Here is a 72,089-nt window from a genome sequence, read left to right on the forward strand (position 1 = left end):
AGGGTGATGTTATGACTCAGAGAAGTATTTCTGTGATTCCACTTTCTTAGAAGTTCCCACTGGAGATCACGCATGTGCCATATCCAACAACTGAAACCCCATTCTTATTGACACTTGATGAGTCTGTAGCTGTTGTGCCAGGGACTGGATCTGGCTAGACCTTCCTTGTGTTAATGATACTTTGCTCAGAATGTTGTCTATCCTAACCCTAAGGAATTTTATCTGCTGTCATAGGATGTCTTTTTTTCCCCTGTTCACATTCAGCCATTTGTTGCAAAAAAAAGTATCGGCTCAGCCGTCTTATAAATGACAATGCATTCAGAAGTCCCAACCATGGACTGTAATCCAGATAAGGCCATGTCTTGATTGCTTGTTTCCTCAATTCTGCCATTAGAGTGCCTAGCACCTTGGTAAAAGTTCTTGAAGAGTGTTTCTAGCCCGAAGAGCATTTAGATGAACTGAAGGTGTTGGCACAGGACCCAGAACCTGAGGACTCACCTGTGATACTGCACAACAGGGATATGAAAATTGGAAAGTCCCCTTTGTCTGCGAGTATAGAATTCAGACTCCATGTGGAAAAGTCAGTGTTCACAATCTATCATTTATTTAGTACAGTCTACAAAATGATAGCTAGAATCTGATTGGTTGCTATAGGCAACATCTCCACTTTACAAACCTGCGGGAAACTCGCAGCTTTTACATTTACCCTCAGATGTACTAAAACGGACTCTCTCAAGATCGTATATAAAAAGAACTAAAACAAGCATGCAAAAGATTTTCAAATGCACAGCAGCTATAACAGGTTACTACTTCCATCAGGAGTTTCCATCAATTCAAAAACAAATTCTATAATAAACTAAGATGATATCACACAACAAAAAGTCTCCAACTCTATAATGTAGATTTAACGCTCTAAAGAGTCAAATGTCATAGTTCCTAATCATATGAATAATGCATTTTGCTGACCCAACAGTGTCAAATCTGTACTTGACCCACACCAAATCAAGACCAGGGGGTAAATGTATGAAAGTCTGATTTCTGCAAGTCGCCGGAAATCGGTCGACTTTGCAGCTAAAATTTAAATCGGCGATGGCTTGTAAAGGCAATCTTGCCTTTACAAGCCATCGCCCCCTAAAATTTTCACTGCAAAGTCGCAGATTTCCGGCATATATATATATATATATATATATATATATATATATCTATCTCTGAGGGGGTAAGTGAAATGTATGGGTTCACAAATGATTGTGAAATATGGAGCAGAGCATGAACTCATTGTCAAAACAAACAAAAAAACATTCCAGTTGAAAGGTTTATTCTTCAAGCAGGTGTAAACAGATGTGTTTGTGTGTTTATGCAGAATTTAAATATGATATGGATAATCCAACAGCCTTTCTTGTCTGCTGGTCTAATCACAATTGACAAGCAAGGCAAGAGATCCCTCCATGAATTAGAAACCCAAATATTTTAAGCGTATGCAGGAAAACTGGAATGAATAGAGGGGTACTGGGTAGAAGATGATCTTACCAAAGGGAGCAGATCCCTTAAAGAGTCCTTAAATAAGTTTTAAGGTGTTTTTGAAATTTAACAATTTGACCTCCACTTAAAAGATATCTGGTTTCAGGCTGGTTTTCATTCAAGCGAATTTTCAGAATGAGTAACAACACATTTAGATAGATTGTATACTTTGGTGCTTAAAGAAATATTTTGGGAAGATTCACCATTATCTTGCTTCACATGTGGCTGATGTTTTTTGGGTTAGAGATCCTAAAAAAGGTGTAGAAATATATGCTGTAGTTTAAGGATTTTTTTTTAGATTTTTGATTGTGTTGAATTAACAGATCTTCAATAATTCGTACCGCAATGAACTTTTACATCCCTCCATGACTTTTATGCTGACTTAGAGCCCAGCGATACACCCTGTTCTCCAGATAATCCTGGAGCACATTATCAACTTTGGCCTTCTTAAAGTTGATCTTGTCCTATCCATACTCATTGCTCTAATTGTATGAGACAATTTGTATACTTTGTTTGAGAATGGGTATTGTGCAGTGGTTCCCAAACTTTTGCAGTTCGCGGCACCCGTAGAGTCTCCATAATTTTTTCAAGGCACCACTCCAAAATAATTACCGAGCAGTCCCGTTTTATAAGCAGTCAAAAAAACGTAATAAGTATTTAGGTCAGGACAGAGATACTTATTTAGTTGTATGCAAAAATAATATACATAAATCCAAGGGAAAAGAATATTTTTATATATATTTTTTTCAATTATATTTCTTTCAAAGAATAATTTACAGCCCACACTCTGTGCCCCCTCTGCGCATCCACACACTCTGTGCCCCATCTGCATCTGCTCTGTGCCCCCTCTGCATCCCGCCGTGGCCAGGGAGAAAAAGAAAAAAACCAAACACACAAAAAAACCCCAAAAACTTACCAATACGGCAGCGCCCACGACCCAGCATCCTCTCTCCTGCCGCTTCTCACTGAATATGACTGGCGTGATGACGTCACACCCGGCATTCTGTGAGAAGCGAGGAGGGTGCTGGGTCCTGGGCGCCGCCGGATTGGTAAGTTTTCTTTTTCTTCCTGGCCATGGCACCCCTGTAACAGCGCCGCAGAGCACAGTTTGGGAACCTAGGGTATTGTGTCTTTAGTTCACTGGTTAACTCAAGTGTGATTTTGTAATCTGCCTCCTTCTTACAGTGTTAATTTCCAGTCAAGTCACTTTATTGACAATCACAAACCAATGATGACAGAAAACTGGGTTGTTTCTCCATATAGTATAGGTATTTGAAATCCAAACACCATCAGGTAACTGCCTGTCCCATAAAACAATAAATCAAATTATTCTTTAACATTCTGTAATATGCACTAACAGCTTAATTAGTCAATTCAGGCACAGATGAAGGATTCTGTGTCCTCACTGGTGAAACACAATATATCACCAGGTTGCAGCTGGGAAATGTCAGAGCCCAAATCTAGTTAAAAGTGCTAGAATCAGTACTTTGATGCTTCCCTCATCCTTAATCAACAGAACCCAGCATAAAGCGGAGAAACAATTTTCATCCGGATCAATATAGTATAAAAAGAAAAAGGTGAGAGGGTGAAGGGAAAAAGAAAAAAAAAAAAAGTTAAATTCACACATCACACAAATAACATGGCCACGTTCTTTCTGTGATAGTTACAAAACGTGTATTATTCATCCTACATAAAAACTTGCTAGTTTGTAAACTTTTGTAGACTATGTCAAGCTTGTTATAACTTTTTCCCCCTATAAAAAGTAAACAATATACGCCTGATATAGCAACAGACACGTAACAGTGAGGTGTCTACTTATGGTAAGCAACCATTGTCAAGCAGGTGTGTCCAGCAGTTCATATTGTAAAACAAACAATTTGGACAGAAGCAGTACCCTGCATGCATCATGGCATGTCTACTGTGTTGCTGTGCTAAGAGAAGGCTGTAATGAGCGTTCTGCACCGACTACTGATACCACCATCTAAGGACTTCCAGAATGCTGCACTCATGGCCTGGCATTCTGACGCAGGAGATTTAGACTTGCACAGATGTATGAACAGTTTCCCCTTGAGTAAATGCAGAAGAGCACAAACATGTTCAGCTCACTGCAGCTTGGCACAAGTAGATATATTGCAACAGTGATAGAAAGTAATCTTTGCACATTAGCAATGATGGAGCTCGTCACACATAGTACAATAAAGTCAGGAATTGTGTCCACAGCTGAATAAGCACACATCTACTGTATAAAAACTGAATTTGTGGATGTGAATATTAAACATGCATTTCACAAACTAATTCAAATAAAGCAGTACACTTACGTTTTCTAATTTATTTATTAATAAAATTCAGTTTGTACACATGCAGACTAAAACCAATATGAAAGATTTCACAATTCTTTAAATCATTTTTAAATATAACAGTGTCTGCAACCAGTTCATATAAAAAATAAGACATTTTACAGCATATCATTCACAGAAGCTGTTTGCTTTAATACACAACTCTAGATCGATGTCATCTGACCATGGTTCCTTAATATATGTCATACTGTAAAGGTATAATGTGCAAAAAGATATACACTGAAAGAAAACCAAATATATCTGGGAAATGTCCGTTATTGTAGTCAAATATTGTTTTGTTACAAAATCCTAATTAAAGTCCATACAGAGTTAAACGTTTATTCTTCCTCATCATCTCGCACAGCATTCAGCGTCTGTGTCTGCCGTGTCCAGAATGGCCACTGGCATGATGTTTACTTTTGTGTGACCTTTCAAAAGAACGAGATCTTTCCCGTCTATCCCTATGATGGCCACGGTCATGTCTGTGCTTCTTGGAAGGATCCCCATGTTCCCTGGATTTGCCTGGCGTGGGGGAATGGGATTTTTTCCTTTTATGACCATGTCTGTTTGAGCCCCTCATATCATCTCCATGATGCTTGGGTTTGTGATGTGGAGATCCATGATTATAATGTCTACGCGGACTCTCACTGTGGCTACGAGATCTGCTTCTTGACCTTGAACTGTAGGTTCCCGATCGACTCCGTCTGTTGTTATAACTTAAAACACAAAAATATGGAAAACCATTACATACAAAATTAACAGTCTAGCACTGGTGCCAGTGTGTCTATGAGATATATACATACAGCCATATTTGGGTCAGCCTTGTTACACTAAACTTGTAGAACAGGTTTTTCGCTGTGAAACTGCCTATATTTACAGATCAAATACTGTGAGCCAACTGCCTGTGGAAGTTTGGCTCCATCCAAAAAGAAGATTTACTCTCATAAAACAAGACTAAAAGTATCCTTATTTTCTCTTTCTTCTGCCCCACATCAACAGCACAGAGTGTGTGTGTGAGAGAGCTTGGAAGATCATTTATATTAAAATATAGCTAGGATGTGAAACTGGATGATAGTTTGCTGAATGGAATGGAATTTGTTGGATGCAGACACATAAAATTTGTATAATTTGTCTTTGGTTTACAGACGGCTAGTATGTGTCTTTGGTTTACAGACGGCTAGTATGTGTCTTTGGTTTACAGACGGCTAGTATGTGTCTTTGGTTTACAGACGGCTAGTATGTGTCTTTGGTTTACAGACGGCTAGTATGTGTCTTTGGTTTACAGACGGCTAGTATGTGTCTTTGGTTTACAGACGGCTAGTATGTGTCTTTGGTTTACAGACGGCTAGTATGTGTCTTTGGTGTGCACATGTTAGAATATGGCTTTTAGAGTTTGTACTAATACAATGCTGTATATGAATGGATTGAATGGCATAGTTATAATGTGTAATAGATTGCTTTGTAATAGAGCTGCAATGTTGTGACTAGACTGTTAGTTGTGTACTTTGTATTACTCTATATTATGAGGTCAGTTTATGTGGAGTTTGAATGGTATAAAGAGTTTGTATTGTTTGTCTTTGGTTCACAAGATGACTAAATCCTGGAAATTCTATGGTATTTCGAGTGGACTGAAATGAATGCAGTGATGGAACGTCGTTTGTAATGTGAAACTTTTGAAGTCCTGCAGTTTAATGCAGGAGAAATGGAGTTCATGGGATGATAGTTAATAAGGCAGCAATATGATATACAATAAGTTTAGTGGAGACTGTGTTTATGCAAACAGAGAAAATAGAGGTTGCTCTAATCCATCCATGCCTTTAATATGGCTACCATTGTAAGTTAATATGATCACCATGACTGGACAAAATGTCTCCTGTGTGAGATACATAACATCTTTATTGTAATGGTAAAAGTTGCGAGATACGTGGAATGTGGTCAGTGTGTAATGGCTGGTACAATGTATGATGAAGTTTACACTACACATTTTGGAGTTTGGCTGAGAATATATGATTGTTGGTTCAGGTATAATGAATATGAGTGGTATGGGATATAAATGGTATTTGAGGCTTACAGTGTTAGAATGTTTGGTTGTTGAATGCTTGTAATGTAGGACAGCCTGAGTTTCTCACACTCACTACAAGTAATATGCACACCCTCACTACAATAGCTGACACACAACACCAACTTACATGTTTATGAAACAGGCAATGAATATAGTGCATTATATTAACAACTTTGCTATACTATCTATGCTAATAGAGTAATCTAAACCTGTTGAGTTTATATAATATACACTGTTTACTGAAACGAATAAGGAGTGCAACAATTAGTATATTAGTAATATAAGCAAGAATAAAAAATATTTCAAATGAAGTTCCATCTTGCGTGCAGTCTTTCTTGGCAATATAAGCATATGGATTTAGAGCAAAATAGGAAGGTTCACATTCCACGGGTTCAACCTGAACTACCTTCGTTGACGGCAAGAGTCACAAATACGTTATGTAATGGGTCATCACATTTGCCAGACTATTAGGTGTGTGTAATATATATCTATACATCTATGTCTCAATGAACATCAAGACAAACTTACTTCATGTACATAAAATATTCATAACATTGAGCACTGTGCAAATCATATCCTTTCAAAGACTTGCTGTTACACAACAAAATCTACTAATTCTGCTGAGAAGCCCTGAACAAAGTGCATGACAAGACCACGTCATTATTTTTCTCTTTTTCTACACACAGAGAGAAATATATCTTTGTCTAAGATCTTCTGAAAAAGCCTTCTATAACCTTTGTTTTGTATATAAAGTATTTCTTATACAAATGTTTCAGTGCTATATAAAATGCTTGCACATTTAAAATACTGTATGATAATGAAGTGTTTATTGCAGAGTTGCAGCTGCAAGATGTGGAATATTGTGCATTGTATAGCAATATGGAATACACAGAATACACCAAAACACCGTTCTGTACAACAATGCAATCCACTGTTCACTCTAGTCTGATACCCCAAGTAATGGGCCAGGTGCATACAAAATATATTTGGGTATTGCTGCTCTGTGTTTTCTAGAATTAAACCACTAAAAATACATGCACTTACAAAATATAGGAGAAATCTATCTATATCGTCTCCCCTGTACATTTCAGAAAAATATTTGTATCACCAGCATGAGGAAACCGGACTAAACTGGCCTCTCACTTACTGTCTTCGCGGAGAACGCGATCTTGATTTTGTTCGTGACCTTGATCTGCTTCCACTTCGGCTTCTTTTACTTTCTTTTCGCAGCCTGCAATAGGTAGAACGAGTAAGTTAACAGAAACATAAAATGTGATTGCAGAAGTATTTTTGGGGAGTAAGATGGGCTAAGATTTTTGTTTTTCTTAATATATTAGCCTTAATATAGTTATATGTCCCATGCATTTTTCATTAGTTTTTTTTACTACACGAGTAGTAATTACAACTGCTGGAAGACCCTTGTATAAACTATTGTCTTCCTTCCAATTCAGTCCATCCCTTGTTGCTCTATTCCTCTCCTTCACCAATGTATCTAAAGACTGATTTGTCACCCTTTAGTGTCTATGCAGTCTTTCCTTCAGTTTGCGCTTCAGCATGTTTTGTTGTGCATTTAGACTCTTTGACCAGCTTTAAATGCCTTGGGACATATTCTTTTACGATTCGCGGCCGTATGGGTGCCGGTACCGCAACATCGTGGATTTCTGTGCGCACAGAAATCAGCGATATTGTGCTACCGTAATGACGCATGGCCAGCCGCGCGGAATCGCGGCCGCAAATCGGAATTGAATATGCCCCCTTATGTTGTATCCTCTTGACTGGGTCCATCTATGTTTTCACATGCAGGTTTCTTATCACGTATAAAAACTGACTCTTCTTGGAGAACCATACTGACTTTCATTTCTTTTTGCCAACATATCTGGCACAAAGTTCTGTTGCATTTCAGAATACATTTTTTAAATTTATGTCACTATTCCTACACTCCACCTCTCAATTCCCATCCGGTCAAAGATCCCCAATTATTAAATTTACTCAACTTTAAAGCTACCTGTATATTAAACCACACTAGACCCAAATATCTCTCACACAGACACTTGATACTGCATGTGCTCCAAGAGATCAAAAGTCAGATCAGATGTCAAAAGAACTTAAAAACCCAGATTTTTTCTTTCAAAAAAAAAAAAAAGTTATTCAGTGAAAGCAACCAACAGAAAAGGAATTGTGAAAATTGATCTGGTCACAGAGGGCTAACCATGTGGTCCCAAACGTGCGACTCCAAACTTTATCTCATCTTTACACTTTTTGAAAAGTTTGAGACTCATGAGAAATCAAGTCTGCTTACCCATTGTAAGGACTCTTCATTGATGGCTTATCTTCAGCTTCACGTTTAACTTTTGCAGATATTGGAGATTTTTCTTCTATTTTTATTTCTCTTGGAGATGCTAAAAAGGAAGGGGGGTAACAAAGATGGAAAAATTAAGTGTGCAAGAGAAAATGGGATTTTTGTATGGATAAATTCTTTTCTCTGAATCCATAAGGGGGACACTGGAACCATAGGAGATATGGAGGGTAAGGCAGGAATCAGCCTTGTGCCACAAAGCAAATGAGCCACTCACAGATCTGGTAGAATACAAGTCTGTCGAAAGTAATTCGCTCTAAAGTCCTGTTGAGATATATTCTTAGAGCCTTGACAACATTCAACAAAAGAAAGGATCCCTCCTCTTCGGAAGACTGAACCATGACCTCAGGTCACAATGACCATACAGATTGAGGTGGAAACTGGAAACTACCGTAGGCTGTAACAAGTGTTTGTCCATAGAAGAGCCCTGTCTTCATGAAAAGTGATAGATATCTACAAGACTTAACCCCTAATTTGGTTCTTCTCGCTGCAGAAATCGCCAAAAGAAAAGTCTCCCATTAAGAAATTTCAACTCCACCGACTCAAAGGGTTTAAAAGGAAGAGGCTGTAGGGTAGACAAGACTAAGTTTAGGTCCCAAAAGAGCAATAAGTTGGGAGGCTGCAAATGCAACAAGCACTCTACTTCTGGCAACAGTGACAGAGCTGACATCTAAACCTTTAAAGTCTCAAGCCACTGTCCAGATCCTCTTGCACAAATGGAAGTAGCCAGGCAAATTTAAAAGAATATGTAGGAAACGCCTTTTCCTCACACCAAGAGATACAAAATCAATGATGATAATAATGGAAGATTTATAAGTGGCCACCAGTGCTGGACAGTGAGGAAAACAAGACATACAGAAAACAGGCACACACAAGTTAGACATTAGTTGGCTGCTTTTATATTTTCTAAGATTTGCAAAGCATGCGTTGCAGCGGATGTGAAGCAGTGAGAGAAGGGAAAATCAGTCTTGCTGTGGCATTAAAGAGGGACTAAAGTTGGGACAGGAGTGAGAGGAATGCCAGATAGGAGGCGTCTGCAGTAGTTGATGAGAGAGAGGGGGTAAGTGTTTTGGTAGCATCTTGTGTAAGAAAATGGCGTATTGTGGCATAATTTATAAGGTGGAGACAGGACTGGGAGACCGAATATGAGAAATATAGCAGACAACAGAGTCAAGTGCACCACCAAAGCAGAAGGCTTAGAAGACTTGAGCGCCCATTTAGCTACTTAGAATCCGCCTGTTGAAGCCATGATTATTAAGGCTGTGTCCGATTTCTTAAAGTGCCAACACCTATTTGAGCCTCCCATACTCACCCATGGTTCCAGTGTCCCCCAACTGGATGTATGAGAAAAAAAGATTTTTGCACACTGTCCTGTCTTAAATACAGATCAGGAGCAAAGTCATAGACTACACTATACTCATGTATTGTCCCTTACAATGGAGATAAACATTACCTCAGCTTCTACAGTGAGCTCCAACTAGTTGCCGGAGTAATCAAGCTAAAGGGGCCTAAATGTTATCTTATTTGTAATTTGAACGTCATATAATCTTGCAGAACCCTACATTATATCCTGGATTAAATGTATCCATAATTATTTTACCAAAATGCCTATTTTTCAGTAATTTGTATTGCAAATATATTCCATGTATATTTAAATGAACTCTATGCGACTCATCAGTATAGGGTGTGTGGTTGTGCCATTGAGGTGTATCAAATCTATTTTTAACCATGTCATTAGTGCCTGCAGTGCAATCTATGTCAGCTTGGTCCTCAAGACTTCTATGATAAGCAATGGGTGATAATGGAGGGAGCACACGTGCAGTCAGTAATTTAATATATTTGACCTTTTAAAACATGTCATCAAGTTATGTTTTACCATCAGTGTGCTGTTAAATATAAATGAATGCTTTGAATTCCTATATAATACATTATGGTTGTGCTCTATGATGAGTAAGAATGGAGGATTTAGAAAAGGAAACAACAATGACAATAATGGAGCCTGACTAAATGACTAGGGGCCAGCAATGTGTAATGCCTTGCAGTAGATGCACTAGTTACATACATGGTTTAGATGCTGGAGAGAACCCTCCCATGGTGGACAATGCAGGGGTTCCATCAGGATTTAACCCCTTAGCTTTCAGCTTAGCTTCCTGCAGCGCCACTTTCCGCTTTTCCACTTCTTTATCCAAAAAGTCATAATTTGGCTGTTAAGGCAGAATACAGAATGTCATTTATAGTAAGTTTTGTAAACAATGAATTTAAAAGTGTTCATAGGTAAAGACCAATTATCTATTATGTATATTTTACTGTCCAGCAATCTACAATTGTCAATTTTGCAAACAATCCTATTCTCTGTGAACAGTGTCTGTCTTGCAGCTTCTGCCACCTTTGGGGGGCGAGAGGGGGCAGACAGCCGCCGTCAGTCCTGGGTCTAGTGCCAGCCCTTTCAGCAGCAGTGGTGAAGAAAGCAATTTGCTCCACACAGTTCAGTAGTTTTGACTTTGGGTTTGATTCTAGAGAGATGGGACTAGCTGTAGCCAGAGGACTCACTATGGACACGCCACCCCCTGAAGATGGCAGAAACGGGAGGTCAGACTAAGTGCTATATTTACACTCCACTACAGAGTGTACACAGCAACTTATTACAGATGGAATAAGGGATGTATTTGCAGAATATAGATCATAGGGTCAGGTTTCTACATTTAACCCTTTATAAATAATTTAAAAAAAATAAAAAAATATAAAATCACCAGGCTGCTGCTATTTCCCTTTCTGTATCATAATCTTAAGCATTTATATATTAACCCATGCGTGGGACTTGAAACTTGGGCCGAGCAGCAAGATGGCACCTTGTAGCCATCCTAAAATCTCCTAATCTCACAAGTGTTATCTGCCCAAGTTGCCATATATACTTGTATTAGAGCTTAATGGAAACCAGGACACATGGACATGCAAAATTACCTAAATAAAAGGTGACATGGTATGTTATTTTACAAGTATGTACAGTTCTTCCTGGTAACAAAATAAAGGAAACTAAATACACATACATAATATAATATATATGCAGACTTTCCATTATAATAAGGATGTCAGGCATGTCACACACCCTAGTTATTTCACTTATTGAGTTGTGTGTAGCTCACTCCTTGGCATTTAATTTTCAAAGAAAAAAGGGGATTTTTACTCACCGTAAAATCCGTTTCTCTGACTCCATTGGGGGACACTGCGACATTGGGGTATAGTAGAGTGGTCAGGAGTTCTTGTCACTTAAACTGTTAATCTTTGGACTCCTCCCCTGCTATGCCCCTCCTCTCCAGAGAGATCCTCAGTTTTGACTAACCAAGAGTGAACATAAGGAGGTAACATAACCTAGACAGGTCTTAAAAATACAGAACCATAATCAAAATTTTCACACACAGAACTATGTACAGAGCAAGGGAGGGTGCGCAGTGTCCCCCAATGGAGTCAGAGAAACGGATTTTGCGGTGAGTAAAAATCCCCTTTTCTCTTTCCTACCATTGGGGGACACTGCGACATTGGGGATATACCAAAGCTTCCTCAAGGGTGGGAATGCTCTGGACCAGCTGCATGCATAATCCTGCGACCAAAGCTTGCATCAGCCGATGCAAAGCCCTGAAGTCTATAGAATTAAGTGAAAGTGTGGACGGAAGACCAAGTTGCCGCTCTACACAACTGTTCTGCCGACGCACCAAGCCTAGCCGCCCAGGAGGCACCCACTGCCCTAGTAGAATGTGCCCTTAAAGACAGCGGAATGGCTAGAGAAGCTGAAACATAAGCCTCACGAATCATGGACGTAATCCACCGAGCAATTGACTGTTTGGAAGCAGGCCAGCCTCTTTTATTTGCGTCATATAAAATAAAAAGATCTCTGGTCTTTCTAACCTGCGCTGTACGATTTACATAAATTTGTAGAGCTCGCACCACATCCAAGTACTGCATAGACCCTTCTGAAGAGTCCCTCTTTGCCTTAAAAGCAGGGACAACAATTTCCTGATTTAGGTGGAATCTGGAAACCACCTTAGGGACAAAAGACGGCTTGGCCCGAAGGACTGCCCTGTCTGCGTGAAAAATAAGAAAAGGAGGGTCACAGCGAAGTGCCCCAAGCTCAGACACTCTTCGTGCTGAAGCTATTGCTAACAAAAACACTGTTTTCCACGTAAGATACCTTAAGTCAACAGACTGTAATGGCTCAAACGGATGCTTGGAAAGGGCCCGAAGAACCACATTGAGGTCCCAAGGCTCCACAGGATGACAATAAGGAGGTTGCAAACGCAACACCCCCTGCAGAAAAGTCTTGATATCTGCATATTCAGCAATCTTTTTCTGAAAATAGACCGAAAGGGCGGATACCTGCCCCTTGAGGGAACTAAGCCGCAACCCCTTCTGAACCCCGTCCTGAAAAAATTCCAGGACCCGGGAAATCTTAAATCTAGAGGAATGAAAACCCCTAGACTCACACCATACAATGTATGTCTTCCATACTCTATAATAAATAGAAGATGACGTAGGCTTCCTAGCCCTAATCATGGTGTTTATGACCTCTTGCGAGAAACCCTTAGCCTTAAGTATTAAGGTTTCAACAGCCAGGCCGTCAAAGCCAGCTGATCCAAACATTGGTAAAGGAATGGACCCTGAACCAGAAGATCTGCTTGTATGGGAAGCCGAAATGCAGGAGCCCCTGCTAACGACAGCAGATCTGAGAACCACGCTCTGCGTGGCCAGAATGGAGCTATGAAGATTGCGGGAACTTTCTCCCTCTTCACCTTCTTTAGTACCCGCGCAATCATTGGGATGGGCGGGAAAATGTACACCATCTGATATTGCCAAGGAGCTGACATGGCATCTACTATTTCAGCAGCTGGGTCTCATGCTCTTGCGCGGTACCTGATGGTTCAGACTGGACGCCATTAGGTCTATCTCCGGCCAACCCCACCGTTCCACCAGTAGGGAGAATACCTGACTGTTTAGAGCCCATTCCCCGGGATGTAGGGTGTGTCTGCTGAGGAAGTCCGCTTCCCAGTTCTTTACCCCCGGAATGTGGATGGCAGAAATCCTGGGGACCTGCTGTTCCGCCCACGCTAGTATGCGTGTGGTCTCCCGCATCGTGGCTACGCTGCGAGTGCCCCCCTGATGGTTTATGTATGCTACCGTGGTGGCGTTGTCGGACTGAATTTGAAGAGGTTTTCCCCTTAGAAATTCTTGAGCCCTTATAAGAGTGTTGTACACTGCTCTTAGTTCCAGGATGTTTATTGGAAGACGTGATTCCTGAGGGGACCAGAGACCCTGAAGCCTCAGGGTTCCTGTTACTCCCCCCCAACCCAACAGACTGGCGTCTGTTGTGACTAGATTCCAAGACCATATCTGTAAAGATTGGCCTCTGTTCAAGCTGGATCTGGACGTCCACCAGACCAGAGATAGCCTTGTGGCTGTAGACAGACAAACCGTCTGTTTGTCCAAATTCATTTGCGACCCTGACCACTTCTGCAGGATCTCTCCCTGAAGTGGACGGGAGTGGAATTGAGCAAACGGCACTGCCTCGAATACCGAGACCATCGTCCCCAGAAGCCTCATGCAACTGAGAATCGAGACACTCCTCTTCCTCAGCAAGGCTTTTGTCTTTGACTGCAAAGCGAAGACCTTTTCTGCTGGGAGATAAATTTTCAGAGACTGAGTATAGAACAACAGGCCCAAGAAACGCATCTGCTGAGATGGCACCAGCGATGACTTGGGTAAATTCAACACCCAACCGTGACTCTGCAGAAACTGCATAACAGTCTGAATCTGCTGTGATAAAAGGAGCGCAGACGGTGCCTTCAACAGAAGGTCGTCTAGATAAGGGACAATTGTTATGCCCTTCTGGCATAATAGGCCTGCCATGATCTTGGTAAAGACCCTGGGGGCGGTAGCCAGGCCAAAGGGGAGTGCCCTGAACTGAAAGTGCGCCCTTCCTACCGCAAACCGAAGGAGACTCTGATGTCATTCCCAGATAGGTATATGCAGGTAAGCATCCTTGATGTCTAACGATGCCAGAAACTCCTCTTTTTCTATCCCTGCTATAACCGAGCGAAGGGATTCCATGCGAAATTTTTGAATCTTCAGCTGCTTGTTTAGAGACCGAAGATTCAGGATGGGCCGGAATGATGCATCTGGTTTTGGCACCAGAAAGAGGTTTGAGTAAAAACCTTGGCCCCTTTCCAGAGGAGGGACCTGAACTATTACTTGAGCAGCCAGAAGCTTTTGTATGGCTTCCTGAAGTGCTACACGTCTGCGGGGACAAGAGGGGAGAGGAGTGACGAAGAACCTGTGAGGGGGGAGTGGGCTAGATCTATGACATAGCCCCGGGACACAACTCCTCGAACCCAGAGATCCGTTGTGGATTTCCACCACTGATTCCGGAATTGAAGAAGTCGTGCCCCCACCAGATGTGCCCCCTGGAGAACTAAGTCACACGGAGGGCTTGTCCGCTGGACCAACAGAGCCTCTCCTTGTTGTGCCTCTACCGGCCGAAGGTCTGGATGCTGAGGAATGCCCTCTAAGGGCACAAGCCCCCCCCCCCCCCCCCGGGAAAAACCTCGAAAGGATCGAAATCTACCCTGACGGGGTCTGCTTGAAACCGTAGGTAGAGCCATACTCTTACTTCCCGTGGTTTCCTGAATAACCCTTTCGAGCTCCGCCCCGAATAGAGTTAGGTCATCAAAAGGTAAATTTTGTAACGCTCTCTTAAGAGTCTGCGTCTACCGACCACGTTCGTAACCATAGGTTACGACGAGCTGCTATAATCAAAGCCGAGGCCTTAGCATTTACCGAGACTGCATCTATGGCAGCGCTCGCTACGTACTCCGAAGTCTCAAGAACATGTTCTGCTACATTAAGTAGCTGTGAACGCGGAGTGTTATCACTAAGGCCCCTAATCAAAGACTCCATCCATAACTGAACGGCTTTGTTGGCCCACGCTACAGCCAAATTTGGCCTAAACATACTTCCCACAGCGGTTAAGCTGATCGAAGAGCCAGATCACACTTCTTATCTGTGTAATCCTTAAGGGTTATCCTCTCCTGGACAAGGATTGCTGCAGATGAAGCTAACCGGGCTACTGGAGCGTCAACCTTCGGCAGTGTTTCCCATTTTACCGTATCCTCAGGAGGCAGCGGATAGAGGGACTTAAATTTTCCCGGCATCATGAACTGTCTATTTGGCCTGTGCCAAGCATCAGAAATAATTTCCAACATTTCTGGGGAATGCGGGAAGAGAGCTAACTGTGCCTTAGGTCTTTTTAACAAGGATATACCTTTATGTGCTACGGGTTCCGGGTCAGCTAACCCTAAGGCATGTCTGATGCCCCAAATAAGACTATCCACACTTGTGGATCCAGAGTCAGCATCATAAAGAGACATCTTCAGGGTCAATATCCACCTCACCTTCCTCGGCTGATGAGTGATCAGAAAGCTGATCTAATTCTAGCTCTGCCTCAGTAACGGCCCTCTTACCCCTCTGGGGAATAGATACAGGCCTATAGTCTCTGTGAGTGGACCCTGCCTGTGATGTGGAAGCATTTCCTACAGACTGGCTGCCTGTAAGTGTGGTAGTGTTGTCACATACCTCTATTGCTCGTAGCATCACGGCCGTCATTTTCTCCATAGCCGAAGAAAAGGATCGCATCCAGGGCGGTTCCACCATTGCAGTTGACCTCTCCTGGGCTGAATCGTCATGCCTCTGAGCGTCAGCAACACAAGCTGCGCAAAGGGCATCTCGGTTTGTGTGGGCAACGGAAAGTTTATTGTTACATTTTGAACAGGCAAAATACAATGCAGCAGGCACAGAAGCCCCCTTGCATTTTGCTGTCCCCTTGTCCGCCATAGTTCTGCTTCTTAAAATAATTCTTAAAAGTAATGCAGACAACTTAAGGCGACTAAACAGAAGAGGACTGTGCTAGGCAGTTCCTGACAAAGCACCACTCCAATACCAGCAGATTCAAAATAGTACTGTCTGTGAAAATCTCTTTATCTGAAGTGACTCACAAGAACATACAAGCCCACCTATACAGTCTCCCCCAATGCTCACTAATGCACAGTGTAGCCGATTAGGGACTGTAGAATCTTTCCAGGAGAAAAGAGGCAGAGCAGGGGTTAAGTAAATGCAGAGCTGCACGCTGTAATGGCGATCAAACTCCTCTGTCCGCGCGGGAAGGAAGCGCTTGTCACTCCTCCCCTTCCTGCTGTGTCACCTCTGCCTCCCGAGTACTCCCTGGCGCCATCCTCCAATGGCCGCCAGGAGTGAAAAACCGCGGCCAAATTAACTGTGGACTAGCGCTATAGCGCTTTTTGCGGTTGTGCCCAGCTGTTGATTTTTGACAGAGCAGCCGCTCACCTCCGCGAGTGTGAGCGCTGCTTCTGCCCTGAACTGTGCTCGTTGCCTAGGGGATCAGTGCTGCTGGTCAGAGGACTCTATGTGCCGATATCACCATGCTACAGTGATTTGCACAAACAATTATTTCCGTGGACTGTGCCTTAGGTCTTTCTCCTAATAAAATATGGCCCCTATGAATAACTGCCGGCAGAGGTGCTGGTAACATGAGCGCTGGGCTTCACTTACCTGCGCTGGGATCCAGAGTGTGTAGAGCTAAGTCCTGCTCACTCTGCTGGGCTACAAGGATCCCGCGCTGCACCCTATAAGAATAAAATAAAAACATGAAAAACTATAACTAGACTGAGTATAGGCAGGAGCCTATACTCCATTGACCGAACTCTAGGTCACCTAAAAAAAACCTGAGGATCTCTCTGGAGAGGAGGGGCATAGCAGGGGAGGAGTCCAAAGATTAACAGTTTAAGTGACAAGAACTCCTGACCACCCTACTATACCCCAATGTCGCAGTGTCCCCCAATGGTAGGAAAGAGAAATGTTGAATTACTGTCTTGAGAGTTTCCACAGCACAAGTGCTATAGTATGACCTAAATTCAGTGAGACACTGCATACTATGCGAGACAAGCTTACACACATCCTGATTAATCAGCTGGAAACACTTGTGTATTAAAGACACCATGCGACACCAAACCTAGATCTAGTTAAAGAGACATCTGACATACCAATCAAGTAACCAAGTATTGACAGTGTGTAGTGCTTCAGAAATATCCGCTGCTGACATTATAATCTCCAATGTATACAATTTATATGCAGAAGAAAAAAAAAAGTCATTTATAGCAGAGAATGTGACTGATAATAAGGTATAGCAATTATGGCAACAAACAAGGTACCTTTCTCCTACTGTAAAGTCTCAGCGTTGTGACACAGATATCTTGAATGTTTTCCTCAGTAGCTCCAAAGAGTAAAAACCAGTGTGGCTTATTTGGTAAAGCAATCTGAAAAGAAACAAACAGTCTCGTTTATTGAGAATTGCACATTGTAGCATTTTGTAGAGGAAGTTTTGCTGCTGTAAGATATCACAAACAAGAAATGGTAGGGATTCAATCTATGAACCCTTTCTTCTAAACTAGATATAGCCGAAGGTATTGGTGTCATTCAGTGGTTTAAACACACAACAGAAAACCCTTACCTGCAAAGCTCTAGCAGCAAGGTAAATGCAAGCACAGGCAATAGTTTCTGCCTCAAATCTGACAAACACACTGGTTCGAAGGCAATCATTCATGTAGTTCCTGAAAAACAGAAATATGAAAAATAAATGTATAACTACAAGAAGTGCCTAATTTAACAATAAATACAACAACTTTGGAGACTCAGTGTACTTTGTTTTTTCTTCTCCCTTATATTACATCAAATCATTTCCATATCTGGGTTTTAATTGTATATAAATATGGCAGTGGTGAGTTATGTTATCTAACGTTTTTCTAAATTGCATGGTTCCTTATGCCTTTAAGCCAGAAACAATAGTGTATAACAATAAAGTAGGTAAACATTTTGTGAAACAGTTGCATCATTTCTAAAGTTTACATTGTCTATTAGTAAACAACGCTTTTGCACTACAAAAATAGAAAATAAAAATATATAAGTTATTCAGTAAATAAATCTTTAAACCAGATTGAGATATTAGGTAAACAATTAAAAACATTAAACATTTCAATACAAAATGTAATTTATAAATTGTGTTGGCAAGGGGACAGGCAAGAGATGGGCGTCCATGAATGCCCTGTACATGCTGTGTGGTTACAGCTCGCTGGCCACTTTAAAACTGCATTTACAACACTTGTACCATGGCCATCTCTTCACATATCAATGTTTCATGCAATGTTACCACAATTTGAACTTTAAAATGTGTATGTGAAGAGAGAAGAGCAGTGACAGTAGGGACCAATCAGCATAAAACCAAAGTGCTTGTACATGAAGTGATGTTTGTATAGACGGCAAAGTAAGGCCAAAATTGGGAAAAATTGAAACTTTAAAATCACACACTTAAATAAAACAATGCCTGTGCTTATCAGAGTAAGCTATCTTGTCGAACAGACAGCTAGCAACCAAAATCCAGTATAAAATACATCCTGTATCATTATGAAGACTTACCACAGAACAGTGAATGGATTCAGCAGCTAGACAGCAAAAGCATAATATTGAAAGGATATTTCGGATAAAGGTATTACTGCCAGAAGTTTCAGAACACGTGTTTGTGGATCAGATATTCGAATTTTCAAGGACATTGCAAATATTTTGATCATTAACATCATGCAACAGGACTTTTGTCTTTAATGTTTATAAATCTGACCAATTCTGTCTCACCCCATTTTGAGTAGCGCAAGAAAAAAATAAGTAAAATCTAAGTACAGGAGATGTCATTCCACCATAAAATGGAATGCAACATTGTTTGCTTCAACTCACCCCACCTTGCTTCTATTAATAGTGGAACTATTCTCACACAGCACAGTAAACTTCTGAATTTTGTCCTCCATAAAAGCTGGGATTTCAATAAAATATATTTCCCTATTCTGAATAGCACATTAGAAAAAATAATTCTGAAAGCAAATATACAAATCCTTTGGACACCAGCACAGAACTAGCAGATGCGACCAGATGGATATGGACCACTTCAGTGAATCTCGGATGAGAGCTTGCACTGCATTGGCTGAAGAGAAGGGCAGCCAATCAGGCCATCCGGAGGTTGGTATGGTGCAGAGGGCAGAGTTCTATGACTTACCATCATGGACTACCCTTTAACCAAACAGTAGAAAAAAGAACAAAGTTAAACAGAGATCTCCAACTAATGTATTTTCAAGCCATGAAAACAGTAAGCAGAAACAGGTGTATGTATACGCGTGTTCAAATGAGTTACATTCTCTATGCCTTGGAGCACGTCATATCATTTATTTCTGCTACTATTTCACAGGCTCATAAAGAATGTAAACACACAACTTACCAGGCTGTTTGAACAAGAGTTTGATTCCGTTCACATTCTAAGACTTGGAGGTACAGAACGATCATCTAGAGGAAAGAAAAATAAATAAAAGTCTTCCGAATTTTGTATCAAAATGTCCTTTTTCAAAGTGTACAATGCTCCCTCTTACAACAGTCTGCCCACCATGTAGTAACTAGGAGGGGTCTCATACACCCTCATCTAAAAGCTGGATGGTGCGCTGGTGTACTCAATCCATCTAGACTCTTCAATAGGACTCTATGTTGTTATATGGGCTAGGGAGGAAAGTTTATATCAAGACATGGGGAGGGGAGGCTGCTAGGAATATGTAAAACAGCACCTCAAGCAGAAGAGAAACTCCTGCTCAAACCATTACAAGTAACCAGAGTGAAGAATCTGTGTTCTGATATATTACCCAACTCCACCCACAACTAACATTTTTACTTCTGAATGTTATCTTCTTATATTCCAAATCTTAGACACGAAGATCAAATTCTACATTCCTTGATTTTACCATTTCCCAGAAATGAGTCACTTTATGTCCCAATACATTTCAAGGGTCTCATTTCCCTGATTTTACATGACCTTTTCCCACCAGTTTTCCCAGATCGATCCATTCAAAATATTGTATGGATCTAATACTATACAATCATTTTTTATTGCTAGGTGTACAGTACATGTTTTAATACTGCAAAATGCTGTCCATAACATTTTTATTTTAAAAATACCCATTGCAGCATCACCCATTTTGTTAAATGTAGAAGGAAAAATACACCATTATACTGCAGCATGATTAACTGCTCACACATGTATACTACCAAAGCACATACTTAATACCCATGAAATGAGATTCAGAATTATATTTTTGTTCCATCTAAAACCATGATTATTATGAACATTTATTTACATAATGCTAGCATATAGCGCTTTACAATTAGGAGCAAACAGTAATAAATCAAGACTGGGTGTTAACATACAAAGCAGTAAGAGAGCCTGCTGCAAGCTTACAATCTCCCTTGTATTACAGGAGCTCACCTTGTGTGGATGTTTCACGTGAACACAAAATCCCAACTCCTTCAATATTCTTCTTTCCGCCTTGATTATTTGATTTTTGGTGTTTATGTAGCTTTGATCAAGTATCAATGGACTTGGGTTCCTAATTTGTGGGAAATAAAATCAATATGGCTTTGAAAAGAATATACTATAGTGTGGTTTGGGGTATTTTTCCTCTTTCCAACCGACTAGACGGCAACAAACTAAATGGTAGGTTCCTGCAGACATGTCTAAACCTTCACCTTATGCTGTCCAAGTTTAATTTAAGTGCAAGTTGGCTAAAAATTTCTTAAAGAATTATGTGCTAGTTTGATATTTAAACTTAACGAAAACTATAAAGTTGTGTACAAAAGCTGTAACTGGAATAGAAGAGATTTTTTTATTTTAAGGCCCTGCGAGTCTCAAACATTTTTAACACTAAAGATAAAATACAATTTATTGTACTTGAGTAATTACCAAAACTATTATTGGTAAAAATTGCAAAGACCAAAAGACGTAGTTGCTGAGGCAAGTTAATGTCGGGGACACAGTCCTTGCAGCTGAAATACCTGTTCTTCAAAATTATAAGGTTGCAGAAAAATCAAAGCCTGGTAAATTAATTAGTGTCAGTATTGTGGAATACATTTGCATGCATTTTGAGAACTAATCCCTGCTTATATCAGCCTATTTGCATACACCAACTATAGAAGATGCCTTAATTGCATACTTGCCAACTCTCCCTGAATGTCAGGGAGACTCCCTGAACTAGTGGTGATCTCCCTCACTCCCTGAAGAGTCTGGCATTCTCCCTGATGCTGAGCCAGTACAAGATGTGGTTGGCTTCGCCATCTGTGGCATGATGACACAGTTCAGAAATTGTGTCCTATGTCCATGTATTGATGCCTATGGAGGTGGCCATTTTCATGAAGACCAAGATTTAATCAAAGACTGACAGGTAAGACAACATGACTTCAGTAATGGAGACAGAAATGTAAAAGACACTTCAGTCTCTAGAGATTCATTAGCTGCTTTTCTTTAACGCATAGTTGCCTACTTTCCCGGAATGTCCGGGAGACTCCCGCATTTCTGGGAGACCAGAAGGGCAACCTCCCGGTTCTCGCCCCCACAATAGATAAGTGGCGGGGGGGGCTTAATGACGCAAATATCGTGTCATCTTAGCCCCACTCCCTGCTGTCATTGGCCAAATTTGTGATAATCCTTTAGGGGTGGGGCCAAAATATTGTGATTTATCAAGGCCCATCCCCGCATGCCCACCTACCCCCGGATCTCCCTGAAACCAACGAGGAAAAGTTGGCAAGTATGCTTAATTGGCATCTGGAAATTATTAATTTGAAACAATTAGCAAAATCACCTTGCGACTTTACCCGGTTGTAAGGTAAATCAGACTTTATGTAGTCAGTTATGGAAAGCAGTGAGCAAGGATTTATAAATTAACAACTATTTGGGATATTAAATTCTGGCCTAGTTGCACTGAAACGTTTGATCAATCCCTCCTCTGACTAATTTATAGTGTAATGTCATGTACAAATATATACAAGTTAATAATGACCTCATCATTTTTTCTTATACTTCTGAAGATGTCATGCTACTGAACACTTGTCTGTATAATGTTTGTTCTAGAATTCCAATAGTATGATCACCTAGTTTAGCTAGGTAGGATTATGAGAACACACAATTGATCCTTTTCCAATCATTAAGAGACTAAAGTTACTCATTTTACAGAACTAAGGACCACAAAGCCTAAAATGCAAGCTGCATTATATACAAAATAAGAAAGATACATAAAACTAATACGTACATAAAATCTGACAGTTTAAAAACTGCTCATTAAATTCACAACCTTTTCATTAATCATAGGTTTTTTTCTATGCACAGGCTCCGTTGTTATCAAGCCTAATATAAATGACACTACAGGGAAGCACTTGTAACAGTACAATCACTTTGAAATATAAATACATTTGTAGAGGTCACAATATTTTTGTCTTGACATGTATTTTGAGATCATATAAATGAGTGAAAAGGAAAAACAAATCTACCCATTATCACAAGTGTAATATTGGTGTTATTGCTTTAACAGTCTAAAAAGGTAAAAAAAAAAAGTGTTTTTCTTTTTCTGAAAGCAACTTTTCAGGAAGGAAGAAGTGCAGAAGGGAGGGGAATAATACTCCAGTAACTACCTATGAAAAAGGTGTTGCATTCAAATGCAAGGCTTCCAGTGTTGATAGCTTTCGTGTGAAACCTCATGTGTCTACCCCCAGACAATGTCATTGCGCATCTACACTACACATTGGCAAATTAATATGGCCTCCTTTCTCAGTTGTCATAACAGCCATGTTTACTGAGATAATCAGCCCTTAAATTTACATCCATGAAACTATGGCTCCACTTCACTCAAATACTGACTGGGGCTTTGTTATTACATTACCCTGTTGTTGGTTCTCCCTCTCTCCATACTTGATGATATACTTTGATGAACCTCTGACACCCCATCAAGTGTTTCTTACGATTATTATTATTTTTAGAGTCACAGTTGTGAGGCTCTGTAGCCATTCAACAGAAGGAGAGTGAAATTAAGCACGAGATGTGACACAGAAGGATTTAGGTTTATACATACACACTTAAAAAAAAAAACAAAAAAAAAAAAAAAACACAAACGCCAAGCAACTGAGCAGAAACAAAAAAAAAAAAAAAAAAAAAAAAAAGCGATTTGCAGGTAGGGAATGGTTAAAAAAAAAAGGTAAGGTATGGATCCATGAAGTTCACAAAGCATGAGGCTGTCCTAGAAACTACATATCTTTCAAAGACAACCATTTTATGCACTCTAACATTCTGATCAAACAAGATCATAGCCCCATATCCCCATAGCAAATAATATGCGCACAACTATATTTTGTTAATGTGTGCGTTTCATTCTTTAACAAGTCTTCCAACTGGTTAGAAACACAGAGGCACGTAATTCAACACTTTTTCCTGAAAGTGTGGCTTAAAAGCATGCCACAAAACTGAAAGTGTTGAATATGGTAGTTTCTATCTCTCTCAATATTAATTGTAAGCAGGAATATTACTATTTGCCAATACATATTCTCAAACACTGAACATAAGTTGCAAAATAATTGTGCCAATTGTAACTAGAGACATTTTAAAAGCTTACATTTTTAAGAAAATATAATACTTTGGCCAAGCTTCTGAGGACTAAAAAGCCATTACATTCACAGGGGCATATTCAATTCCGATCCCGATTCGCGGGATCGCGCCGGAACGGGCGCGAATGTAATCCGCGGTACCGCAATAACGTGGATTTTCATTCGCAGCTCATAGGGCTGCTTACGAAAATCCGCGTTATTGCGATACCGTATTACCGGCAGTTGTGCGCATTTTCCGCGGTAACACGCGTTACCGCGAATCGGATCAGAATTGAATATGCCCCACAATGTTGATGATTTGATTGTGGGCAGCATAGAGTCTGTGTCTTAATGCACCACTGCGGACACTAGTACTCTACTAGATAAGCCTAAGGTGCCCATATATGGGCAGATCAGGCCAGCAAGTGCAATATATGAGCAAATTGCGTGCAATGAAGCCCATTAGAGTCATTGTCTGATGACCGCAAAACACAATCATAATCCAATCACAATTGACACCTGACTGATCCTGAACAGATGCTGGTCAGGAATGGTGGCAATATTGGCTCATACTATGGGGCATATTCAATTGTCGGCGGGATCGCCGAAAATCCCGCCGCGGAAAAACTAATACATGTAATACGGTAATTTGTAGCTGGATTTCAGCTCGCGGCTCCCTGAGCTGAAATCCAGCGAGTAAATTACCGTATTACATGTTTTTTCATGCACGATTACCGTAATATCGGTAATCGTGCGCGGACCGCTGGATTTTCGGCAATCCCGTGGACAATTCAATATGCCCCTATCAGTGATAAGTTGACAATTATAAACAAACTAACTATTTGAATCGCTGCATCTGTAGATACAGAATGGAGTTAAAAGTAGACTAGCATTTGGGATGGGATATAATGCAATAAAAGTAAATAAATAAAACAAAGTATGTGTGTGCGTATATATACATACATAGTATTATGGTTTAAAAGGAATGGGGAGCTCACTTGAGGTTTCTGTAATTTGAGCACCATTCTTAAAATCCGCTAAATTACATATATACATTTCCCTCATCTTTCCCTGCTCGGTCCCTGGTGTTTCCCCTTGTTACTGATGGAGGAGGAGGAGGCGGCACTCAGTGCTTGTGTGAATGCACAATAACAGATGCAGATGTTTGCCAATTTTCCTCTTTCCTTATTATATAGTTACTACCAATGTTTCCTCACTTATTAATAATTTGGCAATGTTTTGTGAGCACAATAACAAAACACTGCTATGAGAAGTCTTATGGGAGATCTGGCATGAACGCACAAAATATCAGTGTGATCCAATCATTGGGCAAGGCTCTTGTAGAATCACAGTGAACCAACATATTCAGATTTCTACTCAAAAACAAAGAAAATTATTAACGGAAACTGAAGTGGCAGGTCCGCTATCACTATGTACAGACTATTCATAGCTTACAACCAAATACAAAAAACCCAAGAGGGGTTCTGTGGCTTGGGCGATTTAAAATGTATGCTACACAGCCCAGCTAGCATGCTAATAGCCGTCACCTCCCTGCGAGAAGTGCTGGCGGAGTGGCAGGAAGGACAGAGCACTGCTCAGTATGCAATCAGCACACTGAGCTTACATTTCCAAATATGCCTCTCCCAGGCAGCAAACCAAGGGAGGGAAGTGGAAATATTTTTCACAACAGGCTTTGAATAACCTGCATCTAACCAGAAGACCTATCCACTTGTCCTCTTTAAAAGCATGAAACACACATTTTCATGACAGTTTTGCTTAATATGCCCAAAAAAAAAAATGACAGATTGGAGAAAACAGGAATATTGTAAATGTGCTTTATGGGACCCCACAGTAATCCATAGTACAACCATTGGCTGCCTTGTGTCATAAACCCCAACCCTTAGATAGTTGTAGCTAGATATGACATTCTAGATGCAAGAAACTTATGCACAATAGTACCATACAAATCATTGGGCAGTAGGGTGGTGTAGTGGTTAGCACTTCTGCCTCACAGCACTGGGGTCATGAGTTCAATTCCCAACCATGGCCTTATCTGTGTGGAGTTTGTATGTTCTCCCCGTGTTTGCGTGGGTTTCCTCCGGTTTCTTCCCACACTCCAAAAACATACTGGTAGGTTAATTGGCTGCTAACAAAATTGACCCTAGTCTGTGTGTGTGTTAGGGAATTTAGACTGTAAGCCCCAATGGGGCAGGGACTGATGTGAGCGAGTTCTCTGTACAGCGCTGCGGAATTAGTGGCGCTATATAAATAAATGGTGATGATGAAGGTCTAAATGGCTATCTGCAATTTGTTTCAAGAAATGCATAACAACCACATAATTGTGGCAAACAGGCTGCAAAGACTTATTTGCTTTTTTTAGCAACAGAGGTCACAGAACTAGAACATTTAAAATAAATCAGTATTGCAATTTCAGCACCACCCACCGAAAAAAATAAAACAACTTCAAGATGATTAAAAAGTGTAAATTACAGCAAACAACTATTTCAAACTACAGCAATTAATTTGCAGGAATGTTCCTAATAGCAAATAAAATAAAATCGGGAAACTACTTTAGCTTCACATCAACTTAGGTTGGATGTATGAACCCCTTTGCTTGAAATATGTATTTGACACCACTATAAAAGCAGTCTCACGTTACTACTCTGTGGAGCAATGCTTAGATTGGCTACACACGTCCTAACCCATTCCATGTCAAACCTGTCTACATATGAACACAGGAGTTGGTTATGCTGAAATACTCTGTGCTGATGTTAAGTCTACTCCGATTGGCTAAAGGTTGACTTAGCCTCACTGCTTAATCTCCCGATAGGTGCTATGACCATGGTCAAACACATCTAAAAAAAAATTTAGCTGTGTTACACTAAATTTTACTGTTCAATAGTTTAGGAGAAGCTTCAATCAATGTGTACTACTGTTTAATCCCAAAGAAAAAGGTCTGACTAAGATAAAGCTGATTTACATACGGGTTATCTTCCATGTCTCAAAACAGCAGTTCAGGTTTGTTTTGTCATATTTAATATTTACTAACGAAAGCATTATATTTGGCATTAGAGGATAACAGAAAACGCCACAGCATTCTTATATAGATTTAGATGTTTAACTGTTCTGCAGGTTCAACACTATTTTGCAATGGTTACAACTGTGTAGAATATAATGTTATTCTAACTACATTATTTAGTAGAGATATATATCTATAAATAAATAATCACTGACTATTTGTAATATAAACAGAGGTAAAATTTAGAAACTGCATGTTTCTGAGGTGCCTAATAATTAAATGACATGGTACAGGGCATGCCGTGCAATACAAAAGAGCATGGGCCTGTGACGCTGAATGTGAATATGTATGGTCACACCTCAAGCTGGGCTCCTACAAAAATGAAGGGTGCTATGATTGAGGCAGAAGCTAACTGAGGCTCAATAGCTCACGTACATATAAAAAAAAAACATTAAAAGCAAGATAGTTACATTTTATTTTCTCAGTTCATAAGGAGTTGTTTTTCAATGTAGTTTTTATGATGACTACATTTATAAAAAATGTAAATGTTGATAAGACAGCAAATTGCCATCAACCTCAAAAGATGTGCTGTGTAAACTAGTGTATCTTCCCATCTATATGCTATTATACACATGAATTTTCAGTTAAAATAAACTTGGACAGCAAAGACAAAAGCTTAACATGATACAGGATTCTGTCCAAATGGTTCACCAGTGGCCAACCTGTGAGTCCCCGATTCCAGTGACCTATTCTCGGAGCACTGGCTTCTCCAGGGGGATTTTCGACACTTCACTCACTGTTGCCAAGACGACAGCTTCATCTCTATGTACCACTCCACATCACCCAGGCATTGGTAAATGTAGCTGGTTGCTGTATAGTCGGTTGCAAGGGGAAAAAAATGTAAAGTCAATATATGAGTCTAACACAGACATAAGGCAACATGATTTGTTTTCTGCTTGCTTTACATGTTATAACTAGTGGAAATGGGGTTTTAGTTTGATTCCATGTGAGGGTATTTGGGCACAGAAAATAAATATGGAAGAAAAACATTATACAATAGGTTAAGTGTGCTAGAAACAAAGCCATGTCCACAATAAATAAATGATGCCTGAACGTGGAAATACTATTTTCTTCAACAATTGTAGTGGCATGTACTATAAAACAAACTGAATAGAGGAAACGTTTTCACATTTTTATTTAATGAAATGATTGACTAAAGACAAAATTTGTATTTCATTACAGTTAAACACCTACAAAATATTGCATTAATAAAAAATAAATGTTTTGAATGCAAAACTTGTGCAATTCTATGTGGTCTCCAAAGCTTCATGGAGTTTGCAGTGTTTGCTCTATGGCTTGCCCTCCAAATACACAGCATCATTTTTCATGTGCCAATAATGACTTATTTAACAGTACTGGAGTGAAAAAGCTTTATATCCTGAAAAACATGTGCATTCATTTTCCTCCCTGGAGACACTTCTAAACATTGGCTTGTGGTATTGAGAAAGCATAAAAAAGGGGTTGTGTATAGGTTTAAAATCCACACATTACTTAAGCAGATATTTAATGTTGGGTTAGTTGCTTAACTAAGAGTAAGAGGCCACTTCTTCCAATGTTAGACACAGATTCTATGCTAATGGGAGTACTTAGCTCAGAATGTTTTATAGTATGATAAATAATCAACAAAGGAGATAAAATAAAGCCATAAAAAATGCAGCTAACTTGCCACTTTATCAATTAAGCCAGTGACTACGGATTTAGGAGACTTTTCAGAAACATGGAAGCAATGGGAAATATTTTCCTTAAAAGCCAAGGAAAGGGTAGGACAGTACAAACCCTCTACAACACATCAAAATGGTGTGTTTTTTTATTTCAACAACGGGTGTAAAGGGCAATGGCGCCATTATAAAATTCAGATTTGAGAATGGAAAATAAACAATTACATAATTAATGCATAGGAAGTTGGCAACTATATTGAACTGTGACAAAGGGTCACAAAATTAAATGGTAAACTAAAACAAGTTCTAAACAAAAATCTTAAACTGGCGTTATTTTGTACACTTTTAGAAAATAAAAACTCTGGTGGACATTTGACATTAAAAAAATAAGTCAACCCTTATTTCTTATCATAAAATTCTATTACAATATCAAACCTGTGTCATGCCTCTGACTTGCAACTTAAGGATTCTGTTAATAAGACTTGGTCATCTCATACATAGCTAAGTGTTGAAAACAGATTTCCAACACAAGATCTTAACTGAAAAATTAAGCAAGATATTCATATGAAATAATATGGGGTGTTTTGTTCCTTTGATATATTTGTTGTTGTTTTTTATACCATAATGATGCACAAATATATAATTGTTTTTTTTTCTTTGCGAGACAAAACAAAACCAAGAACAGCACACACCAATGTTTTGTGTATGTGGTTAAGGATTCTGCATGGCCAATTCTATATAAAAGAGCATCACAATTAAATTGTTAACTATATCAAAAACAGCACTTAAGGATATAAAACACTATTTTTACTAAAGTTGCAATAAATACATACGCAAAAATAAATAAGTCAAGAAATTGTTTAGAATGCACCACTATGGAAATTAAACTTCTATTCCATTGATTTCTGGTAAAAGGTATACATATTAGTGGAGAGACCACAAAACTTTAAAGCTCTTTTTGTTAAAGCACTTCTTTAGACAAATAACGTATCATTTACTTGCATAACAAAGGAACATACCGTTTTGCTCTTATCTGGCGTAAGTGATGAAAAACATTAATCACATCTCTAATTCGTCTGGGAGCTTCTTCAATTTTGGATGCGAGATTGATACAAGCCATGGCAACAACCTGAAAAGAAGTCAATTTGATGAGAGTACCAGATTTCAACATTTCATAGGTTAAAGGTACAAGCAGTCCAGTCAGCACTGGCAAATGTAATCTGATGACAATCAATCCTTAGATCACTGTAAATGATTCATTTAACCGTGATTCAACAAGTGACATTGGTAGAAGACTAAGGATTTTATAACCATGTCTTTATAGGCATGTCAAATTATGCAACCATTAGGAATATTTGTGTATTATAAAGGATAACATCCTGTATATTCTAAAAAAGATATTCAAAGTTAACAGATGATCTTATTGTGTGACATCACACTTTGTGATTGACAGAAAGGACAAACTTATTGTGAACCCAATAGATAGCAGCAACATTTCACAAAATTCACCACCATTTGATGTGTGATAAATGGCGATATATATCTCCCTAAACAGTACACAACAGAAATGTGATGATCCATTTGGTGACATTGTTGGGGTGGAGTGGGGAGTGTCACCAATTTACTCACTGAACACATTTAGATATGGTGTCACACACAACCCATTGTTTTTGTGTGACAAACTCTTGCAAAACCGTGATGGTGCAATACTAAATTAGTATTATACATAAGAGTGTGTTTTATAGTCTGCAAATGTAGTTCAAGCAATACTTTAGTAGTTCTACAAGTCAGGAGGTGGGCTATGGTATGTAAATGTACATCATGCAATACCAAATCAGTATTACACATGAAAGAAAGTGCTATGATCTGTAAATGTTGTTCATCATTATTAAATAGCAAATAAAGAACATTCAAACCATCTATACAATTGAACACAGGCTGTTAATGTAACGAGAAAACAATGACAAACATCCTTCACGGGATATTAAACTACACATGTAGGGTAACAAATAATAACTTTAAACCTAAATCCACCCACTATTCAGCATACGGTGGTCTCACAATGTACTTTAGATACGGGCCAATGGTGATGGTGAGCCCCAGACCACTAGATAACGAGGTCAGTCTATACATAAATCACATTCATCATGATTTCCTCACCTCGAAGCTGTGTTTGACAAAAGACTTAGAGTAGAAGAAGCGGTGGAATAACACCTGCCCGGTCGCCATGGCCACCTAGAGAGAAGAGAGAGAGGTAAGACAGCCGCCATTTTGTACTTCCCTGGCCCTGTCATCAATACCACCCCTGGCCCTGTCATCAATACCACCCCTGGCCCTGTCATCAATACCACCCCTGGCCCTGTCATCAATACCACCCCTGGCCCTGTCATCAATACCACCCCTGGCCCTGTCATCAATACCACCCCTGGCCCTGTCATCAATACCACCCCTGGCCCTGTCATCAATACCACCGCTGGGCCTGTCATCATACCACCGCTGGGCCTGTCATCATACCACCGCTGGGCCTGTCAGGACACCACTGCTGGGCCCACCACCCCCCTCCGAGCACACCAGCCCCCACTCACTTGCGGCATTCGAAGCAGGATACCGGCGGACTGGATGAGCTCGCAGCCCAGGATACGCAGGTCGGTCTCCGCCTGCAGGTCCAGGCCGTCCAGCATGGAGGGTGTCGGCGACAGCCGCTCCTCGGGGATGATGGAATTGTCAATGGTGAGGTAGACTTGGGAGTACAGCCGGTCACCGATGAGGACGCCCTCGGCAGGGCGAGAGGGGGCGGCGGGAGCGGAGAGGAAGGGTAAGGCCGCCATCACGCTCGAGGAGAACGTATCTGTAACGAGCAGGACGCAGGCAGGAGCCGGCTGTGACGTACACCACGGCCGTATACATCCGCCAGGTCCGTATACATCCACCAGCGTGGGGAGACGAAGTAGTCCTACTTCCTGGCAGAGCCCGCACAGGGTGCCTACTCTGTCCTCCAGCTCAGTGCCCACACTGTCCTCCAGCTCAGTGCCTGGGTGTACGTCCTGGGCTGCGGCATTAGCTGGGGCTCATAACACATTAGCTTGTAGCCAAACGCAGGACCTGTCACTTTTTCCTGCGGTATTAGGTGCTTTTATCAAAAGAGTAAAGGGAATAACGCAGGGACGTACTAAAAGGAATGACAGCTTCAGTTTGCTAAAAATAATGCCAATAGACTTCTATGATAACAAATTGAAATTTTATGTATATTTTAAAAAATCTTATACTTCTTAAATATGTCTTCCACACACTTATTGATAAGGTACTTGGTCATGTTTTACATGTGGAATTCAATGACATGGAATGTCAGCTGTTTTATACGCCATGTCAATGCAGAAATAACAGTAAAAACTTGCATTTCTCCCCCCCCCCCCCCCCCAAAAAAAACCCTATTTCTCCCACATCCCCTAATCCCACACACTAATCCTTTGCAAATGCGCTCCCCCATACCTGTACCCCACCACACAAGTCTCATAATGTGGAATGATGGCCGATTAGTGTGGAATGACAGCTGTTTTATACGCCTTCTGAATGACACAGGAATATATTGGAGACAATAGTCAGTATCGTAAAAGGAATAAAATACACGGAAATGCAGGTACTCACACAATTCTGGAATAAGGTCCATTGTTTAAGAAGTTCTGTAGTTGGCAGTAAACCATAAATGGTCAATATCCAGTTGAAACGTTATTACTGTTGGCCATCCAGAGAATGGTTAGATCCAAACAAATGGTTAAGACAGGCAACGATCCATGAACAGTCTGAGCCAGGCAAAGTTCAGACCTGGCAGCATATAAAACCAATACTAATTTGTCCAGCACCAGCAGGATCAACTACTTTCACCAATGCGTGTCTGAGACAAACGTTCCAGAGAAAAAAAAATATATTTCTGCATTGACACGGCGTATAAAACGGCTGTCATTTCACAGTAATTGTCATTCCACATTATGAGACTTGTGTGGTGGGGTACAGGTATGGGGGAGCGCATATGCAAAGGGATTAGTGTGTGGGATTAGGGGATGTGGGAGAAATCGGGGTGTTTACCATGACAGAAGAGCAATTGTTTTTGCATTGATATGGCATATAAAACAGCTGTCATTCCATAGTAATTGTCCGTCATTCCACATGTAAAACATGACCAAGTACCTTAGCAGTGTGTGGAAGGTATATTTAAGAAGTATAAGATTTTTTAAAATATACATAAAATTTCAATTTGCTATCATAGAAGTGTCACGAGCCGCGGCGGTACTCACAGCCGCCGCGGCTCGCTTACTGTGGCCTCTGGCGTCCCGGCCATCACCTTGACGACCGGGACATCATTTCTGGTTCCTGCCCGGCCGTTGCTAAGGCAACGGCCAGACGCTTCTGCTGTAGCGCTGCGTCCCGGCGGTGCTAGTAGCCGGGCGCATGCGCGCAAAGTAATACAGCCTGTGGGCTGATTAATCTAATCATTCCAGGGGCTGTGTAGGATTCAGAGCTAGGCTCTGATTGGTGGCCTTTTTTATTTAAGGCAGTGAGGTCTGCAGCCTCACTGCCGGTTATAGCTTCCTGTTACCAGTTTGCTGACCTGCTCTGCCCTTTGTCCCTGTACTGTGGATACTCTGCTGGATTGCCTGTGTATGACTCATTGCCTGGATTTGGACCCTGCCTGTGTTTCTCGTGACCCCGACCTCTGGCGTGTTTACCGACTTACCTGTTTGCTCGTGATCCTTGACCTCTGCTTGTTTATTGGATCTGTCTGCTGCCGGCCCTTGACCCTTGCCTGGACTTCACTCCGCTTACCTGGGTTCTCCCTAGCCGGTACGCACTTCACGACCCTCTGTCAGTCTGCGGCCAAGTCTGTCCCCACCACTAGGAGCTCCAGTGAACACCAGACTGGCAGAGCAGACTCCGGGTTGTGCTGTATCGGCTAGAGGGGTTCCTAACAAGAAGTCTATTGGCATTCCTTTTAGCAGACTGAAGCTGTCATACCTTTTAGTACGTCCCTGTTATTTTTAATTTACATCTATTTTTGCATTTTAGAATTGAGTACTTTATATGTCTACCCACAGAGAATGAGAGCTAGCTGTGTTTAAATAGGTGTTAAAGCTCAAGGTAATAACGACCACAACATGAGGGCTTTATTAAGATTCTGCTTTTTGTTCAAAACTGGATAATGAACTGTATTTTTAAAGAAGATTTGTGACCTCTACAACATTTACTATGTTGGTATGTACAGGCTGTGCAAAGCCTGTTGCATAAAAAATATTCCCCTCCCCACAGGTCATCCATGAGAGTGACAGATCCAAAGCATGGTCAGTATGTAATTGCATAGTGATCAGTGATCCACCCCGTCCGCTCCAAGCCCCCTGCTCTGCACCAGAGCTTCTTGTGGTGGATAGTACGGACATGGATTAGAGAGGTGGCAGTGTCTTCAGTTGGCTTGCTGGACAGGCTTTTAGCATGCTGGTTGGGTAAATGACGATTTAGGATGTACCAAACCCCTGCCCCTTCTGCTCCCAACCCACTGCCTCTTACCTTCTCTGGCTTCAGCAACACCGTGATCCATCGCTGCCTCTTTTCTGGGCTCCTTCCTTCCAGTTATGCTTTCAGTGCAGCCTATAGTGAGGTGGAAACTGCCTCTGTTCAGTCTCCTGTTCCATCACTCTGCAGATGAGGCAGTGCTGTTCTGTTCTAGATAGGTTGCAAACTCCTTGTATGGGAAGTATTTTTTCAGTGCTCCAGAGGAAAAAAAATGGGAATCATCTACCTGTTGGCATGCAATCGTCTGTACTTGGTAGCCTGGACCTGGTGAGGACATCCCCTGTCTTACCATTCTGGGATGTGGTGTGTTTATTTGTTTTTTTATTTTTCTTTTGATGCTTTGTAGGCTGTCTGCCTGATTTATTTAATGGGATTAACATCCTAGAAGAATCTTGTTTTCTCTTTGCGGTTCAGGCAGTAGAATATGTGTGGGCACACAGAGGACCAGCAGCAATGTTGGGGGCTGCTCCAAAAGACTGTGGAACAGGTGAAATGCAGCGTGCATGCTTACAATCAGATGTAAAAGCTGTGACCAACGTGAGACAGCCGAATAGTGAGAACTGTTACATTGAATCTTACACGCAGCCAAGGCAGAGTCCTTTCTGATGGACATTCTAGTATGTACTTTTAACATCACAGATTAAAAAAAGTGTGTATATGGATTTATTTAAAATGAATATTACATTTACTTTGTGTACATTTCTTATTGCCAATATTTTCAAGTTTATAACTTTTCATTGTAATATTTGTCACATAAAGCACTTGTGAGAGATGAGTATTACTCCATAAACACGGTGCATATTTACGGCGAGGTCACACTATGACCTAAATTGCACAATACAAAGCTATAAAAAGCTGCAAGAAGAGGATAATCAGAAAATTTTAACTCCCTAATGCAAAGTCTTTGATTCGCAGGGCAAGGCTTGTGAACAAAGTGCTGTTTCGCAATTATTTTTTTTCTGGTTTGCTGGTTTTAGTGTTTGTAGATGTGTTCTCTAAACACAGCTACACAATAAAACAAAAATATCTGAGCAGGCAACATATAAATAAATTAGTGTTTACAATGCAGTACAGTAATAAAGCTTTTTCTCCAATTGTTTTGTTTCTTATACCTTCCAGCTGTCCCAATGTCCATGGGACAGTCGTGATTTGAAGCCACCGTCCCACCGCAGTGAGTGAGGACAACACCATGTTGGGAGCTCAATAACCTGACACTGGTCTGCCTGGCATTTGAAATTTGGAATTTTTAAATACTATATAGTAGCATTAATGAAATAGTAAACAACCCATGTTCTGGCAGGAACATGCTCACCATGCTCCTGAGAACTTTCTTTGACATCATCCTGACGTTAGCAAACTGTCAACCCAGGCTCCTAATTGACTGTGAATGATCAAATTACATTAGTGTAAGAGTTTGTTCATTCTCTGCCATCATATAAATAAAATAATGTTAATGTCATTATAGTAAGTTAGCTCAGAATAAAGACAGGGACTAGCACAGATTTATAGTGGACATTTTCTGGAAAAGTATATCTATCAATAAATGTACAATGCATTTTTACTCTACTATTAATATTTGATTTTTTTTTTAAACTATGACAGGTTTTGTCATTTTATCTCAACAGGATTTGTCATGTTAAATGTATAGTAGAAACTAGACTTTCATTTCTTTCTGTTTCTATCAATAGCCGTAGAGGTCATCTTTCTTTATAAAATACTGGAGTATCCCATGAATGTGCCTCTTCTTTCTTTACCATAAAATGCTACTGTGATTAGGTAGGTGTTGTGTAGGAAACTCAGCCCAAACAGTTAGTTGAAGATTTAAACCTCTTTATTTTGTGTCACAGGTACGCACAGCTGGCCAGTCGCTTCATTTACACCAGTGCATTTTTATATAGAAATAAAGGGGAAACAAATGGAGTACAAATACTGGAAAATACAAAACCAGGAAATTCGCTGTAGCGAACAGTACTTTGTGGCTTTACTCTAATTTGCATATATATGTATATATATATATATATATATATATATATATATATATATTTATTTATTTACAGTATAGATTGTAGACACATGCAGGATTTCTATGCGTCATACAACTGTGTATTTGCCATTTATGTACCTGTGCATGCATTACATTTATTCTAAATATGTATCAAACTACAATGTAGCTTTTGTCAAAAATGTAAGTGTGTTTCACCCCTGCAAACTCTGTACTATGACTTTTAGGACATGACATTGATATGTAAATTTTCTTCCTAATAACTACATTTTATATGCCTTTTATTTAAAAAAAATGTCTATTTAATAAAAAAAAGAAAGAAATGGTTGTCAGTTTTTAAGGGACCATCATAAACCGTTAATCGTCTAGATCCAAATTGACCAGAATCTGCAGTGTATAGGGCCAAAACAATCACTAAATTGAATTGGTTCAGATTTGGTTTTGATTGTGCAGGACAACAAATCCTGATTCCCAATGACCTCATCAGCCTGTGTGTGCATGGCTATTGGGCGACAGGAATCATCGTGCATATGCGGCCTATAAGGCCATCCTTCCTCCAATAACCAGATCTGGGGCCATTCAAATAATAAAAAAAATAGACTGTATATCAGAAGTTGTGTCAAAAAACCAGACTATGTGTGGCGAGGAAAGAAATACAACAACTGATAAAAAGTTACTTTTAAAGTAGTGGATATTAGTTTCACATAGTTTATCATATGTGAAAATGTTCTTGATATTTAGTATGTAAAGAAAATAAAATCCAATATTATGGCTCAGACATAATAAATGTCATTTAAACTTAGTTGTAGCTTTAGCATAAATGCATACCCCCCATATTTAAAATGTTAAGAATATCCTTGTAACTGCCTCGCACAGCCATGTCTGTAGCAGACTCATTCCACTTGGTTTTTGCACAAGGATCCGCTCCCCATTCCTTTAGAGCTTTAACCACACTAGCATGCCCCCTCTCTACAGCCAGGTGCAGTGCTGTTCTCCCAAGCCAGTCCTCTGCATGTATGTCTGCTCCATGTTGGAGGAGACACAAACATACCACGTTATGGCCTCTGTATGCAGCGTGGTGTAAAGGTGTTAGGTGTAGCAAGTCGGTGCTGTTTACAAGAGCTCCTTCCTTGAGTAACAGTTTCACTGTCTCAGTATGACCCCGCCCTGTAGCACGGTGTAATGGAGTGAGATGGTTTTTATCTAGTGAATGCAAGAAGGCTCCTTTTCTCAGCAGGAACTCTGCTATCTGAAACAAGAGAAGAAATGACACAGGGAAATGTTATTGGCTGAGGTCTCATTGCGGTATACCGTTTTATTTTACTTCACTGTTTTGCACCAAAATATTAATAAGTATTTTGATAAGGTAAACTAAATCAGTTACAACATACAATAACACATTTATCTAGTGATAATTCTTGCTGGTGTAAAGCTAATGACAGGTAGGGCCCAGCGGCCGCCTGAGGGAGGACAACCTCTCTGCCCCCCTCCCCACTTTCATCATGGGGGGGGGGGGAGGGCAGGAAAATGGCACATAATTTAGAAATGTTTCCACAACATTTAACAACTGCTTTTATTGCATATAGTAACCTCTGTTTTCTAACAATACCCGGCTTTGCCTGCTGTCAAAGTAGGTGCACCAGCTATTATATACACTCAGGATCTATTTTGCGATCTATAGTTTCCTGTATTATCTTAACAGACTTTTACGATCAGGGCTGCCTTCCCCTTCCCTTGTTTCTAATTTTGTGTGGAGCAGTGGCGGCATCTTCTCGTCTTGGGAGTTTGCGGCTGTGCTGTGACATCATAGTCCAGCGCCACACCTCCAGCTCATCAGCAACATGGAGGAGCAGCAGCGGGCAGCTTCATACGTAAGTGGCTGATGGCTACTGCCCCTTTATATCAATGACAGGCGCATAGCATACTTGCCTATTCTTCCTGAACTTTCAGGAGGTACCTGAATTTTGAGGAACCCTCCCAGACTTCCAGGAAAATAGACCACCCTCCTGGGTTCTGCCTGTCTTGAAAAAAGGGCAGTGGCTTGGTGACTCATTCTTCTGGATGGGAGGTTCAGAAAATAGCCAGGTATGGCACATAGTGACGGAGCACTGGCCCTGGATAAACTTTAGTTTATTGAATAGTATTTAGCCCAGGGTTTCCCAAACCCAGTGCTCAGGGCTCACTAACAGTGCATGTTTTCCATATCTCCTTGCTGGAGCACAGGTGTATTCATTACTGACTGACACATTGTAACATCCACAAGTGGTCCTAATTATGTCACATGTGATCCAGAAAACCTGCACTGTTAGGGAGCCCTGAGGACTGTGTTTGGGAAACCCTGATTTTAGCCCATAAGCATATAGTTATGGCATATAGGTTGCATTCTTCATATATATCTTTGTAGCGCAGTCATTTTTCACAAATAAAGTGAAGTAATAAAGTCATTTAAGCTTCAGTGCACATATGGCTATGTGTTGCCACCTGTTGGCCATATTTGATTATTCCAATGTCTGAGTGACTAATTTATGTTGGCACCACATGAACAGGACAGTGCGGCATTAGAGCAACACATTGTGTACCTACATTACTCAAATGAATAACACAATGTGCCTTTCAATCTCTAGGTACATAACCAAATGTTCTCAGCCTGGACACACTTTGTAAATTACATCTCTATAGACATGTTTGTGAGTTCCTAGTTTTAAAAAAGAACAGCTTAAAGCAGCAGATAAGGATTTTAAATAAACTGCTGCACAGACATTATTCACTTTGCTGTTAAAGATGATTAGCTTTAAATAAAATATTAAATACTTTTAAAGAAGGTAAACATATGAAGGTATTTTTGTTTCATTAGAATAGGTAGTTTACTGATAGTGGTTTAAAGCCTGCTGTCTTCTTGACGATACAGGCATGATATATGTTTTATGGATAGTCGGTATCCAAAACTCAGAAAGCAAAAACAATGGCTACTGGTGTGCGGTGGTAATATTATACAATTTAAAAAAGTGATCGGCAACCTAATACACTTCGCGGAACACATCTTGCGGGCCTCTAACTTTCAAAATGACCACACAATACCCTTAATCTCAGTGATAACTTAAAACAATAATTTAATCAAACAAAGACATCTATCTGTAATAACATATCACCTACATTTTAAACAAGTGTAACAAACATCTGACAATAAAGCAGGAAGGAGCTGGGGGCAGCAGGTGAGGGCTTGGAGGGCCAGCTGTTTTCCATCACTGGTTTAAATTGTTACCTGTCAATTCCATCTCCTACAGACCCTTTAAGTAGCACTGCTTCACATGGGAGAGCGCTTGAAAAGACGGGTAATTAATTGTGTTTTAGTAGATTTTTTATATAATGCTTCAAATTACAAGAAAAGCCAAGAAATGTCCCAGCATTCTGGATAAAAGTTCCATATCTGAAAATATTTCTTGGACTTTGTTTTAACTGCAGAACCATCTGTTGAAAAGCCAAATTATCCTTTAAATTCCACTGACCAAGTACACTAGACAAATATAAATGGCCAAATTGTCACAAATCCCATCAGTAGGTGAGCAGTGGATTCTATGATACAATGCTTCCTGGGGATAGGATTTTCCACCTGTCCTGATTGATATCATGACCATTCCAGTCAGTTCTCCATAAGACTGGGCAATCAGCTTGGTCCCATGTATGACAATGTATGACAAATTTGGGCCAATTTGGTCTAATGAAGCCCAAACAGCCAGCAACACCACCATGTGTTTGGCCAGCATCAAAATCTTACAAACAATTCTAGAGAAGTGAAGATCTCTAGGGCACGATACATTTTATATATTACAAGTTTATTTTTTTTATATCTTTGTGATTGTTATAGAAATAGTGTAGCATGTCAGTTTCCATTTAAGAGTTAATGTGGAATCACCATCTCCCCATAAAATCCTGTGTTTGCCCCTGGATATATATATATTATTTTCTTTCAGTATGCTTTGACAAGACTTGTTTTCTTATGAATCCACCTACCTCATTGTTACCACTTTCTGCTGCTAGATGCAGAGCAGTAATCCCACTGGAGTCCTTCCCGTTCACATCTACCTTTCTCTTTAATATGTAGTTGGTGACTTGTATGTTCCCAGCTGCTACAGACAGGTGGAGCATTGTCATGCCTATGTTGCCCTCTCCTAGGGAGACTTCGAGAGACATTAAGTAATCCAGCACATCCATGTGATCATTAACAGAGCACCAGTGTAGCGGAATCCAGTTGTTGTTGTCTTTGATCATGGGCGAAGCCTTATACTTCACTAATGTTTTCAGACAAAATAGATGTCCGTTTGCTGCAGCTAAATGCATTGTTGTTTCTCCAGAAGAAGTCAAGGCATCGGGCGATGCACCACACTCTAAGAGATATTCAGCCAACTCTGTATGCCCGTTCCATGCAGCACGATGAAGTGGGGTATAATTGCAAAAGTCCCTCACATTGACAGAAGCTCCTTTTTGTATAAGGTATTTCGCCAGAGCCAGATTTCCACAGCATGAAGCAATGTGTAGTGGAGTCCATCCTCTGTAATCTCTGCAATGGGAGAGACAAATAAAATCTATTTACTTCCCCCAAAAATCCAAATCACATAAACAAATTTGCATCTCTGAATGAACTTGTTCCCACCTTATTACCCAGGGTGTTGTTCCATGTGGGTGACCTGCCTTGAGATGAGATTTGTCCCTATGACTACAGTAATAAAACCATAATGTCTTTCCCGCTCAAACACAAGTAGGCCATACAGAAGCTCCATATCAATCAGTATTATATTAATCATTTCACACATGTATATACACAAGAGTCTCTTTGCTGTTTTACTAAGCAGCTTCTTGTAAGTAAGGTGTATATTCCCTTTAAAAATGACCTCCTTATAAAGCAAGCATTTCTTTGAATACTGAAGATATCTAATACCTTGTATTCACGGCTCCACAACCAGAAAACAATACCTCCTAATGGATACAAATATTTAAGTCTTGAAATACTGAACTACATGAAGCAGAAAGCAAAAATGAGATGCTATGGGTAACATGGTCAGAATACACGGTTGATAAACATTCATCAGTGCTATCTATTCTCCATCTAATGTCATATCCTCTCCTCGGGTCTCCCTTACGGTTGATAGTGTTGCCCTTTCCCCTGTTAACCTTGCACACTTCCTGGGGGTCATCATTGACTTTCAATTTCACTTCCCATATCCAGTCTCTTCCCCATTCCTGTCGCATCCATCTTCGCAACATTGCCAAGATTCTCCCTTTCCTTTCCTTGTATGGCACCAAGACCATCATCCATGCTCTTGTCATCTCTTGCCTTGATTATTGCAATCTTCTCCTCTCTGAGTTGCCTGGCATATATCTGTCCCCCTGAAATCTGTGTTGAGAGCGGCGGTGCAACTAGCCTGCCTCCCCCGATGTTACTCTTATGCTATGCCTCTTTGCAAAACCCTCCATTGTCTTCCCATTGCTTCCAGAATACAATTCAAGTTGCTTTAACGTCACTTATAAAGTACTCTTTAATGCCTTCCCTTCCTACATATCTGACCTTCTCAAGAAATACACCCCTACTCGCCCACTATGCTGTGTCAATGACAGTCGCCTATCCTCATCACCTATCGCCACCTCACACTCCTGCCTTCAGGACTTTGCCTGCACTGCTCCCCACATTTGTAACTCCCTGCCCAATCAGACTCACCCCCAACGAACGTTTCAAATGCTCCCTCAAATCTTTTCATACTCGCCTACCTGGCCCCATCCTAAGAATATTCCCTCCTCACACTCCACCTGCCCATTTCACTCCACCTCTATCGTCTCGATTCACTACCCTAATCCTCTTAATGTTAATTCTTGCATGTTTGGCTCTCTCTACATCCTATCTCCTCATATTCTGTGTAATGTTTCCTGTGTTCTAGTTGTGTCTTCTTCTGTAGTTGCTTTCTCTATAGACTCTTGTATTGATTTTTACTGATTGTAGTGTTGCTATTGTCTCTTATTTTTCTGTATTTTTTTCCGGTTTATTTTTTGTTGATTGTGCGGCGCTGTGGATTCTGTGATGATGGTGATAATACTGTGTTATGTGTGTCTATGCAGACTGCTTGTATACTGCATGTTCCTTATGTGTTTGTGTCTGTATAGGAGATTACTTCAGATGATATGTTAAACACAGAAATATTTTGTATTGCTTGTCATGATTCAATGGCCCACCAGGAGGAAGCATGCCTCTATGAGAAGGAATCAATGTTAATAACTGCTGATTCAAAGGTACAGATGTTATATAGCGCATATGAAATGAGTATCTCACATACTTCACTGGACACACTAGGGGACATTTACCGTATTGGCTGACAGTAGCAGTAAGCTGGCATTTGAGGCTAGTACAGTGGTGAACAGTTTCTCTCTTACCAATATACCTTCTTAACAAACAAACACCCCTGCCTTTTGTTAGGTATATATTCTTTTAAAATCTCCACTTATTAAACTTTGTTCTAAGATCAATCAAAGTAAACTTCCATCAATCAGATGTGTGGGATTAGTATTAAAACGTGTCTTTCATTTAACCCTGCTGATTCTTTGGAAGGTTCAAATACTCAAAGGCATGGGCAGAGGATTAGAGACCTTTAAAAGTCATCCTAAGAAAATTCTTATATGCGAACAGTACAGTAAATTGAAAACATTTTTACCTAGAGAAATGAATATGAGTATTCATTTCTCTAGGTAAAAATGTTTTCCTATAAATTCCTTATATATATTATTTAAATGAAATGCAGTTTCATTAATTTATAATTAGTTTCCTTTTGTTGAGCACAAGTGATCTTCTTCATGTGTATTCACCGAAGAAGTACTTATCTGGATGGAAAAGTCGCTAATATCATAAGGCTATTCTGAGCTGCCGGCGGCTGCGTTGCGGCTATGTTCCATAAACAATCTCATTTCATTCTGCCTATTGTAGCCTTAATAATGTTTTACAGTAATACTACTGGTATTTTTTTATTAATAAAGTTCATAGGGGGGGAATTCAGTTGCCAGCGGTGTGGCGGTAGAGGTCGACGCTCATTTTCCTTCACACTACTATGGGGAGTGAGGAAAAATGAGCGGAGATTTCTGTCAAATCTCTGCCGCAAAAGTGTCTCATGGACATTCCAGATACACTTCTCAGCTAATTGAATTCCCCCTATACAAGTTTACCTCAACTTAGTTCAAGAACACACTGAGGATATATCTACATACACTGACAACAGAGCAAAGAAAAACTTTACACATAATCTCATTTAGAGGAGGGCGCATATGGGCACACAACGTATATAGGGAAAAATCACATATAAATAAAGATCTACTTGTTATGTTCAAAACAATGCATCTCAAGAAGCAGCCAGCTGATAAACAGTAGGATATGCGTTAGTCAGGTGTAACTAGGGTGTGTGTACTTACACCCAGTGGTGGAATTCAAATAAATTAACAACTGATTCTCTGCCCTAATGACCGTTTTAAGTATACAAAAGATATACTGAAAGGTAGTTTAATGTTTCATGCATTTAATACTCAAATAAGAACAATAAAAAAGTACAGAAAACTAGATTATGTTATAAGAAATAGTTTTGTGCCATGCTGCTTTTACGCCCCTTCACACTGTACTATGCTGCTTTTACCCCCCTTCACACTGTGCCATGTTGCTTTTACCCCCTTCACACTGTGCCATGCTGCTTTTACCCCCTTCACACTGTGCCAAGCTGCTTTTACCCCCTTCACACTGTGCCATGCTGCTTTTACCCCATTCACACTGCAATGCTGCTTTTACCCCCTTCACACTGTGCCATGCTGCTTTTACCCCCCTTTACACTGTGCCATGCTGCTTTTACCCCCCTTTACACTGTGCCATGCTGCTTTTACTCCCCTTCACACTGTGCCATGCTGCTTTTACCCCCTTCACACTGTGCCATGCTGCTTTTACCCCATTCACACTGCAATGCTGCTTTTACCCCCTTCACACTGTGCCATGCTGCTTTTACCCCCCTTCACACTGTGCCATGCTGCTTTTACGCCCCTTCACACTGTACTATGCTGCTTTTACCCCCTTCACACTGTGCCATGCTGCTTTTACCCCCTTCACACTGTGCCATGCTGCTTTTACCCCCTTCACACTGTGCCATGCTGCTTTTACCCCATTCACACTGCAATGCTGCTTTTACCCCCTTCACACTGTGCCATGCTGCTTTTACTCCCCTTCACACTGTGCCATGCTGCTTTTACCCCTTCACACTGTGCCATGCTGCTTTTACCTCCTTCACACTGTGCCATGCTGCTTTTGCTCCCCCTTCACACTGTGCCATGCTGCTTTTACCCCCCTTCACACTGTGCCATGCTGCTTTTACGCCCCTTCACACTGTGCTATGCTGCTTTTACCCCCTTCACACTGTGCCATGCTGCTTTTACCCCCTTCACACTGTGCCATGCTGCTTTTACCCCCTTCACACTGTGCCATGCTGCTTTTACCCCATTCACACTGCAATGCTGCTTTTACCCCCTTCACACTGTGCCATGCTGCTTTTACCCCCCTTTACACTGTGCCATGCTGCTTTTACTCCCCTTCACACTGTGCCATGCTGCTTTAGCCCCTTCACACTGTGCCACGCTGCTTTTACTCCCCTTCACACTGTGCCATGCTGCTTTTACCCCTTCACACTGTGCCATGCTGCTTTTACCCCCTTCACACTGTGCCATGCTGCTTTTACCTCCTTCACACTGTGCCATGCTGCTTTTGCTCCCCCTTCACACTGTGCCATGCTGCTTTTACCCCCTTCACACTGTGCCATGCTGCTTTTGCTTCCCTTCACACTCTGCCATGCTGCTTTTGCCCCTCTTCACAGTGTGCCATGCTGCTTTTGCCCCTGTTCTCACTCTCATGCTGCTTTTGCTCCCCCTTGCTTCCGTTCCTTCACTTACCTTTTCTGTCGGCTTCTTTCTTCTCTTTTCTTCTGTCTTCTTGCTTGTTGACTCCTCTCTGCGCCGCTCCTCACTGAATGTCACGCCCGACAGTGCAGACGGAGCAGGGAGCATGAGTGCAGACGCCGCAAACAGGTGAGTATATTTCTTTTTTTTTTAAAGGACCCTGCTCCCCCCACCAACGAAGAGGGTGGACTCAGTCTGGAGCCACCGGTTCGCCGAACTGCCCTTAAAATTAGGTATCGTTTCTGGCGAACCGGCTGAATCCCACCACTGCTTACGCCCAACGATAGTGCATACGTAGCATATAGATGTGACTTCACAGAATTACTAGCACGTGCTAAAGTCGCATTACCCTACTTGTACATTCAGAGTTACTAATAAATGCGAATGTAAAATGTCCTACATAAAATGTAATTGCGTACAAAGAGAAGTACAAAATACTAATTGAAATAAAATACAAACATCTGTTGTTTTTTCCCCTTAGAAATCACATGGAAATCATTTTCCCTACAGTAGTCCAAATGAAAATGTCGATGAAGTTATGTGAGTCCACAAATTCATATAATATAGCGGCCCCACTACATCAGTTTGAGAGGTCAAGACTCTATCAGCCAATCAGATAAGCTAGATAGTGCTGCTGAATGTTTCACCAGCCATCCAGTATTTTTGGATGCGTCAACATTTAATTGTATTGTAGTTACGTGAACACGCCCTTACTGTACTTGGTTTACGTTTGCCTGTTCATGTCTACTCCCATTCAACCTTGCCAGGAGGAAGGAGATACAAGCCATCAATAAGCAAGAAAACTATATATAAGGCATAATTTGCGGTGTGCCGTATGGAGATGCATATCATATGGGAAATAAACGTGCATTGAACTCTAAATGAGCCCACAGTGATTATGATTTGGTACACTGCCAATTTCCTGAAACAATTTCCCACAAACCCACAAACCAAATAAATGGTTCTGCAATTGCAAAGCATTAAAACTTTGTTTTGAAAGATTATAAATATTTTTAATTATAAATAATTGTCATGTTATATATTCATATTTAATTTTTTTATATTCTTTTACATGATTATGTTTCATTGTTTTATATGACTACAATCTGTCAATGTGGTGCACCCCTTGTATAATGAAATTAATTATTAATTTTAAGATAACAGTTGACAGTAGTAGACAATAACTGCAATAGTACCAGTATTTAGTCAAATATTTTGAAAAGCTGCAAAATCATTTTTGTATAAAGGCTACGTGTGTTTTAGCTATAATAAATGTAACATGGTCATTATAGTATACTTTTGTTGCCTTGTCCACTGTCCCATGTTGACAAACTCCTTTGTCTCTCAGGATGATTTATGTGCTTTCAATTGAATTATCTCTTCATATTGAGCTAAATAAGAGTTATGAGATGCTTGTTTCACTCTCTTTCTGTTCTGCTCAGAGTGATCAGATTGCAAACCATTCTCTAAAGTAATTATGTTGATCTGTGTGGTGTGTTCCTCTTTGTATATAACTATATACCGAAGGGTTAGCATTTGTACTGTGTTATACCACACTCTGACTTGATGCAGGACTTCTATGGTGGTAAAAGACAAAGTGAAAAAAAAACCACAAAATGAGCAGTTAAATGAAGGAGGTAATTTGCCTATAAGCAAAGGTTTGCCCAAGTAGTGTGTTAATAATATCACTGCTTCAGCACCAATATTGTATATTTAGCTGGTGCTTATTTCTTTGCCTCACTTTGAAGGAATTGGAACACAAACATGATGATATACACCAGCGCTATCTAAATTTGCAAAAATAAATTATTATCCAGGTTAGAACTATGTTGAATGCTGTATTGTATAAGTGTATGGAGGGTGGCAAAGACCCCCCCAAAAACCTTGTAGGGCTTATAGGACACCATTTGCACAGCCCTAGTATACAGCTGTTAGCTCGGGTTTCTGCTTCCTGCTGAACTGATTGATGAATAGAAAATTAGTAAAAATCAGGTTATTTTTCAGGTAGAAAGAGGCCCTGCATCTTGGCTATATTGCGCTTTGTAGATGAGGAGGTAAATTTGCACCCTTGAAATCACTGCCATTGTGTCATTCAGCCATGTGTAAACCCAAATAGGCACATTACATCACCAAATAGCATTTGCCTCTTATGACAATGCTCTGTACAACCTTAAGGGACACAGTGTACACAGCCTGGGATACTGGGCTACATATGTGCTTATATATGTTTATAACGACCCTTCAAGTTATTCAGTGTAGGTTATTTTTTGTCTGCTACACTTCCTCTCTTGATTTTTTCTTTCTTTCATATACTCTTAAAGCAGAAGATTTTCTTTTACAGTTATAAATGTAGTAGTACTTTTACTAAGAGAAGTGTCTCTAAAGAACTAGGCACAATTCTGTAGCATTGTATTCCATATAGTATCATGTGATCCCTTTTGCTGTTTACATTGTTTCATACAGAATAGTTAGAAATAAGGACAGTGACCTCTGCATGCTCTAGCAAATAAATAGCAGATAAGATGCTGCATGAAATAAGTATCACAGTAAGCAATATGTCTCAGTATAAGAACATTACATTTTTGTTTACCAATGTGAACCTTAATAACATGTAACTGCACAGAAGATGCAAATAAATGTCCTACTTATACAACTCTTCTTTTATATTTTGTACAGAGTGAGTAGACAACATCTGGTACATGTTTATTTTGTTTGTTTTTGTCCTAATCCTTTATAACTTTTCCAAGATGTATTTTTAAATGATTGGTTTAAGCTGTTTCCAGTTATTAACTGTAGAACATGTATACATATTTCTAATTTAATCTTTATATTGATAACCCACATTGACTGACACAGTTTAACTTAGGGGCCCTCATAGACTAGGGTGGTAGAGAAAAGCCCAAGCAATTTTCCGCTCAGGGCTGGTAGTTTTTGGGAAGGCGGCACGCTGTTTTCTTAGCCCCCAACATCTGACCAGCCCGAGGATGGTTTTCACTATGGCAGGGTAACCCACGCTTGTGGTCTCTCTTTTATAATAGGAACCAGCCCAGGCGTTATAATTATGTATGTTTTTGTAACTTTAAATAGGCCCTAAGAAGTCAGGACCTGCGCTGGGGTCATAGGAGCAGTGTCCCTATGATGAAACTAAATATTTAGACTGACCAAATTACCAGGTAACTTGTTTCTCATAGAACACAATGGCTGCTAAAACGATCCACACAGATGTGGGACTTGGGGTGCGTATCCCAATGGGATACAGGTGGGAAATACTGGTGGATGCATTATGATATTCATTTACAGCCTGTTCTCTGATGTTTAGTTCTGCTACTGTGTTTGCTAACATTGTCATTTCAGTGACTGTGTTAATTGTGTGTTGGGTGGGAGACGGATAGTACCCATCATCTCTGGCCATCCTTTTGGAGATTACACCATCCCATTGGACAGATCTAGGACATCCTCATAACTTCTTGCCAGAATATAGGAGGATAGTAGAGTTAAAGTCCCATTCAAGGAGAAGCAACAGAGTTTATTTTGGAAGTGCTGTCGCCAGTGGTTGAAATAGGGACTAGGTGGGGATTACAGTTTCCGATGGCCTAAAGTGTCATGAACTGAATGAGAAGTGGGATTGGAACAAAGCTCAGAGAACGGCAGTGGAGTGGAGTGGAGTTTTGGCTGGGGGTTTCTGCTCCCGCTAAACTAGTACAGCCGTGCCTCTTATGTGGTGTTTATATAGTAATGTTTTTGTTTAATAGAATAGAGTTACACTTGCAATTTGACTATCTTGTGGTGCAAGATCAAAATGTTTTGCTGTCGGGTAATCCACTTTATGTCATTAGAAAAGTGCCACATTAAATATTGCATATTTATAAATATATGGTAAAGGAAACTGTCTGAAAGAAATATATTTGGTGAATGATTTCCTCATAAACAGTGTATTATGACTACACTGCTTCACGATCTGGCTGTATATCCCACTCAGCTGACAAGTAAAGGGACAAGCTGGCAAGAGAAAATGAATCAGTAGATACAGATAGGATGATACAGAACCAGGAGAGTAGCGGGAAGCTGAATGTGATAAAGAGAGTGTCTGACTGTTTTTTAACAACTTTTATTTGCTACAGTTCCCTGGCATTGCACTTAACTAAGATGGTCATTTCAGTAAGCAATGGGTTAAAATCAATTTGAGTGACTGTTCCTGGTATGAGATTTTCTGCAGAATGTATCAGTGCTTATCTGTCAAGAGATAGTTAAAATAGGTGCAACCTTAAATCTAGCGTATACTGTAGTTGTGCCCAGAGTATAGATGCAACAATCACCTTCACCTAAAGAAGGGGGACTGCCCTAAAATGTATTCTTTTCTTTGCTTTTATCAATAAACTTACCCATCATGGGGATGAATCAGTAATTAATACCTATCCTTTGAAAAAAAAATTATAGAGTCATCATCATTCACAATTGGTAAATCAATCTGGAAATTAGTAGTGTCAAAGTTAAGGCCACGCTCTAAGTAAGAGGAGTTATAAGCAGGGCCGGTGCTAGGGTCCGTGGCGCCCTAGGCACATTTACAAAATCGGCGCCCCCCGCCCGGCACATTTTCAAAATTGGCGCCCCCACCCTGCACACTTACAAAATAGTGTGTAAGTGTGCAGGGTGGGGGCGCCGATTTTGAAAATGTGCGTCTTTTCTTACCCGCTTCTAACTTGCCTCCTCTCTGCTCCGTCTCCTCCCCTCCACTCACTCACACTGTCGGGCTGTGATGATGATGTCACGCCCGACAGTCAGTCAGTGAGTGGAGGGGAGGAGACTTAGCAGAGAGGCGGCGGTGGTGGTGAGCAATAGTCCCCCCCCCCTCCCTGTGGATGTATGTGAAGCTTTGCGGCGCCCGTGAAAGGTATGGCCAGCGGTCGCCGCACAGTTTTAAAGAAATTTTTAATCTGTGGCACCCTCCAGGCGCCCTCCAGAGCCCGGCGCCCCAGGCAAGTGCCTAACCTTGCCTAATAGGAGCGCCGGGCCTGATTATAAGTTCCTTAATGGTAATAGTGTATAGGTTGATGCAATGATTGCCTATAAGGAAAATAATGCAGCCCTGACTGCACCATGTCAAAATATTTATCTTATTAACTAAACATATGATTTATTTTGCAGTGATCTGTGATAAATCATGGGCATTAATATACATTTCATTAGCTACTTCTGTACTAACCTATCAGCCTTAGCGTTCTGATTTGACAAGTCACGTATACAGCATTTCTATATATAATCTTGAATAAACATAATTTTACTGTAGATGTTTGTGTCTCGTTATATCATGGCCTTTAAACTCTCGTTTGCTTAGTAAACTTCCCCATCATGTTCCATTGTATGTGCATTTTCTATACAAGGTAATAACACTGTTGTTTCTGAAGAACTGGTTACAATGTATAATAGTAATCCAAACAGATCTTTATTTGCTAAGTTATGAGAGGAGCTGAAGGTACAATAATGTTACCATGTATTAAATTAGTTACTTTTGTTGTTTGTTTACAGTGTTGAAATCATAGGTCTCGGTTATGTGCATGAACTGTTAACTACTGCTCAGAGGAAAAAATGACAGCAGCAGCAGCGGTCTGTGACTGCTATTCAACTGGGTATTTAGTAATATGAGCCACCTATTATGTGTATTACTTAACTTAATTGTTTTAATGCCAGTAGAAGACAAATAAGCTTAGATTTACAAAGCATGCTCGAATAATACAAAAAAGCTTGCTGACGTTTTCATCATGATCTTCAGCTCAAGTGATATGCTGCAGGCAAATATATTTAATTCATGTTTTAAAGAACAAATCAAATATATCATTCCCTGGGATACCAGGGCTATATATGTATTTATGTATCTTTATATTGACCATTCCAATTAATCAGTGTAGGTTATTATTTGTGTGATATATTTCTAATTACATCTCTGTCGATTTTTTCTTTCTTTCATATACCCTTAAAGCAGGAGATTTTCTTTTACAGTTATATATGTAGTAGTAGTACTTTTTCTATGACAGCATTTTATTTCATATAGTACCATGTGATCTCCTTTAGATATCATTGTTGCTTTTGCTGCTTATGATCCATGGTTAGAGATAAGGACAGTGACCTATGCATGCTCTAACAAATACATAGCAGATAAGATGCTGCATGAACTATATATCACAGTAAGCAATATGTCTTAGTATAAGAATAATATTTTTTTTTACCCATGTGAACATTTAACTGCACAGAAGATGCCAATAAGTGTCTTACTTATACAACTATATTTTGTACCAAAGTCAGTAAACAACATCTGGTACATATTTATTTTCTTTGTGTTGTCCTCATTCTTTATTATCTTTCCAGGTTGTATTTTAAAATTATTAGTTTAAGATGTTTTCTATATCCTTTGTATAGAAAATACACATACAATCTTCACCTCAAGTTATCTGGTGCTGGTAAATCTATTTAATCCATGTTTCAAATAACAAATCAAATATAACAATCACATACATAGCACATCCATAGCCTTGTTGCAGTTAGCTTATGATAGATATCACAATGGACATGCTGCCTGAATTTAAATTATTTAGAAATGTGCCTGATAATGGTAGGCTTTTCCAAATAATGTTGTTTTTCTGAGTTTCTGTTGTTTCTCATATATTTCTATGAACTTACTGGCAGTTTATGGATATCCCAAAGTTGAGTAAAGTATTCACTTGCTCTAGATCCCCTCTCCAGACAGACTCATAGAGTAAGGTCTTTTTGTCTTCCAGTGAATGAGTCACCAGCGAGTTTAAGTGTGGACATCTATCCAGCTGCCATTGCTTCAGCCTCCCTGTTCTCCTGACTTGTCTCTCAGACTTTGACAGTGAAATGTAATCATGAAGATCCAGCAGTTTCCATGTAATTTCCATTTGCTCAGCCATTTAAATAATTATTGCAAAAGTGCAAGTTGGAGGAGGAAAAGTACAGTCTCTGCATGCAAGCCTGAGACTACCGTTTCACATTCCAGGGCTGTCAGATTAAGTGTGAGCCTATTGGTGTTTTGCTGTTGTCATGGGGAGCACAATTTGACACTCGTGTTATAGCTCTGCTCAAGGTCATTAGACCTCATTTCTGTTATTCCAACATTCCTTCTTTTGTTACAGATTATTACGGTTATGGATTGAAATATTAAACTATTGTAGTGACATAATCCTTTTCATACTGATTAGCCTAAATGATATTGTGTCTAAAATTAAATAATGTATCTTGTTTAATGAAAAATTTATATCCAAGTGAGATTTGCTGAGCACCTTTAAACATTTTTTCAACATTGTATTGCTATTACACATTACTGTTATTGGATTAAAGGGTGTAATGTGCATGATAGCCATAATTTAGAGGGGCACTCAGTGAAGAATTATAATAAGGGTATTTGGGGTAGTAGCAGATGCACAGGGGCGAATGCTGTCCCCATTCACAATCAGTGGTACAACTGGTGACGTGAGTTTCTTGGGTATTACAATGAATACAGATTTATTCTGTCTATTATATATTATCTATATTCAATAGAGATCATATTACTGTTGAATTAAGATGATCAGGCCCCTGGTATGTACATACACCCTGCGCCACCCACCCCCTGACACCTGCGAGTCTTAACTACATGACAAACATACATTATGCTGCATGCCATGCACTGCAGGTGACGTAGTCAAGACCTGGGTCACGTTATACCTCCACCCTCCCCATTTGTAACATTGACCCCCACTCTCCCTCCCATAATATATGACAATGGAAGGGAGGGAAGGCATCATATTTACAAGGGGAGAAGGGAAGGAGAGCATATTCAACCAGGGTGATAGCAGCTGTATCTTGTGGAGGAGAGTTTTGGGCTCTCACCGCTGATGGTCCATGTGACAAGGAACTCTTTGCAGAGCGCTGGTGACTCTCACTGATGACATCATCAGCACACTGGTAGGACTGCTAGTATCATGGAGCAGTAGCATGAGCACCATCAAAGATCATTTTTTCTGCCAAAAGTCAGGACAGTTAGCAGACGGTGTTATTCTCTCCTGTCTGTTCTTGTGGCTTTGATTACCTGCTGCTGTAGCTGATGTGCTAGGCCTGACCAGATCCAGGATTGTTGAGGCCCTGTATCTGAAAAGAGATAGATACTAATTACTCCTGGAAACCTGAGCGCTGAGTGCACACTATAGGCTCCTTCTACCCAAGCAGCCCAACATTCAATCAGTATCACCCTTGTTGAATAAACAGTCTGCCCAAACTGGCCCTTTCACCAAATGAATAGCCCCCCACATTTAATACAGAGATACCACATTGGATTATTAGCACCAACAATATATTAATAGCCCCAGTCAACCCCACATGTAATAGAGGCCCTATTTTAAAGTAGTAGTCCCACAGCCACGCCATTACATGAAGAAAGCCCCCTAATTATATTAATACCCACACTACATTAATAGCTCCTATGTTACATTAATAACTCATGAGCATAAAGCTAATACCCCCTACTACATTGCACATTGCATGAATACCCCACTTCCCCACTTATCTGATCTTCAGAGCTTGAATACTGGGGAGTCGGACTCATCTATCTCTCTCTTGTAGGCTCTCTGTACATGTAGGAGCTGGCAACAGCCCCCTGAAGGATGGATGGGGCAGTTGGCCCCCACAGAGGGGGAGGTAGAGAAGGAGCAGGATGGGTTGAGAGGGGAAGCTGAAAAAAAGGAGGGAAGGACAGGAGTAAAAGGCGAGTGTAGAAATTGAGCTGGAGGGGAGGGTTGAGCCAGTAAAACCATCAGGGAGAAGGAACAGACTACTTTTAATCAATGGAGCACCATAATAGAGAGAAGGAAACTACTAAAAGAAGAAGGAAAAAAGCATGAAGATCAGGGACTCAGGACTTAGGTGAACAGTAAAGAATGAAGATATTGTGCGATTGGGTGAGTTTGCTCTGGCAGCCATGGATATGCTAGAGCTTGTAGTTATAGAAGCACCAGCATACCAGAGCCAGATTATCCATTAGGTAACATAGGCTCCTGTTAATGGCCTAGGAAGTTTGAAAGGGCCCAGATTATCCTAATCCATTTTATATGTCTTTTTTTCACAAATTAACAGGAAAGAGGGGCCCTGAACCTGTATCTTTCCTAGGGCCCGATGAGGTCTTAATCAGGCTCTGCAGCATACTCAAGCAAGACATTCATCTGCTAACAGTTGTAACTGGAGATGTGACATATGCAGAATAGTCCACATCACCAGGGAGCATCCCACACTTACATGTGCATGACCTTACTGTACTTGAGTTGCACATACATGTCCCCAATTCGCTTCTCCGGGCAGATTGGAGCCACATGTGCAAATTGCATGGAACTCAAAATTCCTCATTGTTTTACAAGGCATATATCCATGAATAAAACAAAGCCTTTTTTTTTCGTATTGCAGATGTGGTATTGCGTTTAACTCTAAATGAGGTCCATTATGTTTATGGCTACACTCCCTTCTCTTCCCTGCACAATTCCAGATTTTACTATTGGAAATCTTTAATTTGCAATGAGTATTTTGCTACCATTTAGACTTATGATGCACATGAATCAAAATGAAGGAAGGATCTAGCTCCTACAACTGTTTGTTAATTTGCAACCCAAGAGAAAACAAGAGGTATATATTATGTGCCAAGCAAACGTCATCCTACCTGGATGTCCCATGTTTTTCTCTCCACAATAGACTTCCTTTACCTGCTGTTATGTATTTTATTTGCCTTTGACTGTAATCACATCTAAATAAATGATTGTGATCAAATATATATACACCGCATATACCCTTTATTACAAGGACCTTTGGCACACTTGCGCATTATAAAATTATAAACCTCTTTCTCAAATGTTGTCTGAAATCCTGGCAACAGCTTCTTGTAACTGCATTCAATAGCGATAATTAGATATTTATCCTGCTAAATCTTCTCTTGTCAGTTGTAATTATGGGTTGCAAGAAAGTCAATGAATGAAAGTGCAGAGCCTGTAATTTAGGTGGATTTGTAAACACCTTTAACAATGAAGTGTAACTGTATTTTCTCACACAGAAGCTGCTCCATGTGGTCCTGAAAGCAGAAGATATGGCTCTCAAAAACAAGATTTAAACATATATCTTCTCTGCTCTCTGCTTCTTGGACTTACAAATAAGATGTTTCATGGGCTCCTTTCTATGGCAAGACCAGACCTTTACATAATTTGAAATAAAAGATGATGTTCTTGTTTGTAGCATCATAGGCCTATATTTTTGTTGGTCTGTCTGTTTTTGATGATGGGACATGTCTGTGTATGGCAAAAGGTTGCTCATGATAAGCACATTGTTGAACCCTATAGTGAGAAGAGCTGGTCAAAGTTAGGTGGACAAAGGTGTTTGACACATAATTGGATTATGTGTTGAATACAAAAATAAGATTAGATACTATAGACAAGATATTCAGTGAGCTTAAATAGGTGGTGACAGCACATATATTTCACAATTTAGCAGCAGCGTAAGACCCTCGTTAGCTTGCAAAATGGGCAGATTTTTATATCACCACATAGGAGGAAGAAATTCTATTTGCACGGAGGCTTAATTTGCTCTGTGTTGGCACATTCAGAGGAAATGTATTACTATGTAAATTACTACTACATAAATTATTAAAAAAAAGTAAACATGTTGCTCTTGAAATAAAGACAGCACCTTATTGTCATGAGTTATATCAGTCACCTGTGGCCCCCAGCTCCTTCCTGATTTATGCTCCATCAGTCCTTTTCATTGCTTTATGCTCCGCCGACCCCAGTTCTGGTTCCCTAGTTCTGAAGCCCCACCAAGCTTTACCTATGGCTAAGCCAGAGCTGGATTTATAACTCATTGGGCTGTAGTCAAAATACTGTCTTTTGTTGCCACATCACTGAAAAAATATATTTTCTAGACAAATTGTGTACACGGTATATATATTACAGTGGCTGAAGTGGGCCATACCACTGCATCTATTACTGCCTTCATTGTAAAGCTATCAAATCCCATTCACTTAAATTTTCCATACTGTCACTTCTAAATTTAAACTTCAACCACTGTATATTTTTTATATATATACTGTATATGCACACATATATATTTATATAGTACTCAAAGTAGGGTGGTATGTTCCGATATGACTTGGGCATGCATCGGAACGCTCCGTTTGACTGTCAGCACTTCAGCGCTATTAGGCTGATAGAAAGGAAGGAGGGGCTAACTGCCAGCTGACCATTCTGCTCACCCATGCTTTTGGGCTAGCAGGAGGAAGAAGGATCTGAGTATAGAAAGGGCAGCACTGGCTGAGATGTAAGTGTCAGTGCCAATTGAAGGACACTAGTTAAGCTGCATATTTGATCAATGTTACACATCTGGTGGACTTGTCCAATTATCTCTCTCTTCTGGGACTCTGCTCCTGCCCCGCCATCTCCTGATCCCCTAACATTCATATTCTTACCTTGTCTCCGATTACACTCATGCATCAACCTTTGTGGTCTTCCCCTCCTTCCCCCTCCTAATTTTCCTTCCCCCCCCCATTCTACTTTTTCCATTATTGTCTCTTAAATTTATACAAAAACAAAAATGAAAATATGGTCAATACATCTTTCAAGTTGTCAAAAGACGTTTTCTTTAGAATCCATTACAATGTTAATGTTCTTCCATGTATACATTACAAACTTTTGACTTCGTATTGTATATACCTTTTGTTGACTGACCATTTAAAATAAAGAATTTAAAAAAAAAAAAAAAAAGCCTGTAATAATGCAATGTAGATGTCCTGGGCTGTAAAGTGGCTAATCGGGTAAGATTAGCACACTTTGTCCTTTCAGAGGGTGACATACAAATAGTTATCTGTATGTCACCCTCTCCATGTGATTTTGTTTCAGTTGATGTCAGTGCCAGATTGCAAGTTCCATTGCAAAGATCTCCACGTATCTAGAGCCTGAGCAATTAGCCTGGGCAGCTTCTTCAGGAGCTTCTGTGTCAGTATACCCCACTCTGATCTGAGGTCCAGCAGACTACATAGCCTTTGGGTCCTTTCTGCTGCTCCAAGTAGTCTCCCTCCAGAAAGGCTGTGATCTTCTGCCTGGAACTAAACAGTCATCATCATGATGATGATGACTATTATGTTAGTGGCAAGCATGTGGCCACTAACCTATATCAGGGGCTATCTACATGAAAGAAGAGACAAGATGAAGAAAAAAAAGAAGATGAAGCCTAAGATGAATACGTTAGAGACCTGCGGCATCATTTGGAACTGTGGAGCTTCATTGTGCCACAGAACACTCACTGATGGACAGACTATTTACTAAGAGAAAAGCCAATCAGGTGACAGGAGTGAGGTGACAAGGAAGGACCATACCATGAGGAGAAAAGCTGGACATCGCAGCACAGGACTTGATTCACATGATACAATTACCCCCAGTGAGGAGAGAGGAATCAGCGTGTACTGTTTTATCCAGCTTTTGCCTGTATTAATTACTGTACAGCATTAGGAAGTTAGGGCCTGTTACTGAGTTACAAACAAAGCAAATAAAGGAGCACCTTGACAAAACCATGGTGCACTGCAGGGGGCCATGTTTAGAATGTAAGCACAGATTTAGAGTTGGAGGGAGCGTGTTCTAGATCAACTCTAAATTACACTGTAAAAATAAAGCTGTCCAGTATTTATTTGCTGTATGTAAAAGCAGCCAGTATGCTCCCTGCTCCCAAAAAATAAAAATAAATTTGTACCCCTTGCATTGCAACATGGTTTGTCAAGCAGCAAATTTACTCTTTTTTTTTTTTCTTTGCTTCTAACTCAGCCTTGGGATCTTAGGGCTAGATTTACTAAGCTGCGGGTTTGAAAAAGTGGGGATGTTGCCTATAGCAACCAATCAGATTCTAGCTGTCATTTTGTAGAAGGTACTAAATAAATGAAAGCTAGAATCTGATTGGTTGCTATAGGCAACATCCCCACTTTTTCAAACCCGCAGCTTAGTAAATCTAGCCCTTAGTCTATTTCTGCCTCTCCTCAACACACATGTAGTCACTTCAGATAGTTGTTTGAAACCATTACTGCAGCAATTTAAGTGTTTACAGATTCTTATAGTCTATTGATACCAAAATTAATTGCAGTATTTGAATTAATGAAAAATACAATTTGCTCTTCAGTATATTTACCCCTTAGTGCCTCAGAGTTACTGTGTACCTTCTGTGGTATGATCATTAGTAGAGGCCTGGGGAATAGTGGGATAAAGTAAATATCTGGATGCAGGTGCTTGTTTAAAATAATCAATTAATGTCTCTGAATTAAAAATGACGGAGTTGGTAATGGAGAAGCTCCATTATCCCGAAAGTTCCAAAAAACAAATAGGAAGTTCTATAAGTGGAGATCAGCACAGGAGAAGTATTGGATGCATCTTGTATCTCATTGTATTGTAATGCAGTAAGTGTATGAAGGTAGTGCCATTTTTGGAAGCAGACAGTTTTTGTATGGCAGGAAAACACATTAATTAGCATCTGGTCTATATTGTGTTTGAATTCCGATTTTAGATGCTCATTGATCTTTCTGACCAGAGCTATTCTCTAGTGCTAAACATTGTTATGTAGTGATCACTTTGTTGAAGGTGTCCATTTAGCAAGAAGGAGATCATGACTAGGCAGGGGACAATGAGCTTGGCATGCTCATAAAGTCTTTGTTCATTGGCCCAGTCAAACTTAGTCCTAAATAGTTGCCTTAGAGCAGTCTGCCACCTTTCGCAGATTGGCTACCCTGCTCAAACATCTGCTAGGATTGGTGCAGTATTTGAAGTGTTTATTTTAATTTATGGTGGCGGTGGAGAAGTTTTGGCTCTATATAAAGTGTACATGTTGCTATACTGTGCATGTACCATTGTGTACATCTGGATAAATCATCAGTACCACAGACTGATGGCACCATTCTGTTTACAAGATCATCATCGTCATCATTTATTTATATAGCGCCACTGATTCTGCAGCGCTGTACAGAGAACTCATTCACATCAGTCCCTGCCCCATTGGAGCTTACAGTCTAAATTCCCTAACATACACATAGAGAAAGAGAGAGAGACTAGGGTCAATTTTTGATAGAGAGCCAATTAATCTTCTAGTATGTTTTTGGAGTGTGGGAGGAAACCGGAGCACCTGGAGGAAATCCAGGCAAACACGGGGAGAACATACAAACTCCACACAGATAAGGTCATAGTCAAGAATTGAACTCATTACCCCAGTGCTGTAAGGCAGAAGTGCTAACCACTTAGCCACTGTGCTGCCCTATCCTACACAATTCCTAAAACATGCTGTAATCTTGTGATTTACAGATAAAAGCTAAATACTAATCCATTCCCCAGCTGTCCTGTGTTGAACCCAGTGTCCTGAGTCAACACTCATGCTACCCTGCAGACCTGATTCAAAGTAAGTGGCCAGGAAGAATAAGTCACAAGTAAAGAGGTGCTACAGCAGCTATACACAACACCCAGAAGTAAATGGTTCCAGGAACGTACTGATGGCAGGGACTACTCTCCTACAAGTGGTGCTCAGTTGGCACTTACAGTCATTGAATGTCTGGTGGTCAACAACAGTTGGATGGTCAGTAATAGAAGGTAAAAGGAACACCGAGACAAATAGGTAAAAAACACAGATAGAGAAAGGATGGCAGAGTAAGCCCATTCTGTCACACTTCAATTTTCCATGAAGTAAAAAGATAAAATAGGAAAAATGGTTGAATACTTTTTATAGCCACTTTGCCTGGTGGAGAAAATCATCTGGAGTTGCACAATAAGCACCTGGACCTAGTTAATGCTACATGTGAAAAAATGCTGGTTCAGCAGAAATGGGATGGAAAATGTGATTATTATGTTAAATATAATCTACATAGATATGGAATCCAAGATAACTATCACTCAGCAGCCACGTCAGATGACGTAAGTGAACATCACTCTCATTATGATGGGCCCCGTATATCACAGCTTCAGATCACACTGCAACACAAAGAAACTAATATTTCCCATATGTTATTAATTTGCTACACTGCTGTACAAAGCAGAGATTTATTACTTTCATTGTGATGAATAATAAATAAATCTGCAGCAAATGATACACAAATGTTTAAAAGAACAGTGTTTAGGTTTTACAACCCTGTCTCAGACCTCTAAATCAGCAATCTGTATCTCGATAGGTGAAATGAGATATAGGAAGCAGAACATATGCACTTATTGTTATTATGTATGCATTATCAGTATTGTAGTTATTTGTCTTCTAAATCTATAAAAATGTGGTCTCTTAGATTCACTGCTTGAATTTAATAATCAAACATGGCTGCTATCATAGTGGAGAAGAGATACCCACACATGTGTCTTGAGAAATGGGCAGCGGTGGTAGGTGGGGGATATAGTACTCCAATTTGTTCATAGAGACAGGTAGGAACCTCTGGGTGGACAGTGGACATATATTGGCTATATAAGCTGCTTATGCATCTTGGTAATATTAGTAAGTCAGAACCGTCTTTTAGATGTTTAACGGCTAATTACACCAAAAACTTGGTTTGAATTAAGTGGGATATAATGCCAAAGTCATTTACTGGCATTCCATAAATGCATCTAACAGATCCTCTCTCTTTCTTGGGATTGATTGTGGTTGTGAAAGCTTTTCCCCTGCGGACTTCTAATCCTATGAATTTGAAGTCCATGAAGGAGGGTCCCTGACAACTTCCTGTTCTGAATCTACATTGTTGGACCTGTTAGATTGTTTAAGCACAGGTAGTTATGTTTGGTATTTTCTGATATCATCTCCATGTGCTGTTTAGTTGTCCAAGCTGTTTGTGACTGTTGATTATATCATTTATTGGGAACTGATTTACACTAGCCACCAGGTTGGAGGTTTGCTATTACACTAGCCAACAGATTATGCATTTGCTAATGCACTAGCTACTACATTAGAGGTCTATTATACATTCTATCATACATTAGCCACCAGATTGGAAGACTACAATTACAATAGCAACCAGATTTTGATGTTTGTTATGCTCTAGCCACTATCAATAATAGTAGTTTAGTGGGGGCAACCATCATTTTTTGTCTTTTGCAGAGACCCGTAACACATAATCGGGACCTTTGTCGAACATCTATGAGGTTGCTTGGCAATCTCAGTAGCAAGAAGAGACCCAACACAACAGTTTGAATTAAAAGCCTTAGAACTGCTATTTTGACCCTCCCATGCTACAGAAAGAGCAGTGTAGTGCGGGAGGTGGTCAGCAGAAGTCCCAGCTGATTGACTGTGTGATGTCACTCAGCCAATCAGAGCACAGTATTGCCTGAGAAGCAACCTCCTCGGTACAGCACTGCCCTTACATGCCCATCAGCCTTCCCACATGCCATGAGATCTACCCATATTCCTCATACATGCCATCAGACCTCAGTACATGCCCCTAATATGAAATCAGATCTCCTTACATGTCCATCAGCTACCCCAGATGCCACCAGATCTTACCACTTGTCCCTTAATTGTCATGACATCTCCCCACATGTACCTTACATGCCCATGAGCCTCCCCATATGCCATCAGATCTACCCACATTCCTCATACAGTTGTTGTCCAGCGCTCACAAACAAACAATATATAAATCCTAATATAGCTACATTGTGCAAAAAATTCTCCTTATGGATATGCTGACACATAGTGATTTATATTGTTTGTTTGTGAGCGCCAGACAACAACTTTCTTTTGTTTGCACCGCCCATATTTTGCCACTGGAGCCCGCGCAGAGAAAGGAGGGAGAGCACACTACATGCTCTTCTCCTCCACCCCTGATTGGATTGTGTGTGACATTGTGACTTCCCCTGCATTATGCAGAGTAGGCTGTTCTCTGTCAGTCGAGCAGCCAATTCCCAGACTGCGCTTGGAGCACTATGCTTGGGTGATGCTCCTGGCCAGGTACCACATTTCAAAGCTCAGAGAACTGTGGGTTGACCAGCGCTGGCATAGGCATTAGGGATCATTTACATTGGTGATGCAAGAGGGGAAAACCAAAGGGCAAGTGATGGGTGTGATGGCCCGGACTCCGCCCTCATTTCAAGAAGGACAGGCAGGATCTGGGACGGTGGCCTTCTGGACTGGGAGTCAAAGTGGACTCTCCAAAATTCGGGAGAGACATACCTTTTGCTGCTTTTCTGTGTGATCTGAGAAGATCAAGTCTGCTCAATTAGAAACCTTACCTCAAAATACTACCTACTAAGACAGAAATAATAAATTAGAATGTTTCCTTTTTTACCTCTGAAATGATATCATTTAATTTCTTTCATTCTTATTATATTTAGAGATATTTACTGTGTGTGCCAACTGTCTGCTCTTCCACTCCTAGGGCCTGATTCATTACGGATCTTAACTTAAGAAACTTCTTATTTCAGTCTCCTGGACAAAACCATGTTACAATGCAAGGGGTGCAAATTAGTATTCTGTTTTGCACATAAGTTAAATACTGACTGTTTCATCTAGTACACAAATATCAACTTTACATTTCAGTGTACAAATAAGCTATCATGTATTTGGGTGCTACATGAAAAAACAGTCAGTATTTAACTTATGTGCAAAACAGAAAACTAATTTGTACCCCTTGCATTGTAACATGGTTTTGTCCAGGAGACTGAAATAAGAAGTTTCTTAAGTTAAGATCCTTAATGAATCAGGCCCCTAGTCCCAATTTTTGCACAAGCCTTGCTTTAGAAGCTGGCACACCAAAAAGTGCTACTATCTATATCACTCTGGAAGAAAGAGAAATATATTGCAATGGCTATGAAACATAGTCATTTGTGCTATGAATACATGCGTAAATATTGGATGAATGTTTTTCACAATTGAAAAAGTTACAATGACTAATACTGCATGATTGTAAAAAGCAAACAAACAAGATTCACTTGTCCTGTTGGACAAGTGAATCTTATTCTAGTGAAATGCTCATAAACATCAGGGGCAAAGTCAGGAGCAACTGTAGTATTGTATTCCTGTACTTGGACTAGTGAAACACTGCATACTGCATATGGTCTGATAGACAGAAATATAACTTTCCTTGTGCTGATGTGTTTATTGGGAGGGTGTGCTCTGAATTGCATCCAAAATTGTAAAACAACATGCAAATCACTTTCTGTTGTACAGTTAAGGAACAGACTACGGTTACCAGGTCGGGCGGGTTTGAATTTAAAACAACAGCTATAACACATGGCTTGTCTTTATTACACAGAACCAACAGTAACACTGAAAAAATTAATTAGTTTTTCTGAGCCATATTAGTGCGTTTGGTGGCTACAGATGCCAATGCCTTAGTATCATCTGTGTAACTTTGGGTCACTGTTAAAAAGATCAAACTGAAGGTGGTTTAAACTTACATGACACTGCCAATGTTCATAGTTTTTTTTGGGACATATAGAGACACATTGACAACATTGGAATAGACAGCTTTTTATTTTACATTGAATAGCTAGGAAACAGTAAAATAAAAAAGACTATTTGCCTGATCTCCCTTCTTTTAATTTCTAATAGCTCCAATGCAAGCCAAATCTGCTAGCAACTAAAATATCAGTTACAATTTGATTAATTACATGGATCTTATGGTAATGGCGTGCATGTGTTAGCTGATTCACTTATACCAACCAAGGTTCCACTGACAGCTGAGAAAAGCATGGACACCATATTTTACATGTCAACCACTAATACGGTGGGCATTCAGCTAGTGGTTGATTCAAGCCCATATCAGATTTAAATATTATATCTAAATATTGTACGCCATTCAATACCCAAGCACTGAAACATGGATTCTCTCTTTACAAGAGCAGAGAATCACATAATTGCTGATGGGCAAAATTTCCACCATCGTCTTAATAGTGACATTTTTGTGGTATCAAGAGTGAGCTGTGGAGCCACAGATACAAATCCAGCCAAGAAAGCTGTACAAAAAGTATAATACACAACAGTTGTTATTGACATTCTGAAAAAGCTGATTAAATGAAAATATATAAATGGAATTTGCTACAACAACAAAGACTGTATATGAAAACCTCATGTGCTAATATTAAAAAGAGTTTGGTGGACTATTACCAGACAGATTGTAGCACATGTACAGTAATGTCTTTACTGAGTTTGCAGGCTTGGTATTGAACATTCTTCTGATGACTGTAAACTACAGAAAATACAGAGTTGCTATAACTATGTTGGTGGTTGTACATAATAAAGTAACATAGAGTGATATTACACACCAGTGCTGTGTCAGGGGTTATTGGACCTGTGCTGTGCACTTTATTAGGGGTTTCTGAGAAAATTACAATTACAGCACTGAAACCAACAGAAGATAGAGACATTGCCTGCATAATTGCCAACATTAAGAAAACAGAATAAGACCAGATAGTGAACATTGCATTCAATATATTCAAAATAACAGGGACTGTACAGTGTAGTTGTCTAAGTCAAGAGCCTGGCATGGTCGAATCTCAGAAGCAGGTGTCACAGCCTCTGACTTTGCATTCTCTGACTCCCTGGAAGCAGGTATTGCGATAGGGCCTGTGGACGGGCCTCTGGTAGGCAATGCTTGAGGCCATAGCAGAGCAAACTCACTCCAATGCTTGAACCATTGAATCATGGCAGTCCTTCATCTACTGTTAATTTTTACATTATTTTTCCATATTTTCTTCTACACGGTTGCATTCTCTGTGTTGATGTTAGCTGCTCACCATCAGGAGATGAGGATATCGGCCTTACACAAAGAGATATGGGCTCTGTGACCACAAGATGGCTTGCTATATTTTATATAGGCAAATAGAATTCCACTTACAAAACACCACTTACAATCAATATAATTAGCGGTCAACCACATATTCATAACTAGGATGATGAAGGGCAACCCATAAGTCAAATAAAGCTGTCTGTCATGCAGGGAATAAAAGGAAATGAGTATTAGCTCAACTAATCCACTTGACCTATCCCTGTTTGGTACCTGTAGATTGGTAAATTTGTATTGTATTTATTAATGATAAACTTGGGTCTGTGTGACACTCCCCAGAAAAGATATGTTACATTTTAGCTTTGGGGATTAAAACAGGGAAGATGTAAATTGTGGTTGTAAACTGTGTCACATGTCTCCCCTGAAGACCAAGCCCTGTAGGAGGGGAAAAGCGAAAAAGTGTCTAAAACATGAGACCACTAACAAGATATTGTGAAACTTTTGAGCAATCAATCAACATTGATAAGCTGCCCATCTTCCAAGCCAATTTCTCTTGGCATGATTGCACAATTCATATGTAAGGTTTTACTCCAAAACTTTCTCCTTTTTATTTGATCTGTTTTGTTGTATGTTAGGTCATCTTTTATTAATTGTTTTATAATCTGTAAACTGTAAGCATTGTACTTTTTTTGTATATTAAGTCTAAAATGTAATAAGTGCTGACCTTATTGCTCTAAACAAATTCACTGCCTGTTTAGAAGATATTGAATGCTTGGCTGTGTTAACCCTTTAAATTTAGAAGTGTTAAGTCCTTTAGCTATCAGAGCACAGAGTGTTCGCAATTGGGTAATTAAGTCATAGGTTTTCTAGGGGACTTATATTTAGATGGTGACAATTGAGAGGTGTGGAAGTGGTTGCCTGTGTTGGGGAAGAGACCAGTTATGTCTGTAACCTTAGGGATAGGTTAGAGCAAGTTAACAGATCAGGAAGCCAGCAGGGGCTGGTGTCTGTGACACTCCGGTTAAGAAATTATTTTCCTTTCAATATATATAGGATTTCTCACACCTTTACAGGTTATACATAATATCTAATTCTAACATAATATTATTTTAATTTAATTAATACTATTGATAATTATTAGTTAGTTTAAGTTCCCCAATACGAATTTTTACCTGTGACCAAGTATCTACAGTATCAATACAGTTAATTTAAGACTATTCTATTGCAATACCTATATATAAAGTACCAACTATTTTATTAAAAGGACCACATAATTAAGTTTGTAATATTTATACTCAATATAGCATATCTAACAGTTCACCAACAGTTCACTCATCAGTAATGTTTAAACCTCAATCGCATTATTTCTAAGGCATTAAGGTACACACTAAAACTAAAGTATCACATTAGAAAGAGGCTTTTTATCAAAATGTACTAATTACAGTCATATTTCATTTATTCTTCATCCATGTCTAACACATATATATGATCATGTACTATAATGTTGCAGAAACTTGTTATAGACTATTACAAAAGTATAAAACCAGGAGAGCACTAGAACCAGATAATACTATTCAATACATTTTAATACTATTGGCATTCATAATATCACACTTCACAAACATCAATTACACTAAAAAAATAATTAAAATATGTTAATTGAGTTGCATTAGCTCATATTGCAATATAAATAATCTGGGATTTAAACATATAGTAGTAGAGCATATGTTCTGTAATATCTATGACAGTAGATTCATGCAGAGTAATGTATAGAGAAATGCTCATAGGAATAGATAATAAATTGTGAAAAACACTGTATGTATTGATATAACACAATAGTCATAAATTCAGTGCTCCTTCAATTCATATTTCCATGTATTCATTGAAATTGTGAAATAACTAACTCCTTATTGGTAACAAAGTTGATAATTCAGCCAGATGGTATAGTAAGCTGTTGTAAAATAGTACTCTAAAGAATGGGGGAACAATCCACAGTACTAGAGAATGGCAAATACTGTCAATCAGCTTGTGATACTTATCCAATGGAGTCTTGTTGTCCTTCTCAATTGGAAACTGGAGTACACAGTAAATAGTGAGTATATCGATTTTCAAATCCAAGGGACAGTCTCTATACCCCTTGGTAATAGGTCTCAAAAAGTGGTTCCAGTTCAATTTGAGCAAGATGCAACTCAGACTGACGCGTTTCTCAGCTATAGATGCTGTTTCATCAGAGCCATGCAGTTGCAATGGAACCGCATTTTGAGACCTATAACCAGGACCATCTTAACGACATTATGGGCCCCCGGGCAAAGCAGTGCATTGGGGCCCTATATATATATATATATATATATATATATATATATATATATATATTATATATATATTTTTTTTTTCTCAGTCTTACTAAATGTTGCTGCTGGTGACAGAACGATCTCCCGTGTTGGACAATTCCTTACCCAAACTCCTAGGCAGTGATATTACATTAGAACTAATAAATTACACAGTTACCAGATGTCAGTGTATGAGAACGGGGGCTAATCCAGAAGCCCCCTCCCCATTCCATCACCTGAGCCTGTGCCCCCTTAACTTACCTTACCTGTGCCACCTTCTCTTATTTTTCTGGGTCCACGACGATTCTCCGTTCTGTGCTCCTCCATGCTGTGCTCGCAGTGAATGTCGGGCGGGACGTCATCACAGCACGAAAGAGGGGAGCAGGAGGGGGCTGGATCGCCACCTGACAACCTGATCTAAACGATCAGGTGGCCGCAAAAGGTAAGATTTTTTTTTTTTTATTTTTTTGCAGGATTTTTTTTATTTTCATTGAGTCCTGCCTTGGGCCCCCTTTTCCCCTGGCCCTCGGGCACCTGCCCATTGTGCCCAGTTGGAAAGACGGTCCTACCTATAACCCCGGGGTATAGAGACTGTCCCTTGGATTTGAAAATCGATATACTCACCATTTACTATGTACTCCAGTTTCCCATTGAGAAGGACAACAAGACTCCACTGGATAACTATCACAATTTCTCCTGATGCGATATCGTTATCGATTTTGCCAACGACGGACAGTCCTGATCGGCATGCCGTTTCATGAGTACACACTTACCAGATTTTACATGATTTAACTTCAGATTTGTGCTCTTCTTCTGTTATAACCATCTGTTAAAAAGATCATGGGGTAAATGTATTAAGCTCCGGGTTCTTCAACACCCGCGAGTTCGGCATCTTCGGCGTTTAAATTTAAAGCGGTGCTGCCTTGTAAAGGGAAACTCGCGGGTGTTGAAGAACCCGGAGAACCCGGAGCTTAATACATTAACCCCCATGACTCTGCATACACCATAGAAATCTGCCTACACTGCTGGTCATGAATGCATACACACTGCAGAATTGGTACAACATTGTTCCATCATTTATAGAGGGTTTTAGTCTGTTTATAAAATGAAACAATGTGATGTGCTTTGGAACGATAAAACATGATTGTTGAAGTGTACACACTAATGCGATATCACACCTAACGGTCCATTATCGTGTAATCTGCCTGATGATTACCTAATTACCTGATAACCTGATACCTGATTACCTGATAACCTGTAGTGTCTTAACTACGAAAAGAATCTAAAAATGAAGCTATTTGATTTACAAGTACTTTTAACAATCAAGGGCAATAAATTCCATTAAGCCTGCAGAGACACAGTCATGTTTTGCTACTGGATTCAGACCTCCCAGAAATAAAAGGTGATAAAATATAAAATACTTACCAGTTGGAGGAGATCTTAAAATCTGTGAGATTTATTTGTACATAGCCTTTTTTAAGACAATTCTAATATTAATATGATTAAAAATACTGTAACTGGCTTCTTCCCATGTGGGAAATGTAAAGCCTGTAAATTTACAAAAAAAACAAAACAATTCTTGCATAAATTCAACAATTGCCACACCATCCACTCCTTTATGAACTGTGATACACAGGGGGTAATATTTTGCTTTACCTGTACTTGCAATTTGAGTTACATCGGAATGACCAGCAGACCGTTGAAACATTGTCTGCTAGAACATACAGTAACATCCGGAATGCTGAGCAGGCAACCAGAAAATGAAGGCTATTGCCACGGTTGCCAGACATTTTCTGAAGTCACATAATAGTGATCCAAAGTATTTAACGGCATCCGGGGTGAAGAAGGTAAAATTGGGTGTGAGAGGTGGCGATATAAAACAGGAATTATTAAAAAAAGAAGCAAGGATGATTTTCCTTATGGGAACAGTACACCCTACTGGACTTAATGAAAACAACAATTATACCATTTTTCTTTAATCATCATCTAGTGATAGATCATGTGTGTCACTTTAGCCTGGAATGTAATAATAATGGTATAATATAACGTACATTACTATGCTATACCTTTCTTTATTGATATCAGTATGAATTTGATATTAATCAAAATATGTATTATAAATGATCATATATGAGGCTAGATATGTTAGATGAAATGGAGTGTTGGTATTCATCTATTTCCTAGTAGGATTTCTAGAGAGTATATAATGGTCAGGTCATATCTCTTTAATTGATTCAATTATGCCACTCCTATTGATTAATGGACACTATCATCATCATCATCACCATTTATTTATATAGCGCCACTGATTCCGCAGCGCTGTACAGAGAACTCATTCACATCAGTCCCTGCCCCATTGGAGCTTACAGTCTAAATTCCCTAACATACACACACACAGATAGACAGACAGACAGACAGAGAGAGAGAGAGAGATAGAGAGACTAGGGTCAATTTTTATAGCAGCCAATTAACTTACAAATATGTTTTTGGAGTGTTTGAGGAAACCAGAGCACCCGGAGGAAACCCATGCCTACACAGGGAGAACATACAAACTCCACACAGATAAGGCCATAGTCGGGAATTGAACTCATAACCCCAGTGCTGTGAGGCAGAAGTGCTAACCATGCTGCCCACTATGCATATTCTATAAATATTTTCTGCTTTTAGAATATTGCATAACTGGTAATAATTATTATACACATTATTTTCACTTTTATATAGTTGTTTTACATACTAAGGACACTATAGCGGTGCTGGCATACATTATTTTTCACTTTTAGAATTTTATATTATTTACTTAGTCTCTTTTATAGACCTTATATATTACAATCACCCCTGTATCACCTTCTCTGTTGAATTCAGCCGGCTTATCCAGAAATATAGTTTATTATCATAATTAAACATTCTCTTATGGTTTAATATTATATCAAGCCCTTATTGTAATTATTTACAAGTCAAATAGATATTAATAAACAAGTATCTTACAATTAGCAGTAATACAAAATACTATCTTGGCGATATATATTTACATTGAAAGACAACCAATAGAATACATTAAGGGGCGGCATTAACTGAATTACAAGTCGTAATTGGTGAACGCCATTTATAGAGAAACAAACCTATTCCTTGTATATACATGTAATGCGATCTTACCAATAAGAACATATGAGAGGCGGTGCCTCAACCAAGCTTGTCATCTATTGGCAGATAACACTGTCAGTCTCAATTGGATATTACATTTCTGTTTGGTCTACTCACCTGACGTCACTCTGTAAGCCTCGGAAAGACAGTATTTAAGAACTGTCAAATCACGGCTTAGCTTATTACAGCTGAATCTCTTAAACACAGATGGGGCTATTTCAGCAGGCAACCAGCTCCATTAAATCCAGAGTGAGCAAGGAGCAGTTAGGAGCTAGACAGCAATTCACCTCCCATAGACTCTGTATGTCTGCATACTGATATAGATGCTTTAATACCGTTTATGTGTTTGGGGATGAGCCAGAAACATTACTCCAATTAATTTATTCCTGTCCTGTATTTGTCAGTGATCTATCTTGTTTTAGAATTATAAATGGCAAGTAGCCTAATAATGATCCAACATTAAATAAGTGAACACTGACTAGGGACTGAAATATAATTAAGGGAAATCTATCCCTGAAAATATAGAACCTGCTATATACATCCAACCCCAATCAATCCAGGAGACCGGATTTAGTGCACCCAGCTATTTTAATTCACATTATTCTGTTTTTCATATGCACAATATAATTTTAATATTTCACAGGTCTTTTTTAAGATTTATAATAAATGTATAAAGTTTTATTAAATGGACACTCCTTGATATCTATAACTGAAATTCAAAGGGATATCTAGTGCACCTTCTTAACAAACTTCTGCTTCTTTAAATGTAATGTTATATTTGGGTTTAAGGCTTCACCCCACATACTAGTTAAAAAAAAAGGATTAAAATCCTGAAATATTTATACTGACTGGGTAACCGATCTCCCACAGCTGGTGCGACAGAACAATTCTTTCCAACCTGTAGTATGAACCCAGCCTAAATTAAACATTTGGATAAAGACAATTGTTTATACTGAGAGAACATCCAAGTCTAACATCTTCAACCATTATTTGGAACTACTTCCCCCCTCCCCTTGTTTAATTTAGTCACAAATCTGTACTTTCCTCCATGATAGAATTGATTTGAAATGTATTGTTTTAACCTCTTTCAGTCTACAAACTAAAGTTTATTATTTGATATCATAAGTGGTTAAGTGTGTAATTGTATAGAGTTTGTTTAATCAGATTAAGTTATTACTGCTTATCTGCATGACTGCATACATCTGCTAATTGTGTCCTAACTCCGAGACATATATACGTATACCTTAAAAACCAGGGGCCTGATTCATTATGGATCTTAACTTGAGAAACTTCTTATTTCAGTCTCCTGAACAAAACCATGCTACAATGCAAGGGGTGCAAATTAGCATTCTATTTTACACATAAGTTAAATACTGACTGTTTTTTCATGTAGCACACACATACTTGATAGCTTATTTGTACAATTTAAAGTTGGTATTTGTGTGCTACATGAAAAAATAGTCAGTATTTAACTTATGGCTCTTTTCAGCCAATGTTAGCACTGAATGTCAGAGTGAATGAATGTAGAGAGTGCTGTAGAAGGAATAATTCATTTGTTCGTTCTGAGTCAGAATATTTAATTTCAGAGTCACAGAAGCTAACAAAATTCATTAGGACATGTGGATAGCTATAACAAGGTGGTTTTAATCAGGGTGAAAATGTGACGGTAGTGAATGAATTAATATTGTGCTGTCATTCTATGGTCTAGAGGACCAGACAAAGGATCAGATGAAAAGCACAGATCTAAAGGTAAACCGTGTCAGTGTGTATGCATGAATCGTCAGACTG

General features: G+C 39.7%; 2 protein-coding genes across 2 annotated transcripts; both read right to left on the reverse strand.

The window, feature by feature from the left end:
* Window positions 1-3,832: 3,832 nt before the first annotated feature.
* On the reverse strand, window positions 3,833-31,448 carry CCNL1 (cyclin L1). The gene is made up of 11 exons (XM_075202045.1): window positions 31,147-31,448; window positions 30,722-30,796; window positions 29,581-29,690; window positions 20,685-20,805; window positions 19,653-19,717; window positions 17,844-17,943; window positions 17,545-17,649; window positions 10,335-10,476; window positions 8,216-8,315; window positions 7,064-7,147; window positions 3,833-4,570 (listed from the first exon to the last, which is right to left on the reverse strand). The coding sequence occupies exons 1-11, from the start codon at window positions 31,387-31,389 to the stop codon at window positions 4,222-4,224; spliced, it is 1,494 nt and encodes a 497-aa protein (XP_075058146.1). The 5' UTR covers window positions 31,390-31,448; the 3' UTR covers window positions 3,833-4,221.
* Window positions 31,449-35,936: 4,488 nt separating this feature from the next.
* LOC142142718 (uncharacterized) lies at window positions 35,937-52,120 on the reverse strand. Its single transcript, XM_075200558.1, has 3 exons — window positions 51,765-52,120; window positions 40,137-40,683; window positions 35,937-37,374 (listed from the first exon to the last, which is right to left on the reverse strand). Exons 1-3 carry the CDS (start codon window positions 52,013-52,015, stop codon window positions 36,937-36,939), a joined length of 1,236 nt encoding a protein of 411 aa, XP_075056659.1. The 5' UTR covers window positions 52,016-52,120; the 3' UTR covers window positions 35,937-36,936.
* Between the last annotated feature and the right edge of the window lie 19,969 nt (window positions 52,121-72,089).

The sequence above is a fragment of the Mixophyes fleayi genome, chromosome 3 (genome assembly GCF_038048845.1).
Source record: "Mixophyes fleayi isolate aMixFle1 chromosome 3, aMixFle1.hap1, whole genome shotgun sequence".
In the NCBI taxonomy this organism is placed as follows: Eukaryota; Metazoa; Chordata; class Amphibia; order Anura; family Limnodynastidae; genus Mixophyes; species Mixophyes fleayi.

Bases quoted from the DNA above. Each gene is read 5' to 3' on its own strand.
- LOC142142718 (XM_075200558.1), bottom strand. From the start codon at position 52,015: ATGGCTGAGCAAATGGAAATTACATGGAAACTGCTGGATCTTCATGAT. The intron at 40,684-51,764 runs GTAAGTTCATAG...CTCCCATTGCAG, and splicing joins GGGATATCCATAAACTGCCA to AGATTACAGAGGATGGACTC. The intron at 37,375-40,136 runs GTAGGTGGATTC...CTCTTGTTTCAG, and splicing joins CAGAAAGTGGTAACAATGAG to ATAGCAGAGTTCCTGCTGAG.
- CCNL1 (XM_075202045.1), bottom strand. From the start codon at position 31,389: ATGGCGGCCTTACCCTTCCTCTCCGCTCCCGCCGCCCCCTCTCGCCCT. The intron at 29,691-30,721 runs GTGAGGAAATCA...ACTTCTTTTCAG, and splicing joins TTGTCAAACACAGCTTCGAG to GTTGTTGCCATGGCTTGTAT. The intron at 7,148-8,215 runs GTAAGCAGACTT...TACCTATTGCAG, and splicing joins ATGAAGAGTCCTTACAATGG to GCTGCGAAAAGAAAGTAAAA.